At 35.8% G+C, this 72,089-nt stretch overlaps 2 protein-coding genes across 3 annotated transcripts; both read left to right on the top strand.

The window, feature by feature from the left end:
- The first annotated feature begins 50,377 nt into the window (after positions 1–50,377).
- On the top strand, positions 50,378–55,129 carry LOC143565696 (D-ribulose kinase-like). Of its 2 annotated transcripts, none has more exons than XM_077052614.1 (8): positions 50,378–50,537; positions 51,235–51,374; positions 51,460–51,712; positions 53,037–53,169; positions 53,267–53,355; positions 53,872–54,149; positions 54,539–54,608; positions 54,882–55,129. In XM_077052614.1, the coding sequence occupies exons 1-8, from the start codon at positions 50,445–50,447 to the stop codon at positions 55,071–55,073; spliced, it is 1,248 nt and encodes a 415-aa protein (XP_076908729.1). In that variant the 5' UTR covers positions 50,378–50,444; the 3' UTR covers positions 55,074–55,129. The 2 variants fall into 2 exon arrangements, with proteins under 2 accessions (XP_076908729.1, XP_076908780.1); XM_077052665.1 differs by having other exon boundaries at positions 50,438–50,537; positions 51,231–51,374.
- A 10,684-nt stretch (positions 55,130–65,813) lies between these two features.
- Positions 65,814–71,659, top strand: LOC143572731 (protein DETOXIFICATION 46, chloroplastic-like). The gene is made up of 13 exons (XM_077057825.1): positions 65,814–65,894; positions 65,970–66,078; positions 66,271–66,326; positions 66,430–66,485; positions 67,068–67,206; positions 67,276–67,413; positions 69,637–69,705; positions 69,789–69,899; positions 69,996–70,124; positions 70,475–70,552; positions 70,666–70,737; positions 71,274–71,336; positions 71,419–71,659. Exons 1-13 carry the CDS (start codon positions 65,826–65,828, stop codon positions 71,518–71,520), a joined length of 1,191 nt encoding a protein of 396 aa, XP_076913940.1. The 5' UTR covers positions 65,814–65,825; the 3' UTR covers positions 71,521–71,659.
- Positions 71,660–72,089: the final 430 nt, after the last annotated feature.

Here is a 72,089-nt window from a genome sequence, read left to right as displayed (position 1 = left end):
TAATAACGTTAATAATGCAGCTACTGTAAAGGATGATAAAACTTAACTAATTGTAAGAATAGAGTGGGGTGTCGTAAACCTACTTTATAAAAACAGTAACGGTTAAATGATTTTATAATGTTACTTTCGGCTAAACCGACATAATCTATATTTTACTAATTAGATTGCAAGGAATTTATTCAGATATTAATAATAGGTAAAAGTGGGGAATGTGATACTCACCTAATCGGATGAACGAAATATAAATGATGATGAGAGAAAGATAAATCCTTCGGGATATACATCAAAGACTTTAGATAATATAATATTAAATTGATTATAAGGGATACAACATGATTTGATAAATTAAGATTTTAATATGATTTGAGTTATGGTTGCGATTATAATTGTTATTGGTTGTACGATTGAATATATTTGTTAAAATCATTAGTCTTATTAATAATAAAATCACCATTAATTATCTTTAAATAAAATATATATAATTAAATAATTAAATAATATAAACAATTAAAATATAAGACATACTTACAATGATAATACTTAAAGAGATAATTAATTAATTATACAAATTAAAAATATTTTTAAGTAAATATGATATAACTATATAAATAAATATTTATAATAGCGTATAACAATTGTGCGTTTTGAATCGTTAACGAGTTTAAATGATAAAAATATATATCTTGGAATATTTAACAAAAATCTACTTTTATAAATATAATTAATACGTTTAAAACACGATTGTTACATACATATATATAATATATATATAATTAATATAATAAATTTATAAAGACATTTAACAACGAGAAAACACCAATATTGGTGTCGGGTTTTAATAAGTAACCATGATTTATTATTATTAAAATATACTTATAATACATATATGTATATATATATGTATGTATGTATGTATGTATGTATGTAAAGGAATGCTTTTAACGAGATTTGACAAGAAACATAACTCCATGATGTCGGTTTTAATAAAATAATGTGCATCTAATAATTAATATTAAAATTAGTTATAATAATTAATCAAAACTAAATAAAAAGAGCCTAAAAATCAGGGTGGCTGGGTTCGAACCCGCGACCACCGTACCTCAACACGCGGACCAAACCAACTGAACTAACTATTTGATTGAGTAATAAACGAAAACGATTTATTATATGCAGAAACGTACAGAAACCCAAATTGAATATAAACCCTAGAATCATAATCCGTAAAATCGATATGTTTTGGTTCAATTAATCTTAGGGTAAACGTTATACTTATCAAAACGATCATGCTGCATGATTTAAATACCTCGTATGGTTCTGAATAACCAAAAACGGGATCAGAACGGGGACTTTCGATGATCTTAATCCAATTAGCTTAGGGGTTAATGATGGCGAGGTTATATGGATTGTTACTGCATGTTCAATTGAACGATCATGTTCGTTATGATATATTTTGATAAACGATTTAGGTCGGCCATAATATAAGATCAATACTTATCACCAATTAACTTCGCTTCCTAATTAACTTCGTCGGTGGAGTCGCATATTATATTACGACGATCTTACAAAATCAAATTTGATTATGAACGAGGATTTAGGCACAAGTTATCATACGGGTCGCGGTTACGGGTTTGGTTCATGGATATGGGTTGGGTAATTGGGTTTGGATAATAATAAAATAATATAACACAAATTTTGCATAAAGGTACTTAGAGAATGGAGAGGGAAACAAACTTGGACAATAGTTTAGTTTAGGGTTAAAGTTGAATATATTGAAAGCTAATTTATATAAAATAATTAAATATAATAAATAATTAAGTGTAACACAATTTACTCGATAAACGCGATATTTTTGAATAAAATTTCCCGAATATAAAAACGGGTCGGGTATAATATGGAAAAACCTAGTTGTTACAACGTCCAGAACGGGTTTGAAAACATTGGTCAGCATACATCTGGTGAATGATGTTGACTCTGTGTAAAATCTTTTCAATACCATGATAAAATCAACAATAATACCTTTGTGACTACTCAATAGGCACCCAACTTAATTGGGATAAAATTACCCTAAGTACATATACAATTAAATACACACAAATAATTTCTTATAAAGCTTTCGGAGACATGTTGATTATTTGCATGGCCTCGGAAAAATGCTGGGTCACCATGTATGAATTGATCCAGACACATGTATACTTCTAATCAGAGTTTCCGTTTCTAATTGTTGTAGCACAAGGTTTTAATGATTCATAGATCCTATGCAAACATTCTGACTCTTAAAGAGTTTGTAAAAGTTTAGGTGTATTCACCTTTCTGTTTTTGATCAGTTTCTGATACTGATTTCTGCTTCTGATTGTTACATCGGACCTATAGTACAAGAATAACTTTTGTATAAATATCTAGATCAAACCTTTATGTTGGTGCATAATGTCAGTAGTTCATAGTCTAGTGTATGTAATCGAGTCTGTAATGTTTAATTATGTTTTGTATGTTTAAGCAAAGTTACTGACAAGTTCGCTTAACAGGCGAACTTGTTAGTCAAGCGAAGTTATGGACAACTTCGCCTGAACATGCCAGGCGAAGTTGTCGTGTATTTATATACCTAGCTTACGGCTTGGTTTAAGTGTGGTTTAAGTTCGTGTCAGTAGTTCGAGTTCATTGTAACGTGAGGACGAGAGTCTGTAACAGTGATATTACATCACGTGTTTGAGTTATAATATATAACGTGTGTTCGTTTCGTGTGTTCGTGTGACTCGTGTTCTATACTCGTAACGATCTACGCAGGGATTCCGCACCTGAGTAGACCGAGATATCTCGTGCGATCCGTCCAGGGAACCTACAATTGGTATCAGAGCATTTGCTCGATTGTGTCGTTCGGGATATTCACGCAGGTATAGAAATCGTCCCGTTTCGACTATTCGCGGGACGTGTTTTCTGTGTTTTTGAGTCAATCTTACCTCCTACCATCGTGTTCAAGCCTTTGCACCGTCAAAAACCTCGTAAAATCCAGATTTCAGATCTGCAAAAACGTCCGTGTTCATCAGGCGAAGTTGCCGTCAGGATACGTAGGGTTTCGGCGAAGATATAAGGTTAAGCGAAGTTATCCACAACGTCGCCTACCTTCTCAAGTTCGCCTGACTCAGCGAAGTTCTCTACAACTCCGCCTACCTCCTAAGTTCGCTTACCTTAAGCGAAGTTAATCATCTGCGAAGTTCTTCAGCGAAGTTAATCAGCGGCGAAGTTAAGGCTTAAGCGAAGTTATCCGTAACTTCGCCTACAGTACTTTTCAGAAAATTTTTTGATTTTTTTCGGGTTCTTACTTTCGGGAAAGATGTCGTCGATTAACATCTCTGAGTTAGTGAAGATGGAAGTTGAAGCAGGATCAGCTACTAAGGCCCCAAGATTGCTAAAGGGAACCGATTTCGTTGCATGGAAGGATCGGTTCATACAATATGTCAAGTACCAGGATGCGAAGATGTGGGTATGCATCCAGGATGGTTATATTCCACCAGTTATGGAGTATGAAGGTCGTGATCAAATCAAAAAGTATAGCAAAATGGAAGAAGAAGAGAAAAAGATGTATGAGGCCGAGAGCAAGGCTCATGCTGCTATTACTATGGCTCTTCCACAAGAGATCCTTCATACGTTTAGAAAGTACACGTCAGCAAGAGAGCTTTGGGAAGCTCTTGAGAACAGATTTGAAGGGAATGTAGGAATCCGTGCTTCAAAGATTAAATTGCTCAAAACCCAGTTCTCAGTCTTCAAGTATTTGAAGAATGAATCTTTAGATGATATTATCACTAGATATTACCATCTGATGACTGAATTGAGCAACTATTCAATTTCCTACCGAGAAGAAGAAATAGTTGAGAAGCTTCTAGATGCTCTCCCACCAAAATGGGAGATGTACACTGTGCTGATGAGGGAAGACAAAGACTTTCCCACATATGATCTAGAAACGGCAGTCAACAAGCTCAGAACCTTTGAGCTTAACATGGTCAGAAAGGAGACACCTATGGATCAGGTTCAAGATCCAGGTATGTATGGAGCTAAAGTCAACACTAGCTCAGGATCGAAGACTGAATCTGCTGCCTACTACTCGAAGGGAGAGTCGGGCGCAAACTCATCACATGAGGGTCATGTGTCAGTCAACACAAATGGTGATGTTTGCTATGTAGCAGGTGGATCGAGTGGTTCTCAACCCCAGGTAAGCAAGAGTAGTTGCTCTCCAAGTATTCCCAACAACAACTACTCCAAGATGCCTATGAGTGTCAAGTCTTCTGAAGAGCAGTTTGGTCTCTATGCTTCTTTTATTGCTTCCTATGAGAACTACATTCAAGGGAAGGTTGTTGATCCAGCTATGTTGGATGAAGATTATGACCAGATTGATGCTGATGATCTGGAGGAAATGGATCTGCAATGGCAGATGGCCATGATTGTAAGAAGAGTGAAGCGGTTTATGAGAAAGACCGGAAGAAAGTTTGTCGGTGGAAAGCCAGGGTTTGACAAGACAAAGGTAAGATGCTACAATTGTCAGCAAAACGGTCACTTTGCAAAGGAATGCAGGAATGAGCGTGTGGAACGAAGTCAGGGCAGGTCTCCACAGCAAAGTGGGGGTTCTGAAGATTATAGTGCAATGATTTCCAGAGGAGATGGAGAATACAACTGGAACTTGCATTCTAAAGAAACTTTTGAGCAGGCAAATTTGGTAAAGGTTGAAACTGAAGAAAATGAGAAGGTTACCGGAGAAGAAAAAGCTCTTATGGCAGACGTTAATGACCAGTTCTCCGAGGTATGTTTTAAACCTACATGCTCTAAATGTGAAAACTTGTCTGAGCAATTAGCAACTATAACCGATCAGTATGTTAGGTTGGATGCTGAATTTAAAACCCTAAAAGAAGATCATCATTTTACAAAAGCAAGAGAAAATAGCTATAAAGTCAAAATAAAAGCTTGTGAAAAAGATGTTAAAAGTCTAAAAACAAAACTTGCTAAAAAAATTGAAGTGATTGATTTAAGCTATGAAGTTTTGGAGGAAAAAACCAAACTAATTGCTGATAGAGAAAAACAGATTGCTGATCACCAGGTAAAAGTGGTGGAACTGAATAGAAAACTAGAGCAGTTCAGAAATTCCTCTGCTATTCTTGACCACCTTGTTAGTGATCAAGGTTCCTCTGCTAAGAGAGGAGGAATCGGTTATCATGAGGTTCCACCACCTTATAATCACAATTACACTTTTAACCCTAGTGTTCAGAAATCTGTTGACTTTGAGGTTGCTCAGACAGTACCAGTTAAAGTAACTTGTAAAGAACCAAATGTTAATGGAGGCGAAACAAGTTCGCCTGTTTCAAGTGTTAAAATTTCTGATCTAAGTCCAGGCTCATCGGATTCGGATAAGTCATCCGAGTCTGGTAAGGCAAAAGAGGAGGTGATATTACCCAATGGTGGAGAGAAAGATAAGACGAATAAAAAGAGTACTCCACTAAACCCGTACGTCCCACCATATGTGAGACGAACGGGCGGTAATAAAGCCTCGACATCTAAAACACCGGTTGATAAAAAGGTTGAGCATAGGTGTTGTTTTAGGTGTAATCAATTAGGACATCTTGTTGCAGATTGCCCTCTGAAGCAGCGATTCAGAGGTGTAAGGCCTACTAAAACTGAGAATAAGCCTAATAGTAATTATCATGCTGCTAAAAATGAAAACCATTTAAAATTCAAAAATGTGACTAATTCAGGTTTTCATAGAAACAAATCTCAGTTTTACACTGCTAATAACCAAACCACAAGCTATAATTCTTTCAATTCACAAAGGTTTGGAAGGTCTCACAATCAATCTTCAAGGAGGTATCCTAATAGGACTTACAGGAATTATCAAGATACTAACTTTGGAAAGCCAAAGTTTGGGATGTATAGATCCAAGACCAATTGGTCTTGGGTCCCTAAATTCTAATCTTTTGCTTTATTGTGCAGGAACAGTTGAACAGGGCTGCCAACAATCTTTGGGTTGTAGATAGCGGCTGTTCCCGGCACATGACGGGTAACAAATACTTGTTACACGATTTGAAACCTGTTCAAGGAGGGAGAGTGAGCTTTGCCGGTGAAAGTGGTGGCAAGATTACAGGAATGGGAACGGTGTCGAACGGAAAGATGACATTGGAGAAAGTTAACTTTGTGGAAGAATTGAAGCACAATCTGCTGAGTGTGTCGCGGATCTGTGATAAGGAGTACACCGTTCATTTTACAAAGAATGAGGCGATTGTGTTGCAACCTGGTTTTCAGATACCAGAGGAGTGGATTGTGATGAAGGCTCCACGTGAAAGGAATACATATGTTATGGATATGAGGTCGACTGAAATGGCCACGGAAGAATCATGCCTTATGACAAAAGCGAGCGAATCGGAGTCCGAATTGTGGCATAGGAGAATGGGGCACATTCATCTTCGGAAGATGAACAACATTGTCAGGAATGGACTTGTGCTGGGCGTTCCCTTGAAGAATTTCAATTTTGAAGATAAATGTATAGCGTGCAAGAAGGGAAAACAGCACAAGAAATCCCATCTCACCAAGAAAGTCAACTCAATTGCCAGTACTCTAGAATTGCTTCACATGGATCTCTTCGGTCCCGTGAATGCAAAAAGTCTAGGAGGTACTTCTTATTGCTTGGTGATCACTGATGACTACTCACGATATTCGTGGGTATATTTCCTGAAATCAAAAGACGAAACGGCTCAGATGGTGAAGAATTTGATTACCAAAGTTGAGAACGTTATGGATAAAAGGGTTAAGTTCATCAGAAGTGACAATGGAACGGAGTTCAAGAATTTTGAGATGGAGATCCTCTGCCTTCAGAGAGGGATTGAACACCAATACAGCGCTCCGTATACACCGCAACATAATGGAGTGGCTGAAAGGAAGAACAGAACATTAATTGAAGGAGCCAGAACAATGCTGGATGATTCGAAGCTTCCTGTGGTGTTTTGGGCTGAAGCTGTAGCTACAGCCTGTTATGTTCTGAATAGAGTCTTAACTGTTAAAAGACTTGGTAAAACGTGTTATGAGCTTATGCATGGGAGAAAGCCCAACTTGAGTGGTCTTGAACCATTCGGGTCCCCTTGTTCGATTTTAAGGACAAATTCTAAATTTGGTGAAGTAGCCGATGAAGGAATCTTAGTCGGTTATGTTGTTGGGACTCCCAACAGACGTGTCTTTAATACATCGACCAGCAAGGTTGAGGTGGTGTGTAACACCGATATCACAAGTTACCAACCGCCAAAACCAAGCAACGGACCTGCTGAGTTTTTCGACTATGTTAAACTTTTTAAGTCTTTTAACATACCATATTTGGATATTGCTGAAGAAGAAGAGAGAGTTGCAACGAAGATGATCCTTGATGAGGAAGAAAACCTATTCCAAAGACAGCTGATCGATAAATGTCAACCTTCCTCATCAAATGCTGTCGATACCCCTGCTGCCTCGACTGAAGAAGAATTTTTCAATCCATTTCACTCTCAGCATGAAACAACCATTGACGAGCTCTCTTCTAACTTGGAAGACAATTTGCATGTTGGTTCTGTTCCGACCACGAGAATTCATAAAGATCACCCTTTGGAGAATGTGATTGGTGATGTGTCCTCCGGTGTACAAACAAGACGTAGCTTGAATGAGCACACCTGTGTTTACACAAGCATCAAGGAGACAGGGATAATCAACGAATGCTTGTACACCTGCTTTATCAGCCAGATTGAACCAAAGAATTATCAAATGGCTCTCAAGGACAGCTCGTGGGTCGAAGCTATGCAAGAAGAGTTGGCTCAATTCAAGAAAATGGAAGTTTGGACTTTGGTTGAAAAACCGAAGCATGTGCATGCGATAGGCACAAAATGGGTGTTTAAGTGCAAGAGAGATGAGAAAGGGATTATCATTAGAAACAAGGCGAGGCTAGTCGTTAAAGGTTTTAATCAACAAGAGGGGATTGATTATAATGAAGTGTTCGCTCCTGTCGCAAGGTTGGAAGCCATTAGATTGTTTTTGGCGTTCGCTGCTTATAAGAAGATGAAGGTATTTCAGTTGGATGTGAAGAGTGTGTTTCTGAATGGGAAAGTTGATGAGGTAGTGTATGTTGAGCAACCTCCGGGTTTTCCTGACCCAGACTTTCCTGATCACATGTACAAGTTAAGCAAGGCATTGTATGGACTACATCAGGCACCTCGTGCCTGGTATTCAACTTTATCAGATTACTTGCTTGAAAATGGGTTTGAAAGAGGGAAGATAGATAGCACGTTGTTCTTCAAGAGAGATGGAAGCGACTTCCTGCTGGTGCAAGTCTACGTGGATGACATTATCTTTGCTGCATCAAGAGTCTCCATGTGTCAAGATTTTGAGGTCGTCATGAAAAAGAGGTTTGAAATGAGTGTTATGGGTGAACTAACATTCTTTTTAGGATTGCAGGTTGATCAGAAGAAGGATGGGATGTTCATTCATCAGACCAAGTATGTCCATGATGTGCTCAAACGCTTCAAGATGGAGGACAGCACTCCATTCGACACTCCAATCTGCGTCAATCACAAATTGGGTGCTGAGTCAGACGGTGATGCAGATGTGGACCCAACTCAATATCGGGCTATTATAGGTTCTTTAATGTACTTAACTGCTTCTAGGCCTGATATAATGTTTGCTGTTTGTCTTTGTGCACGCTTTCAGGCAAACCCAAAAGAATCTCATCTGAAGGGTGTGAAGAGGATACTGAGGTATCTCAAGGGCAAACCGAAGCTGGGGTTGTGGTACCCGAGAGGAGGAGACATGGAGCTAGTCGCTTACACAGATTCTGATTATGGAGGGTGTAATCAGAGTCGGAAGTCAACAACTGGAGGATGTCAGTTTCTTGGTGGCAGATTGGTGTCGTGGCAATGCAAGAAACAGACTTCGGTCGCAATTTCAACCTGTGAAGCAGAATACATGGCAGCATCCAACTGCTGCTCCCAGGTTCTTTGGATTCAACAACAGTTGCGCGACTATGGTCTGAATTTCTTACTTACTCCTATTTGCATTGATAACACAGCTGCTATCTCAGTAACTAACAATCCCGTGAAGCACAGTAAAACTAAACATATTGACATACGTCATCATTTTATACGGGATTGTGCTGAGAAGAAACTGATTGTGCTTGAAAAGGTGGATACGCTTGATAATTTCGCTGATCTTTATACTAAAGCGTTTGACAAAACAAGATTTCAAAACCTTATTGTACTGAATGGGATGATCAATCCCGAGTAACCATGCTTTTCATGTTATATTAAAAAAAAAAAAAAAAAAAAAAAAAAAACGTCACTATCGCTTAAAAATATGTCGGTTGCCTCAGTTTGAAGGACTTGTCTTCGGATATGTTTTGGTCCTCATTTTCTACTTGTAGATTTTGAGGATAGCCATTAACCAGATGACTGAAAGTGACCGGGGCGGTTTATGATGAGTTTTCATTCTTTTGCTTAAAATTAGTCGACCATACTTAGTTAGAAGGACATATACTAGTATGTGGTCGGTCCAGCTGATCCATTGGATCTTCGAGATAGCCGTTTACCTGAAGACTTTGTTTTGGTCGGGGCGATTAATGTTAAAATTTTTTAAATTGGGAAATGAAATTATTTTTCAAGTCTACTACTTCGTAAGAAGTTCGTTTGCTATGTTTAACAGAAAATTGATCCAACCTTGGAAAATGATAGATATACTGATTCTGTGTGCTTAACTAGCGAAGTTATTAGGCTTAAAAGGCTTTAGGACAGTTATTGTATGTCATGGTAGCTTTTTATGGTGCGCAAAAGTAGATGTGATACAAACTAAATCTACTTGATTTTACGTGGAAACTCCTTACGAGTTTTGCATGTCTTCATATATATCTTTCCGAATGATAGGCAGAAAAGTGATTACCCAGTCATACACGAGCCCGTAAGTGTTCTGATTCCCGTGAAGATAGCGTTTCAAGAAACTCCAGTGATCCAGATTCGGGACTTGCAGTTGTTTACTACTCTGAAGTCTATATGAATGTTTGAATAAAAAAAAATTAAAAAAAAAAAAAAAAACTTATGAGTTATTGAAACATTCTAGAGTTCAAAATATCAAGACTTCTTAATCATGGAGTAAGAAAGAGAACGGGAAGCAGATGAAGAGTACTTACAAACTTAATCAGACACTATGGGTCGAGGTCAATTCGGGGTGACTTGGGGAAAGCCAAATATGCTTTGAGAATAGATAGGAGGCATCATAATCTCTGAGTTGTTGCCCACTTAAATTTTGAGGAATAATTGAACCTAACTCGTATCACAGAAACGATGAAAACCATCTTAAGTTATTTACCTGCCTACAACCTGTTTCCTTCTGTCATAATACAGCTAAACACGGATCTATGTGACAGTCACGTAATTAGTATGATTTCTGTTCGGATCTTTTCTAAAACGTAGTAGTCCCTATCGAGACTGAAATTTGATCCCTTACACTTTAATTTTTAAAAGTTTCTTGTACTTAGGTAGTTTTATAATTTTGTATCTGGTTACTTGGACTTGATCGTGTTATTTAATTCTTAAAGGGAAGTTTTAAAAGTTAATTGCAAAATGTTCAAATTATAAGGGTTGATTTTGTAAATATAGGCGATGTTGTTAAACAGGCGAACTTGTGAATAACTTCGCCTAGGCGAAGTTAACCGTAACTTCGCCTGTATAACTTCGCCCCTATATAAGGATTTTCAAAGGTCATTCGATCATTATTTTATATCAGCGAACTTATTCCGAAAATTCCAGCGAACTTGTCTCATAAACAAGCGATCTTGTCCGTCGATTTCATCTCTGTTCTTTTTCTCAGTTTCCGTTACGATTCAAGGTTCGTGGTGTCGACATATCGTATAACACATGTTCTTTCTTGTTTATCTAAGGTCGTGTCGAACCGTTACGAAACCTCGGACCGTCGGATTTTTGAAACCGTTTTTCAAACTTGTTTTTACGTGGTTGTGAACAACCTGAACATCTAGACCATCATAAAATCGAGTTTTACGGAGTCCACAATCGTTACGGAGACCATCATAAACTGCACGTCGTTCGAAATCCTTACTGTCGCGGTGAGACAGCAGAGGCGGTGATGGAAGACGAGGATGAACAAGAGCTCCTAAGAGTTTACGATCCGATGCATTTGGTAAACTTATCGCAAGCTGATCTGAAGGTGCTTAATGAGAAGAAAATCTTATATATTCCTGCTTGGAAGGACGAAGCGAGGAAGTATCAAAGAGTTGTGTCAGTTTGTGTTAGAGAAGGAGTGCATGCGTGAAGATACAAGATTGAAGATTACAAGACAAGTGCTTAAAGATCAAGATATGAAGCTACTGCCAAGGGGGAGTCTGTTGGTGCATAATGTCAGTAGTTCATAGTCTAGTGTCTGTAATCGAGTCTGTAATGTTTAATTATGTTTTGTATGTTTAAGCGAAGTTACTGACAAGTTCGCTTAACAGGCGAACTTGTTAGTCAAGCGAAGTTATGGACAACTTCGCCTGAACATGCCAGGCGAAGTTGTCGTGTATTTATATACCTAGCTTACGGCTTGGTTTAAGTGTGGTTTGAGTTCGTGTCAGTAGTTCGAGTTCATTGTAACGTGAGGACGAGAGTCTGTAACAGTGATATTACATCACGTGTTTGAGTTATAATATATAACGTGTGTTCGTTTCGTGTGTTCGTGTGACTCGTGTTCTATACTCGTAACGATCTACGCAGGGATTCCGCACCTGAGTAGACCGAGATATCTCGTGCGATCCGTCCAGGGAACCTACACTTTAGTCTGTTTTGTATAGCTTTAAACCTTGACAAATTAAAAAGCTTATGGACCTTTAGCCCTATTGTTTATTAGCCAACTGTATGCTACGTTTCTTATTCATGAAGAAACATCTATACTAAGTTTCTTCTTCAAGAAGAAACATTAATTTAACTATAACCTTTGTATTTGTATATTATATTTCTTAATCATCAGGAAATACTATTTTAACCATACCCCTTGTATATAAAAGCTTTTACGTTTCTTACTTATGAAGAAACATTTTCTGACTATAAACTCTTCTTATGAAAAGTTGTATTATGCTTAAATGTGATCAAGGTTCAGGCTATACCACCCACTATGGTCTAAGCCATAATAATAATAATAATAATAATAATAATAATAATAATAATAATAATAATAATAATAATAATAATAATAATAATAAAATAATAACTTAAGCGAAATCCCTACCTTACATGGGTATTGGGGGTTAGACGCCTAAGAATGATCGAGAAACACTTCTACTCTATATTGTGTACTAGGGCTTAAACCATCGGAACTTCAGAGCTTGGCACACACTTTTAGAATCAGCACGCTCCCGAGACTAACTATGTGAATTGTGAAGGTGTTTTTTGTGTGAAGTTGGAGATGTCGTGAACCTCCTTTTATTAGTGAAATTATAGATCCCATCGCGTATCGCGATGGCCTATCTGAAGGGTAATCGCGTATCGCGAAGAGTCATAATATTGTGGGACACATGTCACTCTGTCACGTCTGCCACACGGTGGGACACACGTCACTTTGTCATCGCCGCGTGTCGCGATGGAGTGATGGGCCGGTCCATCGCGTAGCACGACACCACCCATCCTTGGTTTCTTCCCGGTTCCATCGCGTATCACGATGGTTACTTGATTAAGCTCGTCGCGTAGTATAATGGGTTCATGGATTCGAATTTTAACTTTTGGTCCATTGTCTTTGATAACTTGTCACATCTTGGTCTTGCTTTCATTTTCCAAAAATACTAAAGGCATCTCTCAAGCGGCGATATGAGCGTGCGAAGTGAAAAGTGCGTCATTAAAGTGACACATTGCGCCCATCGCCTGAGCCAGTGTGCATGCGCGTTGGGTGTCTCACCCCCGATAGGACCACTCGGTGTACCTTGGCATATAAGAATATCACTATGGGAGCTCTTTTTATTATAAATAGCTCACAAGAATTATAATTTATCAATATAAGAGACATTTCTCCTTTTTGTTTATACTCATGTGGAATGATTACACTTTATTCTTTCTTCACACGTGGGATGAATTCACTTTTCTTATTTCACATATTTTTGGAAATATTTTGTGTCATTCATCTTTCCTTAATTGTCAAATTTGAATCAAGATTTTCGAGATGTTACATCTAGCATCGTTGCAAGCTCATAGATTATCATTCATTTACACATATTGCATACAGACCGGGGTAAGTTTTGTGCTGTCCTCTTTACTTAAACTTTTTGGCTGAATATGCGCTTTCAGATGCTTTGATTATAGTATGATGTTTATCAAAAACTCCTCTCTACCATGTTTTTATCCCACTTTAAATTACACAATCATTAACCCGGTGAGTTCACCTGAGGCTCGTATGGGTAGTACTATATGGGAGATCCCCCGATACAGTGACCCTATATCAGGTAAACCACAATGAGATCTACGGACCGTTGTGGCATATGACCTAAACATTTGGTTATTGCTTGGCAGGGTAAAAATCGGGGACGGGTGACGTTCGGTTGTAAGTCAAATGGGACTTATTATCGGATGCAAGATTGATTGTGGACTTGATTGATGTTCATCATGCTTTATACTTACATACACACAAACTTCCACGATTTTATAACTTAACTCTATTATGTGTATGCGATTTTAACTCACCAACTCACCAACTTTTTAGTTGACACTTTTTAGCATGTATTCAGGTTCCTTGTAGATAGTAATTTGGATTAGCATTCTAATGATTACGCCTAAGGATAAAGACGTATGCCGAGCATGAACAATGAAGATTAGATACCAAGAAGATTATTAAAAGCTAACAAGGGATTGCAGCAGTGTCAGAGAAAAGATGGTTGTGTAGTTACACCTTGATTTATATACATAGTGCAAACGTTGTAACTTATTTTTATCATTAACATTTTGTTGCTTACATTTGGTACCTATTTGTCCATGAAACGCCCATGACCCCATGGGAGGGTATTCCATCAGGTGAGTTCATGATTTTCATTACTTGTTTTCGGGAAGAAAACACAAACGATTTTCATTATTTATTTTTGGGAAGAAAACACAACTCTTTCATATGCATGATTTCGGGAGGAAACGCAAGTGCATATTTAGTTTTAGTAGTTCTATACATATAGTACTTGTGTACCAGATGCACTTTATCATTAAAGTCCATACATTTCTTGAACCGTTTGAGAGGGTATTCTTGCGGGGTTATATTGAGTAGTACTATTGCGTTTGACAAACCCCACCCATGATAGTCACTCTAACACGACTGGAGGTCATACACGGGTGTTTTATTGACCTAGCATTCATACTAGTGTTTTGTAATATACATGTTCCAAAGGCAACATCGTACATAACAGTCAGCTTCGGTTCAAACATCTAGTATCCTGTAAATGGATTAGCTACTCACATATTATAGAATTGTACTAATAACTAAAATACATACACTGTTTTATGTTATAATAAGTGAACTCATCAACCCCGTGTAGACACTTGAGTATTTATGCTTGCACAAGCTGCTAGGTATGCTACGTAGCACGTTGTATGCATTTGCTTGGAGTTTCATTTATCGCATGGACAATTATTTTTAAATTATTTATATTTTGATGAGTTGTGCATTGTTTGAGCATACGGTTTAATAGTTTTAAACAATTTACTTTTACGCTTTCGCAAAATTTTTAAAGTGTTTGGTTTGTTTTTGTTGCCTCATGTTTTGGATGAGGTTCGGTTAATATTTTAAACTATTCCAAATGGTTGTTTGGTATAACAAATGAATTAGATCATGGTATGTCATGCGCCTCATGGTAAATCCCCGCTAGTTATAATTTAAGGGTGTGACAAACTCTGCAAGGTTTGCGGTTGCATGGGGCGGTCATGACATATATGATTTGGAAAGTATGAGTGTATTTTTTTAATAATTGCAAAAGTAGGTTACAATATTTAAACTTTTGTTTTCTACATTTAAAACTAACTTTTGAACCCCTGCATTACACAATATTTGTCAAGTGATAAAAAAATGTTCTTTATTTAAAATAATGAAATAAAATTAAAGGTAAAAAGAAATGAAGCATATAATACAAACAATAAGAAGTCAAGAATCTCAACTATATATTTGAGAAAATTTCTTTATATACAGCATTTGTTGTTTTATCACAAATATTTCCATCGTCATCCAATATTAACATTTTAGACCACGTCTGCTAGTTACCCTGGATATGCAACATATAGTGTCCATGGGGAAAAATTGATATCGAAGGAACAAACCAACCCTAGAAAAATATTGTTCTTGACTATTTTCTACTTGTTTAGCATTCATATTTCGTCTTGTTTGATCTTCAATTAATATTTTACTTTTATTTTCCTGACTATTTTATAACCCATTTGCTCAAAAAGTATTAACCCATGATATATAGATAGCTAGGATGAATGAGATGAAAACTTAGAATAAAATGATGAAAAATTAGCTAGAATTGAATGTGAGTTTGACACATAAGGCTCATTATTTTACTTTATTAAAAAAGTAAGATAAGATAATAAGATTTAATGTTAAACATAATACAGGCGGAAAGAATCTTATTTAAATTTAATTGAAAGCATAACAAAAAAATTGATAACATGTCAAAATAATAAGCTAAATGTAATGCTTTTTATTATAACTACGTAAACAAGTCGCCGTGTTGCGGCGGGACAAAAAACGCGAATTCGGTTGGTATCAATTAAGTTTGTTACGACATTGGTAGTCAATCGAAAAAAAAAATGTAAAGATCAAAGATAGTATCGACACACAAACAACTAATGATCAAAATGACACAAACTTGGTTACGATACCGACACTTGTATAGCTTATGATATAAATAACATATTTAAAATTATGTTTCCTCAATCGTTAAAACATGAGCATTGCGGCGATGAGTCTATGTGAATTCAGTCGTTATCAAATATGTTTGTTATGATCCTGAAAATAAACCCACATAAAAAATTCTTCAAGTTAAAATATTTAAAACAAATAGAATAATAAAAATGTATGAAGAAAATAAAACAAATATATAAAGAAGATCGATGCTCCACCAAAACCTACCATGGAAATATAAAATAAGAAAGTAGTAAGAAAAATATCTCTGCTTAATATGGGCGTCGAAACAACATTGAACTGTATTCAAAGAGTAAACAGATAGAACAACGACCATCAACTTATCAAGCCACACAAACCTAATTGTTAAAGCATCAAAATGATTTGTGTAAATATCAATCAAACTAAGAAAATCGCACCGCTAACATGTTTTATAGATTTTATAATTTGCCAAAATAAAATGAAGCTGCTAGCATTACAAGATAGACCAATCTGCCAATAAGGTACATCATAGTTATAGAATGAGATTGTTGGCTAGCATTATTAAATAAACATACATGCTATTCAGGATCTTCTATAAACCTATTTGCCATTAACCAAATAAAGACACCTCTTAATAACTTACTATATGACAAAACATATTCCATTACTACCTATGGGCTATGCCCGTTGAGAGAGACACATCCAGTTATGTAATCTGTAAAACAAACGACAAAAAATTTACTCACGCATAATTTTTTTAGTAAAACAACATTCGTCATCAGATCCCATAAATCACATATTCACATTTAAATTAAAACCATCAATAAGGTTATGCGTAATGGAGGGGCTATAAATTGGACGAATTATGACACGTGACGCCCAGTCAGCAAATGATAGGAATTTGTTTTTAGGGTGTAATGGTTTTGTAGGCTAATATATATATACATATATATACCACACACAAACATATCTAATAATAATATGAATATATATACATACATACAATACAAACACAGCACACATACATCTCACAGCAACAAAAGGTCTTCCCCCCCCCCCCCTATCACCCCACATTTCGGCGGGGGGGGGGGGGGTGTTGTAGCCCCTGTCGCACAAATTTCGCCGGATGTCCTCGCCCACTACGGGTAGTCTAATTGTGTAAGAAAAAGTGACATATATCAGTGTAAGTTGCACCCGATACTAATTAAGATGATAAGTCAAAGTTAGGTAAATTTTAATACCTTATCATGTGAAGAATAATGAGTAATGTTGTGTTTATGTAGAGTTAAAGATGACTTAAAATATACTTATGTCTTTTAACATTAATTAATAGATTTGTAACCGGCCATCATAATTAAATTGATCATCCAATCCATAGATATCAAATCATCATAGGGATTCAAATCGGTTACTTTATGCAACTAAATACCAAATAAAACCCAAAATCCAGTGATATCGGAAAAAGCCTAAATCGTAGCAAGAAAGATTAGCAAATATAATCTCCATGAAATTAACACTTTAAAGTATTCATAAGCAACTAATATCAAGTTGGACATGTAATCATTAATCTCTTGTTAATTTTAAGCAAAGTTGAAAAAAATTACAAATTACACTTGCTACAAAGAAAACGCCATAAGGGAGAAGTTGGTGATAGATTAAGACTATTTAATCCCGATTGGTTTAACGACTTTAGGTATTGGTTAGAGTATAGTGTAAAGATGAATAAAGTATTTTACTTGGTTTGTTACTTGTTCAATGCAAATGGTCAAAAGATGCATTTATGACCTATAGATGTCATGGTTGGAACAAAAAAGAGAGATTAGGTGATCATGTAAGTTAGCAGAATAGTTATCACAACAAAGCACTTAAATGGGAGTATCGGACATTGCCTCGACCCGGCCTGAATAATAACCGATCCAAAAATTTGAGCATCGAAAAAATGGGACCCATTGAGAAAAATCCTGTGTCTGCGCTGTCGACATGGGCAAAACTCTTTATGCTAAGGGGTATACACCAATGGGCAACCCCCACTGGTCCTAGGTGGCAACCACTTGGCCACTCATCCCTCACCGGCCTCACGCAAACACCGCCCCCTATTTTTAGGGATGGCAATGGGTCGGGTTTGGGTCAGGTTTAGGTATTCCCAAAACTATACCCGGTTATTAAAGTCCATCTCAAACCCGTCGGGTTTTAATCGGGTAATTACACGTCGGGTTTCGGGTTTTTCTATCGGGTTTTGATAAAATACCTGTCGGGTATACCCGACTCAAAACCCGCCGGGTTTTGAGAAAATATAACTAACATATTACAAAGATGGTTACCATAAAGATAAAATATCTCAAATAATTAACATAAACAAGTTTCGACAAATAATATATTTGGAATCCAACTATCTATATAGTTCTCTACCATGAAATCTATGTCATTCGTCAGATTCGGGTCTCGTTTGTATTTGTTTATGTAATCCGTTTATCATGTAAACCGACCCGTTTTGTAAACCAAGATTTTATGTTACAATATTGTTTTACACTTGTTGGATCCTGAAAACATCCCTTACGAGCCTTAAAGCGCGTTAAAAATCACTTAAAACGAACTTCGGGAGCCAAAATGTCATTTTTGAAACTTAAAAAAAAATATTTCAGCTCCACCCCGCCGCGCTGCGCGACGGGGGAGCCCTCCACAGTCGCGTAGCGCGAGCAGCACCAGACCATAATGCTTTTCTTGTCTACTGGTTTGGTTTATTGTCCAACGAATCTGAGTTTTAACCATTAAACCTCTTGATTAACCCCTCTAAACTCATCCTATAAATACAAGGCCCTCCCTAACATAAATCCCTGCTCATAACTCTTTCCCTCACTTAAATTCAAGAATTATTCAAGGTTATTTTCAAGTTTATGTCAAGTTTGACTTTCAAAGTCAAACTATGCTAGTTTTTCATTTTTGTTTGCTTAACTTAGTCTAACTTAATAGTTGAATGATATGGCACAACATATATATAATACAACCCTTTTTACCTTTGGTAGTTACTTATCCGGCCCCGATTGGTTAAGTTTTAGGCCTCGTAAGGCAAGGCTACATGGAGGACTTTTATGGTCTTTGTTATATACTTTCCGCACCTAACAATCTAACTTTATTATTGCTTACTAACCATGCTAACTTATACTTGTATTGCTTACTTATCAAGCTCCATGCTTATGGGTTTGAAGAATCTATGCCTCGGTTTAACCGTAAATAGCTCCAAACCGTAAACCGAACTTTGTTTACTAGTTTTGTTAAATAATTGTTTAAACATGCTTTATGTAGATTTAAACTTCTAAAATCATTTATACAAGTTCTATGGTTATGGGTATATAGATTCTAACCTCGGTCTTAACCCGAAACTAGATCCGAACCGAAAACCAAACTTTCGTTTAAAGACTTTATTATTAACTTTTTGGTTGTAAAACTTAAGTTTCATCAGTTATAAGTTATTATACAAGTTCTTTAATATTTGGGCATGTGGAAACCATCTATGAACTTATTGTGAGATGAAAACTGAACCAAAACGAACTAAACCGATTTTCACTCGCTTAAGACACACAAGTGTGTTTTTAGATATCAAGACTTGTATATTTATTTAAAATTACTTTACAAACTGATTTTAAATATTTTATTAAAGTACTTGGAATGTTGAATCCAACTTGATCTTATAACAAAGTTTGGACCGACAAAACCGAACACTCGCTTAACGTGTGTTTTTAGTTCTAAAACATTATAACTACATACTTGGTTAAGTGTTAATATATTTTTATGAGTTATCTCATAACATTTAATATTCCGGAAAGTTGACTTTGGCTTTGACCAATTACCAAGACCCGAACCAACAACCCGAACACTCGTTAAAACCCGTTTTAGTATCTATATTCCAAAGGGACTTGCATTCTTACATTTTTACCCACTCTATTACTTAACATAGGCTGAGTAAATATTAAGGTTAGATACTTTAACTCGTTTTCGAGCAAACTTACATTTTTAATGGGTTATTTCTATAATTTATAAAATAGTTACTTTATAAACCTTAAACTTTAAATACTTAAATTTCTTAACTTTTATTTTAAAGTTTTCAAAAAACAACCTTACTAATACAAGGCTTTTATTTTTATTTTAGGCCTTGCTCGATAGACCCTTCCTTCTGTTTACCCGACTTTTCCGAACCATGTTTTATACTTGAATGTGAGTTTTTTCATACCCCGTTTTCCATCTTTCGTTTTAAGGGTGACATTTCATACCTATTCAAATTAAATGCTTTATACTTGAGTCTTAAACCATAAAAGTTATTATATACTTTACTTAAATAAATGCTCGATTTGGTGTTCTATGCTTACATGGTTATATGCTTATGTGTTTCCGCTTTTGGAGGGTTGAATCATAAATCCGTGAACTATCTGGTATTCTCTTATAGCACGGTGCCGTTAATGTATTCTTATTAACGACCTCATGAAATCCGAATCTCTTTGGTATTCTCTTATAGACGGTGCCGCTAATGTATTCTTACTAGCGACCTCATATTATCCAAATTATTGCTATTTATTTGTTGTTTTGTATACAAGATTGTGGCTTTTCTTATTATATACATAATGTTCAAAATCTATGAATTGCTCACCAACCTTTGTGTTGATAAACTTTATTTTATGAAATTTTACAGGTTTGCATTTAGATTGATATTGGGAACTTGAAGAAAATGTCACAAATATATTTAGGATATTAGCAAAATGAACAATATATTTATTTGCTATATTTTGTGATGATTATTGTATGAACAAGTTTGTTATGTGACATTTTGATGTTGTGAAATTAAATGAGTTGTTTAAATATTGTCGCTTTAAATAGTGTCATGCGCTTATGGGCAATCCGTCGCATCCCGGCATGTTTCGCCGCCTTTGGTCGGGGTGTTACAGATAGGTATCAGAGCCATGACAATAGGATAGGTGGTTAGACGTAACGACCTAGTATTGTTATGCTTTAGGGTCCTATACGTGCGCTTATACGTGTTTACTCTATTTGATTGTTCATTTCGCATGTTTATTTATAAACTTGTTTAAAATTCACAAATATCATAAATGTTCACATACATACACTTTCATAGTATGCTCAAGGTATCCTTACCTTAAAACGCAAAAATAAGATTTTCATTGTGTTTTATGGATTACAAGATTAACTTGGATCCCGTTGTTTCAAATCCCTTAAAGGTTGCGTTTATATCGGGTTTGTAGCCATCATAGTAAACGAAACATTATAAAACGACCATTTGACAAAAAGATTCAAAGAATCGAAGGTGATTTACTTACCTGGGATGGTTGGATTATAGTGCTCGTTTTCTAGGCCACAAACCGTGTTATACATGTCAATACTTTAAGTAGTCGAATGCGAGCATTCCGGTTTCCATTCTAATTTTTGGTGTCAAAACAATAGAACCACGGTGGTTCGTGGACTAGTGTTTTGACATGACGTTGTATCTTGATTTATTGTGTTATTATCGTTATTTGAGTCGAAAACATGAAAAAGTTGCGGTGGTTCGTACACATGTTTAGACTCCAATATGGTGTTTTATAAAACTTTTTAGTGTTGGAATATCAAATCATGGTGGTTCATGTACGATTTTCCGACTCTATAAACCTCAAAATCTCAAATTTTCAAGCTTTAACCTCTCAAAATCATTTACGTTTTGGTTATGAATTGTTATTTATATACAAAGCTTTATATTTTTTATTTAATACTAACATCTACTCCTCACTAACTCTAGGATTCACAAACAAAAATTGAAATCTTATTTGTTTTTTATACACCCTCATATTCATTTCATTCTACCTCAAACTTATTCCATTTCTTTATAATTTTTAGCATGCCTCCGGTAAGCCGCAACCCGCGCAAGAATTCCAACCGACGAATGGCTGCGTTCATCGTCAAGCATATGGCCGCTGTGATTCCCGAATTTGTAACCCAAATCCAAGCTACCCAACCTACACCCGTTTTTGCACCCGTTGAACCCAAACCCGCATCATAATTGTTTAAGCAATTTACAAGTGCTAACCCAACCGAGTTCTTTGGAACCAACTGTGCGACTACTTTGTTGCAATGGTTTGAATCGATCGAGAGTGTGTTCCGACACAGCGAGTGCCCCGATGCGAAAAAGAAAATTTCGCCTCGAGCATGTTTAGAAAAACGGCTCTGATGTATATAAAAATATACATCTTTTTAGCATCAAATAATCTCTAAAAACTGCAACTTCTATCGTATAATGTTGTTAAAATAACTACTTATCATGCTAAAATGTATTTTCAGGTGAATACAAGCCTCAAACGAAGAAACGAACGAAAAACCAAAGAAAAACCAAAGAAAACCCAAGAAAACAGCAAAACATGGGGTTGTGCTTCTGGAAGCACGGGGCCGTGCTTCTGAAAGCACGGGGGTCGTGCTTACCTATCAGAAAAGAAAAAAATCTACAAGAAAAGACAAAATAGCGGACAACTAGACACGGGGCCGTGCTTCAATGGACACGGGGCCGTGGTCACCTTCTATAAAAAGACAAAATGAATTTGGCACATGTCATAATAAAACACGGGGGCGTGCCTACCTAAGCACGGGGCCGTGCTCACCTTTCAAAAACGACAAAAAGAAATAGCACATGTCACTAAAAAGCACGGGGCCGTGGTGAGTCATCATGTACGATCTGACAACATGCAACTGGGACACGTAGACATGAGGACGTGCTTAATAAAGCACTGAGTCGTGCTTCTCTCTCCAGACAGCCTATAAATAGTGGCTCTTGTGCCATTTGAAGAGTGTGCCTTGAAAAGACTTCTATCCAATTCTCTCTTATAAAAACACACACTAACACTCACATAGAAGGTTTAGTGAAGAGTTTGAAGGCTTGGAGATCATCACCATCAACCATCATCATCAACCATCATCATCATCATTAAGAAGGAAGATTCATCTACATTTGTTTAGGTCATTCCAAGTTTAATCATGTATTTGTTATCATCATTCATCTTAATGTTTATCATTATGCTCATTATGAGCTAAACTCCTTTTACCATCTAAAATCTATGAAGAAGCTTTGTTTTGCTTGATAAATATACAAAACATGTGGTGTAGTCTAGTAAAGTACATGGTTATATTACAATTATCTTTTGATGAGAAATGTTTCACCATCTTAAATCACTAATTCAAAGTTAGTGGTTGTCAATTCTATTGGCAATCGTTCATGATAGATTCATGTTCTTGAAAGATAGAAATACTTTGATACATTATCGAAACACGGATCCTTATATTGTACTTAGAAATGATGAGATATAAGTTATGATGTATTTCTCTAAATCTTGGTAATCCGAAAATGGCTTTTCTTAGGATATCAAGATAGTTAAAGAAATCATATGTTAAAGGAATGTGTAATCATAACCTACATAAATCAACCAAGGGGAGGTTGTGTGATGAACTACAACCACCCCAAGTTGTTAGAATTGCTATTTGAGAAATCGAAGTCAATCCTAATCTTTCTACTTTACGAAACTACTTGCCAACTTAAATTGACATCATTGAGATAACATGACATTAGAAAATGGTGGACTTTAAAATGCGCATGCTATCTCCTTTGTGCCAAAGATGCTCACTTAAGGTTTAAGGAGCTATCTATCATATATTACTACGGCAAGTTTACCACATGTTTAGATATTATTTATCAATGCTAAATTGGAGTGGATTCTTGATCTTATATGGTAACCATCTCATAATTGAACAACTCGTTTAGAATCACTTGTCTTGGTCACCTATATATTATATATATATAAGTATTTATATTTTATAAGAAGTTTGAAAAATTAACCTTAAAATTATTAAAACCTCCGATTAAAGTAAAACAACGATTTATTATTAGAAACATTTGTGTCCACAGATCGATACTTGGTTCTTACCAATACTATTCTACATATACGATAGGTACACTTGTCTATTTTGTGTGTGTTTAGTCTTTGTAGAAATCACTTTTATAAATTTAAAACACGATCTTGTGCGAAAGCAAATCATCCATCTCTTTCATATTATACCGCACGCACGCAGCACACATCAAAGTTTTTGGCGCCGTTGCCGGGGACACGGTACGTTTCTAAGAACGATCCAAGTTTTAATTTAATCATTGTCTATAATTGTACAAAATTTTTAAAATTTTATTTTACTTTACTTTAATTTTTTTTACTAACTATTATACTATATAATTTTACGGCTAGCCTAATTTTAACTTTTGTTTACCTAATCTTTACTTTAGCATTAACTAATTTAGACCTTAGTTTAAAATTGCTTAGCCTAACTCGTAGTTTAACTTAGAATAACCTTTAGTACTAACTTTCACTTTAGTGTTTAATTTTGATTTAGTCCCATGTATGTCCTCTACTTTTGAGCTTGAGCTTGTTTCTCCAATTTCTGAACCGGAACGACTCTTTCGTCGACGAGCACATAAACGGACAACAGAAACCGCCGAAGCAATCAACGACGAATCAGTAGACGCCACCACATCAGGAGAAAATCAAACCGAAGAAATGATGGCGGCCCAGAATAATGAGCCGAACATGAGCCAGTATGCCAAGCCAACTCTCGAAGGCTACGGCAATGGAGTGGCTCCACCCGAAATCACCGAAAATTTCGAAATCAAATCAAGCACCATTAATATGGTAGAAAATTCAGTTCAATTTCATGGTTTCCTCAACGAAGACCCTCTTTCTCACATATCTAGATTCCTACGAATCTACGGAACCTTCAAAATTCAAAACTGTTCTGATGATCAAATCAAACTTAAACTCTTTCCTTTCTCTCTAAGGGGCCAAGACCTGGAATGGATAGAATCTATTTCCTCTGGTTCCATCACCACTTGGGACCAGATGGTTGAACAGTTTCTCCTCAAATATTTTCCGCCTGACAAAACTGCCAAATACCGAGCCAGCATTACCGGATTCCGGACCGATGATGATGAATCGTTACACGCAGCATGGGAGAGATACAAAAGTCTTCTGAGAAGATGCCCACATCATGGACTGAGCGTATGGTTACAAGTACAAACTTTCTTTGACGCACAATCCAGTCAAAACAAACAGGCCATCGACCAAATAGCTGGTGGAGACCTGGGATCCAAATCACCTAACGAAGCATTTGAAGTCCTGGAGAAGGCTGCAAAGAAGAGTTTTGCATACAACCCACCAAGATCTACACCTACCCATAAAGGAATACACCACGTTGATTCCAACACTCTTGTCACAGCACAGCTTGAAGCTCTTTCTAAAAAATTCGAACAACTCCAAGCTGAGCTAACGAAAACTAGACTCACCTGTGACACTTGTGGAGGAAGTCATAAAACAAGTGACTGTAAACAAGTCATCATGGCTATGGAAGAAGTTGATTTCATCGCTTGACAGAACAATGCTTTCAGCAACAACTACAATCCAGGATGGAGAAACCACCCGAATTTCAGCTGGAAAGACGGAGGTAACACTCAACCCTTACCAGGATTCGAAAAAAGACCGATAAATCAACCCTTCCAGCCTAAACCCCAATTCCAAGATCAAATTTCTAGTAGCCATCAAAACCCAAGCTACTCAAAGATCGAAGAAATGTTAATCCAACTCATGACCAAAACAAATGAAGCAGAAAAGAAGGCCGACTCAAGAGCTGTTGATATCAGCGGAGTGTTCTTAAAGCATCAAGCCGATCTTAAAAGTCAACAAGCATCACTCCAGAATCTAGAAACTCAAATCGGACAAATTGCCCGATAATTATCCGAAAGACCACCTGGCACTCTTCCAAGCAACCCAATCACCAACCCAAATGCAGCAGCCAACGCTGTTACATTAAGAAGTGGCACAACCACTATTGCCTCACCAACTTCAGAACCAGTTATGGAGAAGGAATCCCCTGAGAAAACACAGGAAAGACTGACCCCGACAGGCACCGTACAACCTAAGGAACCAGTCCGAACTTATGTTCCACCTATTCCATACCTTGGACGACTGAAACAGGAGAGATTGGAAGCTTAGTACGGGAAGTTTTTAGAACTCTTCAAACAACTCCATATCAACATCCCTTTTGTCGAAGCCATTGCTCAAATGCCGAAAGTTTCTCAAAGAAGTGCTGACCAACAAAAGGAAGCTGGAGGAGCTCTCGCATGTCACCTTGAGTAAAGAATGTTCAGCTGTCCTCCAAAGCAAGCTTCCGCCAAAAATAACTGATCCAGGGAGTTTTACTATCCCTTGTCTCATAGGAAATTTGTCTGTTAGCAATGCCCTGGCTGACCTAGGAGCTAGTATTAATTTAATGCCTTATGCGGTTTTTGCAAAACTAGGGATAGGAGAACCAAATCCCACCCACATGAGCATTCAGTTAGCTGTCCGATCAGTTAAATACCCTCAGGGCATTGTTGAAAACATGCTTGTCAAAATTGACAAGTTCGTTTTCCCAGTAGATTTTGTGATTCTAGACATGGAGGAAGACAAAAGTGTACCTCTGATTTTAGGAAGACCCTTCTTAGCGACTGCAAAGGCTATTATTGATGTTTGCACCGCCAAACTCACTCTCAGGGTCAATGACGAGGCAATCACTTTTGACATGGGAAAATCTTTGCAATATCCGCAACATCACGATGACACATTATATTGTGTCGACATCATAGATTCTATCGTGAGTTGCTATGTGCGAGAATCCTCCATCACTAACCAACTCGAAACGCAAATCTTAGACAAAACCATCACCATACCCATTTTAGAAAACGAAAATCTCAAAGATGATTATCAGGAAGCATCAGAAGTAGTATATGAGACCACTGAATGCAATGAAAAATCAAAACTATCAATCGAAGAACCACCAGTAATTATTTCATCTCACCTTTCTAAAGAAGAGAAAGACGAACTTCTTAAGGTTCTCAAAAACCGTAAGAAGGCCATCGCATGGAAGATCATGGATATCAAGGGCATCAGTCCTTCCTTTTGTACTCACAAAATTTTCATGGAGGTGGAATACAAACCCGTAGTCCAACATCAAAGACGTCTCAATCCCAACATGCAAGATGTGGTGAAGAAGAAATTAATCAAACTACTAGATGCCGGATTAATCTACCAAATCTCATATTCACCTTGGGTTAGTCCCGTTCAAGTAGTACCCAAGAAGGGAGAAATGACAGTAGTAATGAACGAGAAGGACGAGCTGATACCAATGAGAACCATCACAGGCTGGCGAGTTTGCATTGACTACCGGAAGCTTAATGACGCCACAAGAAAAGATCACTTTCCAGTTCCTTTCATCGATCAAATGCTTGAACGTTTATCTGAAAAAATGTTCTATTGTTTTCTTGATGGATTCTCCGGATACTTTCAAATTCCAATTGCTCCTGAGGATCAGGAGAAAACCACACTTACAAGTCCATATGGCACCTTTTCCTACCGAAGAATGCCATTTGGACTATGTAATGCTCCAGCCACCTTCCAACATTGCATGGTGGCCATCTTTCATGAAATGATCGAACACTCTATGGAAGTTTTCATGGACGACTTCTCAGTCTTTGGAGACTCCTTCGATCATTGTCTGAAAAACCTCGACAAAATGTTGGCTAGGTGTGAAGAAGTAAACTTAGTACTCAACTGGGAAAAATGTCATTTTATGGTCAAAGAAGGCATCATTCTAGGTCACAAGATATCCCAAGCAGGACTAGAAGTTGATAGGGCCAAAATAGAAACCATATCTAAACTTCCACCCCCAACTTCAGTCAGAGCCATTAGAAGTTTTCTAGGTCACGCAGGATTCTACCGTCGTTTCATAAAAGACTTTTCCAAAATTTCTAGACCTATGACCAAACTTTTAGAGAAAGACGCACCATTCGTCTTCTCTAAAGAATGTGTTGACTCATTCAATATATTAAAAAACAAACTTGTCAACGCACCAATCATGACTACACCCGATTGGACCCTTCCATTCGAAATCATGTGCGATGCAAGTGACTTTGCAGTTGGAGCCGTACTCGGACAACGCAAAGAAAAACATTTTCACCCAATTTACTATGCAAGTAAAACTCTTAATGATGCACAAGAAAATTACACCACAACAGAGAAAGAGTTACTAGCAGTAGTTTTCGCCTTTGAAAAATTTAGATCCTACCTAGTCCTTTCCAAAACCAAAGTTTACACCGACCATGCCGCCATACGATACCTCTTCAACAAGCAGGATGCCAAACCCAGACTTATCCGATGGATCCTACTACTCCAAGAATTCGACATAGAAGTCAAAGACAAAAGGGGAGCAGAGAATGTAGCCGCAGACCATCTTTCACGCTTAAAATGCCCAGCTTCAGAAGAACTTCACAAAGAAATTATCAATGATAATTTTCCACATGAAGTTCTCATGCATATCCAAGCATTCATACAGGAGAAAAACGAAAGTCCTTGGTTTGCTGACTTCGCGAACTATCTAGCTTGTAGAATCCTAAGAAAAGAACTCACTCATCAACAACGGAAGAAATTCTTTTCCGACCTTAAGTTTTACTTCTGATAAGATCCATACTTGTTTAGGATAGGTGCCGATCAGGTTATTCGTAGGTTTGTAGCAGGAAAGGAAGCCTTAGGTATTCTCAAACACTGCCATGAAGGACCAACTGGTGGACACCACGGTACCGCCACTACGGTCAGAAAAGTGTTTGATGCAGGATTCTTCTGGCCCACCATATACAAAGATACACATGCTTTGATCCAAGCATGCGATGCTTGTCAAAGAGCCAGAAACATCTCAGCCAAAAATGAGATGGCTCAGAAAGGCATTCAAATTTGTGAAGTCTTTGATGTATGGGGAATAGATTTCATGGGCCCATTTCCTAACTCTTTCGGAAATAAATACATCCTTGTAGCAGTAGACTACATATCTAAATGGGTAGAAGCACAAGCTCTTCCCACTAACGATGCTCGAGTTGTTGTACGATTTCTAAAAAAGTTATTCTCACGATTCGGTACTCCAAAAGCCCTAATCAGCGACAGAGGTACCCACTTCTGTAACGCTCTAATGAACAAAGTCTTAGCACGATATAGGGTTCACCACCGACTGGCAACACCATATCACCCTCAGACTAGTGGGCAAGTGGAAGTCTCAAATCGAGGAATTAAAAGGATTTTAGAAAGAACCATATGAATGAATCGCAAAAATTGGACAGAAAAGTTAGATGATGCTTTGTGGGCCCTCAGGACGGCTTACAAAACCCCCATAGGACCAACACCATTCAAACTTTTTTATGGGAAGGCATGTCATCTACCCGTAGAACTAAAACACAAAGCGTATTGGGCTCTAAGAGCAGTGAATTTTGATCTAATGTCCGCCAGTAAAAACCAAGAAGATCAAATTCATGAGCTCGAAGAACTAAGAGCACTGGCATATGAAAATTCCTGGTCTTACAAAGAAAAGACTAAACGTTTACACGACGCCCATTTAAAAGGAAACAAGAAATTTCAAGTTGGCGACTGTGTACTGTTATATAACACACGTTTACGTCTTTTCCCAGGAAAGTTGAAATCTCGTTGGACAGGTCCACACATAGTTGAATCAGTTTTTGACTATGGGGCAGTCGATATTTCAAATTCTGAAGGCCAGAAGTTCAAATTTAATGGACATCAATTGAAACCATACATCGATGGACCATTTGAGACCGTCTCGTAGGTACTAATCCTCCACCCAAATCAATGAACATTTTGGAAGTAGGGTCTGGCCAAGACCCTGATTAAACTAGGCATTGAAATAAGGTTAAGAATATATAATAAATAAATAAAATAGCAATAATAATAAAAATAATAATAATAATAACAATAATAATAATAATTTTAAGTATTATTATGCTTGTTGGTCGTATGCAGTTTTTATATAGGTACACTACAGGAAAAACGGACGAACAACAGGGGACGCTCTGTCAAAATTCCGTTGGCCCGTAGGGAAGTTCCTTTCAATTTTACCCTCCATACTTCATATGAATCTTATTATTAATCTTTTTATGAATCTTTTCACATTGAGGACAATGTGAGATTCAAGTGTGGGGAGGGGAATTACCTGACCAATTGCTTGCTCAACTAATTATAAAATTCTCTAATAACAAAATTTTTTGTAGCAAACAAAGACTATTTTTGACAAAACCAAAAGAAAATCCAAGAGAATTTTTTGTAAATAACCAACTACAAATCTACTATAACCAAAAAAGTGAAAAAGTAAAAAGAAGTTTTGTAATAATGAGAACAAATTTATGCAAAATATGGCGCTTACACCCAATCCCTCCGTTACTGTGAGATAAACCTCATGCCATATAAATATTTTTTCGGAAGCATTGAGTAAGTCATATGTTTCGTGTGATTTAGAACTTATCGCAATTATTTATTTCAAGACCGCACAAAGCGTTTTATAAGGAAGAAGGTAATATTGTAACAATCCTCTCAAACCATTCCCCAAATTACAAAACCCAAAAACCTAAATCAAAACCTTACCACGTTATCCATCTCACCGGTAAAATACGACACTGGTCTTTTACCGGCAGACCCTAAAGAACTGGAAATGCATTCGTTCGATTTCAATTTCCTTTGCTGCATACATTTAGCAAAACCTAGGTTGCCTCTAGAACTTAGGAAGAGAATTTTTCTCTTTAGCAATGAGGTGAGGAAAAAGTGGCGCCAAGATGAAAAAAGGACACCATTTTGTTTGGAGTTTCCAACAGGGCAATGAAAAGAAGTGCAAAAAGATACGAACGATGCTTAGGCTGCGGAAACTGGTCCCACGAAGGAAGATGTAGAAAAAGTCAAACTCAATCTCACATGAATATACCGAACTAATGAGGGTGGGGGCTATTAGTCTCAAAGTCGAACGATCCATTAGAGTTAGGAGTTATGTTCAGAGTAGGATTGAGGAAGAACGATCCACATCCTCGACAAAACTGGTCTTGACGATCTAGAGTCACTAGGTTTGTTTAAAAAAAAAGTTTAGCAATCGGGAGAAAGGAGCTAACTGTTGAAGACATCTTAAGACTCCCGACAATTAGCAGAAGTTGTATTTACCATCATCATTAACCTAAGCCCTTGAACCACCACAAAATAACAAAATCCCTACTCACACAAAACCAACCCAATTACCTTCTGATCTATGCAACCCTTCACAAAGGTGGAGATTTGAACTTGTTACAAGCCTATTTATCACAGGTTACATTTTGACTAAGAGTGTTCACATACATACATCACAAATATGAGCAGATATAAAACCGAGTGTGAGTGAACATTGTGAGAACGTGACGTTTTGCATAAACAGAAACTCATAAAAACAAATCACCTTTTTATATATCACTACATATATTCCTATGATTTAAGGTTGGCTATTTTGTTCCCATTTTCTAGGAACTCTTTTGGGATGTTTAAGCTATAGTCCTAACTTTCTATTTTTAGAGAATATTTAAAAGTAGCTTGCTTGAGGACAAGCAAGGTTCAAGTGTGGGGATGTTTGATGTATATAAAAATATACATCTTTTTAGCATCAAATAATCTCTAAAAATTGCAACTTCTATCGTATAATATTGTTAAAATAACTACTTATCATGTTAAAATGTATTTTCAGGTGAATCCAAGCCTCAAACGAAGAAACGAACGAAAAATCGAAGAAAAACCAAAGAAAACCCAAGAAAACAGCAAAACATGGGGCTGTGTTTTAGAAAGCATGGGGTTGTGCTTCTAGAAACACGGGGCTGTGCTTCTGGAAGAATGGGGCCGTGCTTCTGAAAGCACGGGGCCGTCCTTACCTATCAGAAAAGACAAAAATCTACAAGAAAAGAAAAAATAGCGGACAACTAGACACGGGGCCGTGCATCAATGGACACGGGGCCGTGGTCACCTTCTAGAAAAAGACAAAATGAATTTTGCACATGTCATAATAAAACACGGGGGCGTGACTACCTAAGCACGGGCCGTGCTCACCTTTCAGAAACGACAAAAAGAATTAGCACATGTCACTAAAAAGCACGGGGCCATGCCTCAGGAAGCACGGGGCCGTGGTGAGTCATCATGTACGATGTGACAACATGCAACTGGGACACGTAGACACGAGGCCATGCTTAATAAAGCACGGGGCCGTGCTTCTCTCTCCAGACAGTTTATAAATAGTGGCTCGTGTGCCATTTTAAGAGTGTGCCTCGAAAAGACTTCTATCCGATTCTCTCTTATAAAAACACACACTAATACTCACATAGAAGGTTTAGTGAAGAGTTTGAAGGCTTGTAGATCATCACCATTAACCATCATCATCATCATCATCATCATTTAGAATGAAGATTCATCTACATTTGGTTAGATCATTCCAAGTTTAATCATGTATTTGTTATCATTATTCATCTTAATGTTTATCATTATGCTCATTATGAGCTAAACTCCTTTTACCATCTAAAATCTGTGAAGAAGCTTTGTTTTGCATGATAAATAAACAAAACATGTGGTGCAGTCTAGTAAAGTACATGGTTATATTACAATTATCTTTTGATGAGAAATGTTTTACCATCTTAAATCACTAATTCAAAGTTAGTGGTTGTCAATTCTATTGGCAATTGTTCATGATCGATTCATATTCTTGAAAGATAGAAATACTTTGATACATTATCGAAAAACGGATCCTTATATTGTACTTAGAAATGATGAGATATAAGTTATGATGTATTTCTCTAAATCTTGGTAATCCGAAAATGGCTTTGCTTAGGATATCAAGCTAGTTAAAGAAATCATATGTTAATGGAATGTGTAATCATAACCTACATAAATCAACCAAGGGGAGGTGATGTGATGAACTACAACCACCCCAAGTTGTTAGAATTGCTATTTGAGAAATAGAAGTCAATCCTAATCTTTCTACTTTACAAAACTACTTGCCAACTTAAATTGACATCGTTGAGATGGCATGACATTAGGAAAGGGTGGACTTTAAAATGCGCATGCTATCTCCTTAGTGCCAAAGATGCTCACTTAAGGTTTAAGGAGCTATCTATCATATATTACTACGGCAAGTTTACCACATGTTTAAATATTATTTATCAATGCTAAAATGGAGTGGATTCTTGATCTTAGATGGTAACCTTCGCATAATTGAACAACTCGTTTAGAATCACTTGTCTTGGTCACCTATATATTATATATATATAAGTATTTATATTTTATAAGAAGTTTGAAAAATCAACCCCAAAATTATTAAAACCTCCGATTAAAGTAAAACAATGATTTATTATTAGAAACATTTGTGTCCACGAATCGATACTGGATTCTTACCAATACTATTCTACATATACGATATGTACACTTGCCTGTTTTGTGTGTGTTTAGTCTTTGTAGAAATCACTTTTATAAATTTAAAACACGATCTTGTGCAAAAGCAAATCATCCATCTCTTATATTTTATACCACTAGCACGCACGCATCAGGCTCTTACATGGTGGGTTAGTGTTATGCACCTCCAAGGATCGGAAACGGCTATGGCTCTTCCATGGTCCGATCTAAGGGAACTCATGATGAAGAATTTCTGTCCCAAGCCCGAACTTCAAAAGCTCGAGGAGGAATTTTGGAACCTCAAGCAAGAAAGTGGTGATAATGCCGCTTATTCACTCCGTTTCCACGAGCTAAGCATCCTCTACCCTCACTTGGTTACCCCTATCGAACGTGAACTTGACAACTATATTGGGGGCCTACCAATGCAACTCCGGGACTCTGTAAGTCCCCGAGAGGACTTAGTTGATCCATGATTTAGGTTTCATCTTTCGTTTCCTTTTCATTTGTTTCGAGAAATATATCGATCAATTCCGATTCTTTCTTTTTCTCTTGATTCTTTTCCGATCGAGATGTATAGATCCTGTTCATGGATTAATGAAAATGTGCAAAAGCTCTATTTGCCTCTGCCATTCTATGAGTCTCTTCCCTTTTGCGTATGGCATCGCCACTCCCTTTGGCAGCATCCACTAATTCGGAACTTAATTTGAAAGCCATATTTCGACCCGGACGTTTTCGGGATGCCGCTAATAACCAACGAATGGCAAGTGCTTTTCCTTGTGTGGATCCTATTTCAATGGGAACTTGATGAGTCGATCCACCTACACGTCTTGCTTTTACTGCTATACCCGGAGTTACTCCATGTATTGCTTGACATAAAACAGATAGTGGATTTGTTTCTGTCTTTTGTTGAATCTTTTTCACGGCTCGATAGATAATTTGATAAGCCAACGATTTTTTTCCGTGTTTCAGAATACGGTTAACCAACATGTTAACTAATCGATTACGATAAATTGGATCGGATTTTGCAGTTTTTTCTTCTGCAGTACCTCGACGTGACATGAGCGTGAAAGGGGTTCAAGAATCAGTTTTCTTTTTATAAGGGCTAAAATCACTTATTTTGGCTTTTTTACCCCATATTGTAGGGTGGATCTCGAAAGATATGAAAGATCTCCCTCCAAGCCGTACATACGACTTTCATCGAATACGGCTTTCCGCAGAATTCTATATGTATCTATGAGATCGAGTATGGAATTCTGTTTACTCACTTTAAATTGAGTATCCGTTATGAGTAGAAAACCCGTGAACCTTGAGGACACTATCACTCTAGTCGGTGCGCTACCGGAAAACCATGTGAAAGCGGGTACATTGACCCTCAAGAAACCAAGTGAGAAAGCCAAGCCCGAACCCGCACCACAAGCCAAGGTTGAAATCGCACCTCAAGCCATTAACTACTCAAACTCGTCCCGCTACAACAACATCCACAACATAAAGAAACCCAAAACCAATCACCGAAACTTTGCTGTTACCCAACCCCAACCTCAACAACAAAACCAAGCTCCATCACAAACCCGAAGACCCTATACCGGTACTTTCCCACTATGCAACAATTGTCAACGTCACCACCCGTCACACTTGTCATGTCGCCAATGCACTATTTGTAACTGTTTCGGTCATCTCAACACTACGTGTCGATCCGCAAAACAAACCCAACCTAACCAACCAAGAATCACTCCCCAAAATGCCGAAAACCATTATGCACCATACCCACAAAACCAACCCCAACAACCCCGAGCTTGCTACAATTGCGGTGATCCTAACCATTTCTGCAATAATTGCCCTCGCCTAGCCTTTGCTAACCAAACCCAAACCATTCCTTACTACCAAACCCAAGCCTACCAAGTTCAAACTTACCAACCCCAACTTCCCCAACTCAATGCACCACTCATCCAACACATGCAAGCCATACAAGCACCACCTCCTCCTCCACCTCAAGTAACCCAAGGAAACCATGGCAATCAAGGGCGAGCTTTCATGATGAATTCAAATCAAGCTCAAGTGGCAAACGATGTTGTGAACGATATGTTTTTGGTGAACCATCATTTGGCATCTATTTTATTTGATACTGGTGCCGATAGAAGTTTTATTTCTTTGAAATTTGAGTCGAAACTTGCTATGCCTCGAACCAAGCTTTCCCGACCATTTTCTATTAAAGTCTCCAATGGAAATTCTATAATCATCAATTCCGTCGTCCGCGATTTTACCCTCATCCTTGCTAATCGTAAATTCTTCATCGATCTCATCCCGATGCAGATGGGAAGTTTCGATGTCATAGTAGGCATGGATTGGTTATCTTTGCACCGTGCCGAAGTTGTTTGTTTCGATAAATTCGTTCGCATTCCTCTCGTCAACGGTAAAATTCTTAAAGTCTTCGGCAAAGCAACTTATAGAAGGCTTAATCTCATGTCGTGCTCCCAATCGCAAAAATACTTACACCAAAAGTATGTTCCGTTCCTAACTCTTGCGATGGTAAAAGACAAAAAGGAAAAGAAAATCCAAGATATTTCTATTGTTCGTGATTTCCTCGACGTCTTTCCCGATGATGTCTCCGGTCTTCCACCCGTTCGTCCGATTGAATTTTGAATCGATCTTGTGCCCGGCGCAATGCCCGTGGCCAAGGCTCCTTACCGTTTAGCCCCGTCAGAAATGCAAGAATTGTCGAACCAACCCGAAGAACTTTCTGATAAAGGTTTCATTCGTCCTAGCTCTTCTCCTTGGGGCGCTCTCGTTCTCTTCGTGAAAAAGAATGATAGTTCTTTTCGTATGTGCATCGATTATCGAGAGCCTAAAAAACTCACTATTAAAACTCGTTATCCCTTGCCACGATCGACGATCTTTTCGACCAACTTCAAGGAACAACATGCTTCTCAAAAAATCGATCTTCGATCGGGTTATCACCAACTGCGTGTTCGCGAAGAAGACATCCCAAAATCGCCTTTTGTACTCTATATGGAAATTTCTAATTTTTGGTCATGCCCTTTGGGTTAACCAATGCACCCGCGGAGTTTATGGATCTCATGAACCGCGTTTGCAAACCATTTCTGGATAAATTCATTATTTTCTATATTGATGACATCCTCATATTTTCCTAGACCAAAGCCGAACATGAACACCATTTGTGTTCCATTATCGAACTCCTTAGAAACGAACGACTCTACGCCAAATTCTCCAAATGTGAATTTTGGCTCGAGGAAGTTCAATTTTGGGGACATATCGTAAACAACAAAGGTATTCATGTTGATCCCGCTAAAATTGAGGCCGTTAAGGATTGGAAAACTCCAACGACTCCCACGGAAATTCGATCCATCCTTGGTTTAGCTGGATATTATCGGTGTTACATTCAGAACTTTTCCAAAATCTCCTTGCCGCTTATCTCCCTCACTCATAAAGGAAAACCATTCATTTGGGGTTCCAAGCAAGAGGAAGCTTTTCATACTCTCAAGGACATGATTTGCAATGCTCCCGTTCCAACCCTTCCCGATGGAAACGACGATTTTGTTGTATTTTGCGATGCTTCTCATCAAGGTCTTGGTTATGTTCTCATGCAACGAGGTCAAGTCATCGCTTACGCATCAAGGCAACTTAAGATCAACGAGAAAAATTACACGACTCACGATCTCAAACTTGGTGCCGTCGTTTTCGCTCTCAAAATCTGGAGACATTACCTTTATGGTACAAAATGTGTTGTCTTTACCGATCATAAAAGCCTTCAACATATTTTTGACCAAAAATATCTCAACATGAGACAACGACGATGGGCCGAATTACTTAGCGATTACGATTGCGAAATTCGCTATCATCCCGGTAAAGCGAATGTTGTCGCCGACGCCCTAAATCGGAAGGTTAATGTTAAATCCGTTATGCTTTCAAGCGTTGTTGTTCAAACCGATCTTCAAATCCGTATCTTTCAACGACGAAATGTCGTGTGGAGCCGAACTTCAACTCGAAACCAAACCCGATGGTCTTTTGTACTTACTTAATCATTTGTTGGTTCCCAATCGCGATGACCTTCGTACTTGTATACTCGACGAAGCTCACAGTTCCCGGTATAAAGTTCATCCCGGTGCGGATAAGATGTATTTCGATCTTCGTACTACCTTTTGGTAGCAGGGTATGAAAAGGACGTAGCGTTGTTTGTATCTAAATGTCTTACTTGCTCAAAAGTCAAAGCCGAACATCAAAGACCTTTTGGTCTACTCGAGCAACCACCGATTCCCGTTTGGAAATGGGAAGACACCACTATGGACTTTATCACTAAACTACCCAACACCCAAAAAGGAAACGATAGTATTTGGGTGATCATCGATCATTTAACCAAGTCTGCTCATTTCATTCCGATTCGCGAGAAGTATTCTGTCGAGCAGCTTGCTCAAATCTATGTTCGGGAAATTGTGTGCCGACACGGTTTACCATTGTCTATCATTTCTGATCGCAATGCTCGTTTTACCTCTCATTTTTAGCGTTCACTTCAAGAAGCCTTGGGAACTCGTCTCGATCTTAGAACCGCTTATCATCCTCAAACGGACGGTCAATCCGGACGTACGATTCAAAAACTCGAGGATATGCTACGAACGTGTGTTCTTGATTTCGGTGGGAATTGGGATTCTCACATTCCTTTCATCGAGTTTTCGTATAACAATAGTTATCATTCTAGCATCGAGATGGCTCCTTTCGAAGCTCTTTACGGTCGTAAATGTCGTTCCCCGATTAGTTGGAACGAAATCGGTGAAGCTCAAATCCCGGGACCTGAAATGGTTCAAGAAGCCACCGACGTCATTGATCAAATCCGTAAGAACCTCCTAGCCGCTAGAAGTTGTCAAAAGAGTTACGCCAACAAACGGCGAAAACGATCGAATTTAATGTTGACAATCTTGTCCTTCTAAAAGTATCTCCTTGGAAGGGGTAGTCCGTTTTGGAAAGAAGGGTAAGCTAGCTCCTCGTTTCGTTGATCCTTTCAAAATTCTTGAGCGTGTTGGGAAAGTAGCTTATCGATTCGAACTACCGCAAGAACTTGCCGGTGTTAATCCGACTTTTCATGTTACAAATCTTAAAAAGTGCTTAGCCGAAGGTAATCTCCATATACCTCTTGATGAAGTGCATGGCGATGAGTCGATGATTATGATTGAACGACCCGTGAAAAGGTGCTGAGTTGGAATCCCATTCTAATTCTAACTAAGGATTCTTGTGGTTCCGGAGGATACAGCTACAGGAGAACCAGGAACGGAGAGCTTTCCCCCCTTTTTGAGATCATGGATCGCAGTGAGAAGAAAACCAAGCGTAGTCGTATTCGGTTAATCAAAGTTCGATGGGAATCACGGCGTGGAGCGGAGTTTACGTGGGAACAAGAAGATACAATGAAAGAGAAGTATCCACACTTGTTTGCATCATCGTCTTCGTCTTAATTTCGGGAAAAAAATTCTTAATGTAGGGGATACTGTGACATTCGCCAGATTCGGGTCTCGTTTGTATTTGTTTATGTAATCTGTTTATCATTTAAACCAAGCCGTTTTGTAAACCAAAACTTGTGATATAATCAAAATGATGGATTTTATGTTACAATATTGTTTTACACTTGTTGGGTCTTGAAAACATCCTTTACGGGCCTTAAAGCGCGTTAAAAATAACTTAAAACGAACTTCGGGGGGCAAAATGTCATTTTTGAAACTTAAAAAAAAAAGTTCAGCTCCACCCCGCCGCGCCGCGCAACGGGGGAGCCCTCCACGGTCGCGTAGCGCAAGCAGCACCAAACCAGAATGCTTTTCTTGTCTCCTTATTTGGTTTTTTGTCCAACGAATCTGAGTTTTAACCATTAAACCTCTTGATTAACCCCTCTTAACTCATCCTATAAATACAAGGCCCTCCCTTACATAAATCCCTCCTCTTTACTCTTTCCTTCACTCAAATTCAAGAATCATTCAAGGTTATTTTCAAGTTTATGTCAAGTTTGACTTCCAAAGTCAAACTATGCTAGTTTTTCATTTTTGTTTGCTTAACTTAGTGTAACTTAATACTTGAATCATATGGCACATATATATATATATATATATATATATATATATATAATACAGCCCTTGTTACCTTTGGTAGTTACTATCCGGCCCTGGTTGGTTAAGTTTAAGGCCTCGTAGGGCAAGGCTACATGGAGGACTTTCGTGGTCTTTGTTATATACTTTCCGCACCTAAAAATCTAACTTTATTATTGCTTACTAACCATGCTAGCTTATACTTGTCTTGCTTACTTATCAAGTTCCATGGTTATGGGTTTGAAGAGTCTATGCCTCGGTTTAACCGTAAATAGCTCCAAACCGTAAACCGGAATTTGTTTACTAGTTTTGTTAAATAATTGTTTAAACATGCTTTATGTAGATTTAAACTTCCAAAATCATTTATGCAAGCTCTATGGTTATGGGTAAGTAGATTCTAACCTCGGTCTTAACCCAAAACTAGATCCGAACCGAAAACCGAACTTTCGTTTAAAGACTTTATCATTAACTTTTTGTTTGTAAAACTTAAGTTTCATCATTTATAAGTTATTATACAAGTTCTTTGATATTTGGGCATGTGGAAACCATCTATGAACTTATTGTGAGATGGAAACCGAACCAAAATGAACTAAACCGATTTTCACTCGCTCAAGACACACAAGTGTATTTTTACCTTTCAAGACTTGTATATTTATTTAAAATTACTTTACAAACTGATTTTAAATATTTTATTAAAGTACTTGAAATGTTGAATCCAACTTGATCTTATAACAAAGTTTGGACCGACAAAGCCGAACACTCGCTTAACGTGCGATTTTAGTTCTAAAACAATAGAACTATATACTTGGTTAAGTGATAATATATTTTTATGAGTTATCTCATAACATTTAATATTCCGGAAAGTTGACTTTGGCTTTGACCAATTATCAAGACCCGAACTAACAACCCGAACACTCGTTAAAACTCGTTTTAGTATCTATATTCCAAAGGGACTTGCATTCTTACATTTTTACCCACCTTATTACTTAACATAGGTTGAGTAATATTAAGGGTAGATACTTTAACCGGGTTTCGAGCAAACTTACATTTTTAAAGGGTTATTTCTATAATTTCTAAAATAGTTACTTTATAAACCTTAACTTTAAATACTCACATTTCTTAACTTTTGTTTTAAAGTTTTCATAAAACAACCTTACTAATACAAGGCTTTTATTTTTATTTTAGGCCTTGATCGATAGACCCGTCCTTCCGTTTACCCGACTTTTCCAAACCAAGTTTTATACTTGAATGTGAGTATTTTCATACACCGTTTTCCATCTTTCGTTTTGGGGGTGATATTTCATACCTATTCAAATTAAATGCATTATACTTGAGTCTTACACCACAAACGTTATTGTATACTTTACTTAAATAAATGCCGATTTGGTGTTCTATGCTTACATGGTTATATGCTTATGTGTTTACCGCTTTTGGAGGGTTGAATCATAAATCGTGAACTATCTGGTATTCTCTTATAGCAATGTGGCGTTAATGTATTCTTATTAACGACCTCATGAAATCCGAATCTATTTGGTTTTCTCTTATAGACGGTGCTTCTAATGTATTCTTATTAGCGACCTCATATTATCCAAATTATTGCTATTTATTTGTTGTTGTGTATACAATATTGTGGCTTTTCTTATAATATACATATTGTTCAAAATCTATGAATTGCTCACCAACTTTTGTGTTGATAAACTTTATTTTATAAAATGTTACATGTTTGCATTTAGGTTGATATTGGGAACTTGAAGAAAACGTCACAAATACATTTAGAATATTAGAAAAATGAACAATATATTTATTTGCTTTATTTTGTGATGATTATTGTATGAACAAATTCGTTATATGACATTTTGATGTTGTGAAATTAAATGAGTTGTTTAAATATTGTCGCTTTAAATAGTGTCATGCGCTTATGGGCAATCCGTCGCATCCTGGCATGTTCCGTTGCCTTTGGTCGGGGTGTGACAAAATCCTACGTGTCGCTCTCAGGTTATTCCCCCATTCTCTAGAGCCACCAGATTGTTTGATTTCTAAATAGAGGCTTCTCATGCATTTGACCCGAAATCACGGGTATGGGTCTTACCAAACCCAAATAGTCTTTAAGTGCGTTATAACATCTCATTTATTTGTGAAACTCTTTTATAATCAAACAATATTTTTTGCAGGCCATGGGTACATCTCACCAAACCCGGATAACCCTTAAACAGGTTATAACATCTCATTTATTTGTGAAATAACCCTTTAGTCATTAAGGAATAAATTCCACTGGTTATGGGTCTTACCAAACCCTAATAGCCCTCAAATGGGTTATAAGATCTTATTTATTGGTAAACACTTTCATCATCAAACCCTAATTTAATTTATCTCATTTACATGTTCTCCGTTGCTGGTCCATCATCTCCATCGTTGGTTAACTTCCGATACTACCCACCATCGTCAACTACATCAACGTCCCCCTTTTCATTAGACAAATATCTGTGTTTATGTTTGTTCATTTAAAAAAATCAACATGCTCATATTCGTTTATGTTTGTTCGTTAAAAATCTAAAAAACCTACACATCTCAACTGAAAATACCCAAACACTAAAAAGTATAATAACAAACTAATATATATATATATATATATATATATATATTATATGTGTGTGTGTGTTAAATTAAAACAAAACTACGTTATAAAAAATTAAATCATCATAAAATAACAAAACGATTAAAAACAAAAAAACTTAAATAAACTCCCGTAACACGGGATGATCAAACTAGTATAGTGTGTGTGTGTGTGTGTGAGTGTGTGTGTGTGTGTATAAGCTATATCGGGTACATTGGGTATATAATTGGGTAAATGGGTTTATGCGGGTAATCGGGTCGGGTAATCAGGTATATTAGGAATCCCAAACCCATCCTAAACCCACGAAAAAATTTAAAACTAATCACAAACCCGTCCCAAACCCTAATGCGTCGGGTATTACCCATCCCATTTATGTCGGTTTTCAGGTTTTCCCATCAAGTTCGGGTTTCATTGCCATCCCTACCTATTTTTGGTCACGCATGACCTGACCTTACTGAGGATGGTCACTCACGTCAGTAGCCCTTTGTCTTGGTATTGTGACCGTTGCAAACGGTCGGATTATTTTTTAAAAAAAACTTATTTAATATATATATATATAGTGGATGGATCATGCGAGAAGTGATATTATAGCGAGAAGTCAATCTCAACCATTGATTATCCCCTAGTTGTTCAAAGCATTAATTCCCCTAATTACTCCTAGATTATTCTTCATATTAAATCTTGTAGAAAGTTACAAATTTTAGAAAACATAAATTGAATTTTATATAAAAATTCCTCTAGAATAATTTTAATGAAATATAATCTAGAGAAAATTTTTTACATTCATGGTTTCATAAGATTTATTTAAATTTTCTTTTACGTACCTACACATGAAAATAAAATGTATATGTAGATGAATTGTAATTACTTGATCACATACACAAGTAACGCAATAATCTACATATAGCTCATGTTTAATTATACAAATTGTTAGTTAATTTTATTTTTATCATGATGTAACTCGTATTACAAACATAACTTATTTTCATCTACACAAATTTTGTTTCTTTTGTTTTCACCAACACATAACTAATATTCACCTACACATAATTCGTATTCACCTACACAGATTGCTAGTTCATTTTATTTTCACCTACATTTAAATAATATTCACCTACACATAGCTCGTATTGCCTACACATAAAATATAGATTATAGAACAATTAAAATAAAAATAAATAACATGGTGTGTTCCTATGTTGCGAATATTTTACAAGTTTAGTTTAATACTATTAATTGTATGTAATATCATGAACAGGTTTTGTTTGTATAAGTTAATTTGTGATCTGCGTAGGTAAATACAAATGAGTAGGCTATAACATGAAGTAATGAAATTTGTATGTATAGGTTAATATTGTGATTTGTGTAGGTCACCATGAACTAGTTATGTGCATCTATATTAATATTGTGATATGTGTAGGTGATAATATGAACTAGTTTTTTTATGTGTAGGTTCATATTATGATTTGTGTAGGTATTTATTTTTTATGATGGTTAATGTAATTTTTTTATAGTTTGAGTATGGTGGTTTTGTTTTATGTATTTTTTGAAGATTAAATCAAATTAAAAAAATAAAAATAAATGTATTGTCATTTGTAACTTAAAATTAATTAGTATTAATTACCAAAATAAACTCCTAAACTTTTTACTAATTACTTCTATAAAAAAATAATCCAAAATTAAATAGAAAAATTTTGATTTGTTAGAATCTCTTCTCGCACTTCTCACTATAAGAACACTTCTGAAATGATCCAAATCATATATATATATATACTAATTACATTAACCTATTTCAAACCATTTCAACATATTTTTACCATTCTACTCTTCTATAATTCAACCACTTTCAAACACATTTTAACCCAAAATGGATCCCAACTTTACCCCAGAGGTAACGCAATGTGCGGTTTTAGCTTATGACGAATGGATCAAGTATAACGAATACCTTCATCGACAAGACAAGCCAATTCAAGTCAACCCTTCATACTGATGATGATGTTCAAGAGGTGGTGCCGGAAACCCAACTCGAACCCGCGAAAAAAAAAGATATCGAAAAAGCACGGCTCTATAGAAACCCAACCCAAAACCGTTAAACCTCCGGGTCGAGAGACGGTTAACATGTGGAACACTACCAAAGAAGTCGTTTTGGCAAGAGCTTGGGTCAGCGAAAGCGAGAATTCGTCAAAGGGTATTGTTTACAGTTTTATAATTTTCTAAAGATATCAAATGTTTAAATATGTTTACGTTTTACATTTTATTTATATGTTATTAGGTAATGCTTAAACGGGATCGTGTTTTTGAAAGGTCGTCACGCTCAAATATCATGAAATTTTACAAGTCCCGACGTATCAGAGACATGGTTCCATAAACGGAAAATGGAGGGAGATGAATAAAAAGGTGGGATGGTTTAACAATCTCTACAACGCCAAGGTTAATCCAGCGAGTGGTAGTAATGACGTCGATATCTACAAGTTGGCAAACTATCGATATGTTGTCAAACATAAGCATGTCTTTCCCTACCCACAAGTTTGGGAATTGTTCGACTTTGTGTGAAGTGGCATTCGGTGCCGAATGAGGTTGAGTCGGTGAAGCGGAAAAAAACGTCCGAAAGTGGAGACTATAGTGCAGGTGGTTCGGATGCTCGTTGTAACCAAGATCTTAATATAGATTTTAGCGATGACGATCCGGCTCAACAGGAACGTCTGATTGAGTGGGATAAGGCAAAGGCAAAGGAAGATGCAAAGGTAAAACGAGTCGGATCGTCTTCAACCGACGAACCGAAGTTGAATTTTATAAAGGATGAGTTTACAAGTTTTAAAGAGTTGCAAATTGAGAAGATGAAAATGAGACAAAAAAAATAAGCGAAGAGACGGTTGAGATAGAACGGGAAAAACTTTGTTTAATGGAGGCCGAGCAGAAAGACGAGGCCGAGCGGAAAGATTTAGACCTTTTAACGTGAGATCTTAGCCGTCTTCAAGGACAAGAGCTCGAGTTGGCGTTGACATTGAAACGAAAATTGGCCAAAAATACAACTTAACTTTCTAGTTTTTTAGTTTTAGTTTTTTATGTTTACTTCTTATTAGTTTTTTTCTAGTTTTTTAGTTTATGGTTTGTATTTTTAATTAATTAACTGTTTCCAATTTTTTAATTTATATTATTAAATATTATAATTTCAAATATATATTTTAAATATAAAAATTGTATTAAATAAAAAAGAAATATAGGAAATGGAGAATGATGAAGAGTGGTGTTTAAAGGTGTATACCCCTAGGTTGAAGGGTATTGAAGGGTGATGTTGAATGATGGGGGAAAACTGCCGTGACGAGTGAGGGGAATGGTGCTGAGGAGTGTATACCCCTTATCTTTCGGCCTCATGATAGGTTTAAACCACATCAACTAAACCCAAATGCCCGCGTGAAACTGATGAAGGCTACAAAATATCGGGTGGATATGGTGATTCTTGAGTCAGGAAAAGGTGAAAAGGGAAGAAAGGTTTTTAAAATGATAGGAGAAAGAGTCCAAAAATCCGGATGACTCTGTTTGAGAAATCGATGCTCGCTTGGTACGGTCGCTTGCATACTTGCATCAACCGTGGGAGCTGGGTTAGGCTTAGTTCAACAACTCTGCAATGTTCATGGTTGCATGGGTGCGGTCATAAAATATACGGTTTGGAAAGTATGCATATAATTTTCAGCAACTGAAAGTCTGAATAGTAAATTACAACGTGCGGTGTCTTGCATCCATTCTGACGTTAGACACATTGCACATGTGGTGTTCAATGATCATTTGAGTTTTTGAAAGGTTGTGATAGTTATCTGAGCCTAGGTACTAGGGGTGTTAAAAAAATCTGAATCTAAGTTCATATCCAAAATTCTGTATCCAAATTATTATTTTTTTAATTACTAAATAATAAATGTTATTTTTAAAATTCGCTTAATTTTTGGATATTTTGGATAATTTTCGGATATTTTTTTGGATACTTTGGATCATTTTTTTGGGGTCAGGCTAAACGTACCCCCCTCCCTTGCTAACCATACACCCCCCCCCCCCCTGAACTTTCATTTACCCTTAACATTTATAATTGATATTCTAGTCCCTCTTATTTTATTTTATAATTCTCTCAAAATATCAAATAAAACACTGTTAAGTTTTTATTTTTGTTTTACAATTTTTTTTATATTTTTGTTATTGATATTATTATTTTATTTCATTAAGATCTTATTAAAAGTTTGTTTATTTTTTTATACATGTATTAAAAAGTTTTGTATGTTTTCTCTAGCTAGTTTTTTATTTTTTTTATAAAATGTATTCAAAACAATTTGATTTTTTTTGTTAGGTTTAAATACATGAGTTAATGTTACTTGAGAAAAGAGCCAAATTTGTTTATTAAGTTGTATGTTATTTAACCTTTTTATTTATAAAAACTAATATGATTTTTTTATAAAGAATGTAAACTCTCTTAATTTTAAAAGAACACTCTTCAGAAAGATTAAAACAAGTATAGAAAAAAAATATATTTTTTTGTCACACCCCCATTCTAGGCCTAGGAGTATGAACCATAATTGGTATCATGTTTGTAAATAAATCAGAGTAGCAGGTTAATGCGGAAGACTTTATAAAAACAAAGGATCGATAAAATATTTACATTACAAAATACGAGACGAAAGTCACGATTTGTTTTACTTGTTTATAAGATTACAAAAACCACCATGTTTTAATATTTACATAAAAGTTATCCGAGTCATCGGATACTCGAGCTTCTTCGTCCTTCAAGCTCTAATCCTGATTACCTGCAAAATGTAAATAAAATACGTCAGCAACGAATGCCGGTGAATATGCTGACGCTTAAAATATTATCTTTACTTAATTACCCCTCGAGACCACGTAAGTCTCGGCCCATCTTGGCTTAGGAATAATCAAGATAAATAATCATCATAAACTCGAGTCTCTGCACTAGGTCACCTCAGCGAAACACCGCAGCGTTTATGACATAACTTAGGTACTACAAATATACACATGGCCATTACCCACTCGGACGTAACTTAGGTCCGGCCCATCGTGGCTGGAGGTCGTGACCAAGCGTGGTGCGATGTGCCCACCGCGTTCCACATATGTAAGGATCCAGACAAACGTATACCATAGCCTGAGAGCTGGCTTATACTCTTATTTATAATGTTTTTAGAGACACATAGCCTCATGTAAAGTTTTTCATATAATCAAGTTGACTCGTTTGAAGACAAGTTTGTAAAAAGTGGGGCGTATTCACCTTTCCAATGGGATCGGCTTCCAACACCGTCCGTTAATCTTCCTTCGCTATCTCGCACCTATAGTACGAGTATAACATTCATTAGTCGGATACACGATCCGGCTTAAGACCTTTAGTCTTATTTATCTCGATGAACCTTTAGTTCATTATTTTATTTTACTTTAAAACCTTTAGTTAAAAAGTAATCTTTTTAACCTTTAGTTTATTTATAAAACCCGACGTTTCTTCTTCATTAAGAAATGTATTCTTTTCTTTTATTATTTAAGTATACTCATAATACTTAAATAATATATTTCATAACAAAGAATAATTATATATATATATATATATATATATATATATATATATACATATATATATATATATATATATATATTTATATATATATATATTATCTTTTCTTTATTTTCTTTGTTATATCTTTCTTTGATTATCGAGAATAACTTTGACTTAGGGTATTAAGCCCTTTCAATATTTTATTATTATTTTGGTTGGGCATTATGCCTACCTTTGTCGGCTTGATAAACCCTAGTCACCTGGGCAGCACTTCGTCGCCGCTCAATCCACACTCTTTCCTTGTAAAATCTTGTCTCCTTTCTTGGCACGCTTTTCGAGACACCAACACTCTTGGCACGCACTTCGAGGAAATCACCAGGTCGTTGGGGCAGCACTTCCTTCTTGTTAGGGATGTCGTGAGTGGCACGGAAATCAAGGTAACGGGCACGTAAAATGAGGTTTCGGGGTATGTTTATCGAGAGGGATTGTTGGCACGTAACTCGAGGTAGTGAGAGAGTCTAGAGAGAGAGTAATGTATGTGATTTGAGGTGTGAGGGATCTGAATTCGTAGCTGCCTATTTATAGGCTGAAATTGGACCCTATCGCGATACGCGATGGATCACTTGGAAGGCCTATCGCGTAGCGCGATATTGGCCTGCTGTGTCAGACTATAGACCTGCCACGTGTTGACACGTGGCAGGCGCCGCCACACGTGTCAACACGTGGTGACACGTGGCAGCAGGCGCTGCCACTGTGTGCCACGTGGCACACGTGGCACACTGTGTCAGACACTCCATCGCGATACGCGATGGAGTTCTTTCTTGACCCTATCGCGTAGCGCGATGGTTCAAGAAAACAGAAATTTCATTTTAGTCCATGGAGTTTGGAAATTGGCAGAATTGGTCCCTTGACTTTTGAAAATTGATATTTTTGGCCCGAATTTTACGTGATATTACATTTTTAAACAAGAAAAACAATGTTTATTAGATAAGAAAAAAAAAACATTTTTCTAAGTAAGAAAAAAATATGTTTTTATTAAAGGCTTTTAAATATACATAAAAAGATAAATAGAAAAAAAAGTTGTTAAATAAAAATAGAATAAAAATCCTTATATAAAAATAATAATGATTATAAAAGATAGCAAAATGACAAAAAAAACAACAAAAAGGTCTAAATCGTATTAATGTAAAACCTAAGGGAGGGGGTATGTTTAGTAAAAATGGATGGGGGTGGGGTACGTTTAGAAGCACCCTTTTTGGTTGATATTTTGGATAGCCGAAATATATTTTTAAAAGTAGTTCTTTAATTTTTTTTTTATAATTATTATTTCTAGATTTTCGGATATCATACTTTAAACACCCCTACTAGGTACATCACACATGAGGTGTTTGACGAAATGCTTTGATAATTGTGTTATACCCTTTCGGTTTACATAGGTAGATGATGATGATGATGATGATGATGATGATAAACTCTTGGAGTCACAACCATAGTCACAGGATTCGTGATACCTCCCGCGATCTTCGTTTTGGATCGCCCGTACCAGAAACGGGTACAAAATCGTACTGATCGCTATGGAAACGCGATCTGGATCGGTGAAATTGATCGTTCCCAATTGTTGCAATAATCGTACAATTTTCATCTAATTCACGTTTCCGGTTAATGAAATCGGTGTTTGGGATCGTGAATAAACGCGTTCCGGCCGCAACAGGGGAATTTCGAGCACTTTTGTGACTCAAATTGTAGAAACAAATGTGGATAAAGAGTTATCAAGTTACCAGGTGATGAAGATCCGACAAGATCTGCCATATTTTTTATGGATTGAGGCTGCCGGAGGGGAGATCCGAGGCTGTCAGAAGGGAGATTTGAGAACAAGAACGACGGTTGTCAAGAATTTAGGGTTATGGCTACTGAACTTGATGTTACTTTATGTTTAAAATTTGCATTTTTTGTTCTTAAAGTTTGAATTTTTATTAAAGTTTACCCCTCATTTTCTACATATATGTTATTAATATGTTAAAACATAAATAAAGCTTGTTTAAAGTTAAATTTTAGTTAACTAAAGTTAAAAACTTATAAAACTATTATAAAAAATCTACTTAAAGTGTTTTGTATATGATACGATGTACTCGACTATAAGGTACACCGTACCGCGTACTGAATTGGCGTTCCGAATGAACCTACCCCTCTCGTACTGAATTTTTGAAATGCATGAACAGTGCACCAGTTTTCGTACCGCGTATCGGACCGTACAACGATCCATGTGACTATGGTCACAACTATGGTTCTTGGAAACAAGCAGCCATGAATATGATATGAGCATGAAGTTTGATTGTTGACAATTTTAATTGCTTAACACAACACGGGTCTGATTAATTTAGCGTCCTGACCGCAACATACAAGGCTATATTATTACATTCTGCTTCAATTGTGTTTTTTTAACGTTTCAAGTTCTTTTATAGTTGGTTGTATATTTATTCTTTTCATTTATGTTTTGACTAACGCCAACAATTTAAAAGTTTACGGCTCTTTTTCTTCGTCACGTAATTGGTCTAACGCCGGGTATTAAATCCTAATTATATCAAAAACTAAATATGACTAAATATTGATGGGAAATTCAGAATTTTATTAATTATTATTAAATATCAAAATTATTGTCAATGAGCTAGTGGTGAAGTGGTAAGAGAGACACTTGGTGTTTCATGTGATCTAGTGTCGATTCCTTCTTGCAACATTTAGTTTCAGAGACTTTAGGGTGAAGATGAGGGACTATGCGAGTATGTGACTTTCGCTAGTTGGATCCTTAAACTAACCATATTATTATTCCTTAGCTACTGTTAGTTACGAATCTAATTCCTGGACACACTTTCCCAACATTTTCAGGTAGTTATAATTCAACAACTAACTTATCATTCTGCAACAACAAGCGGAGAAATTGTAAGGCAAATTCAATCAATGATGTTGAAGCTGTAACTGTAGCTGTAGCAAAACTATACTTAGGGATGGATTTCGGTACATCTGGAGCTCGGTATGCGATTATCGACAAGGACGGGGTAATACATTCTGAAGGAAAGAAGGAGTACCCGCGGTATATGGTAAGATTTACATGATTACATTAAGAGCTGTCTCCGAGAATTTATAGATTTACATGACTACATTCAGGGCCGTCTCCGAGAAGTTATATGCCTCAGCCGAACTGAAATAGAAAGGCCTATAGCCTGTAGGCCCTAACCAGTAATGAAATATATAAGCAAATTTTGTTAAACGACATTAACACTATAACATTAAAAAGGCCGGGAGGTCACAATCAGGATTTAGGAATTGGCCTCTGGTCTTTCAATGTTTCTGGAATTCTATCGGCCACCGTTCGAGGCCTATATAATATATATATATATATATATATATATATATATATATATATATATATATATATATATATATATATATATATATTTTTGGTGCCCCCGAAAATTAAGTGCCCTGGCTGGTTGTCCGGGTTGCCCCGTGCCTAAGCTGTCACTGATGACATTAATTAAACTTTTGAACGGGTAGTAATCGAGGTGTAACCGGTTGAACGGGTTGGCAAGTTGTAAACAGGAAGCAATAACTATGTTAAACGGGTTATAAACTGATTGGTGGGTTCAAAGGAAGAATGGTAGCACGACTCATAGTTACATCTTCGCCTTTTAACACATCAAGCAAACAACCTCACAAAATAATGTATTTACAGATATTTTTGGTTCACATGATTGTTTGGAAGAACTTATAAACTATAGTTTGTTGTCTAGGAAGAATGGTGACACGGTTGATTGGGTTCGCTCTTGGAAAACAACACTTTTTTCTCTTCTCGAAGACATACCGATCACTATGCGTTCATTAATCGCTTCCATTTCAATAGATGGGACATCTGCAACTACTCTGATAATAGACAGGTACTAATTTGAGCCAAATGTCAAACACTTTATAAGTCAACGTGACCTCAAAAGTCAAACTACACTATTTCCATTATATCTGCAGCAAAACGGGCAAAGCTTTAACACGACCTTTACTCTACAACGAAAGCTGTCCCGATGCATTGCCAGTTGTAAAATCCATTGCCCCTTTAAACCACACGGTATGCTCGGGTTCTTCAACTTTATGCAAGCTTGTTTCATGGTGGACATCAAGTGATTCAAGTAAAGAGTCTGCAGTCTTAATGCATCAATCTGATTGGCTTTTATGGCTTCTCCATGGTAAAATTGGAGTGTCTGATTACAATAACGCGTTAAAGGTACAATTATACTGTATACGGGTCAAGTTTGACGTTAAAGTCAAATACACTGTGTTCGTGATCTTGATAGAAACTCTGATACAAGTTTTGTTTGGGGGAAGCTTAAGCGGAAATGAAAGAGTAGGGTGAGGGAAAAGAAAAGGGGGGAAGCAACTCAATTTAAGGCTTCGCTCCCAGATCGCTTCGTGAGCTCATTTAGTAGACAGCGAGTGTGCGCCCCTTTAGAGAAGAGATAGGATATGACCTATGAATATTTCGGATCTCTTTCTTAAAAGAATGCCTCTTTTCGAACTGTCTGATAGTTAGTAGTACCTAGCCAAACCAAAGGCTGGAAAGAGCGTTTAGACTACTTATACCCCTCACTGGGAATCAGAGAAAGGAGAGGATAGGACCGGTATTAGCAGAATAGATGGCTTCCTAATCAGTAATTTGTTCTTAAATGGGCCTCTTTAATCTTTTTAGGTTTATGCTCTACTCCGGGTAAAGATCCGCCCGATTTTGATTTGCACATATAGTGCAAATGTTCCCTTTATCACTTCTTTTTGTTATCCCCCCCTTCTTCTTTCTTTGATTCTTTGATCGGAATACGGATGAGATCAGAAAGGCCATCATTGGGGCAAAAGAAACACCAAAAGTTTTTAACACCAAACGTTTTATGTTCATCGAGGTTTTATGAAGTTAAATGTAGTTACAAATAGGGGTGAAGATGCCCTCTTTTTCTAAAGCTCGAGCTTAGCTTGTGGGTCGTTTTTTCAAGCTCGAGCTCGGCTTGCTTTATAATTTGATATATTTATGTGCAGTTTTAACTATTTTTATATGTTTTTTAGTTATAGTTTTTGTATATAAAATAGTGATTATAATTTAGTTATTTTAACCATAATTTTATATATAGCAAATATTATTTATAAATATATATTTAATACATTAACTAAAAATTATATAAATAATAGGCATGTTTAGGCCCACGAGCCATTGAGCTTGTATATTAACTAAGCTTATTTTAAGGCTCGAGATCGTTTATGCTCGGATTATTTCGAGATCGTTTAAGCTCAGTTTAATTCGAGCTTTTAACGAGCCGATCTCGAGTAGCTCACATGCCGGCTTGGCTTGTTTACACCCTAGTTATAAAATTTTAGAGATGTTTAAAGAATCTGTATGCAAGTATAATTTAAAGACAAGTAATATATTGACCTTAAAGGTATTAAATATAGTCTATGAACACTCTTTGACCTTTTGAGGTCAAGTTGACTATTTTGACCACATTTTTTCTTGTCATGTTTGTTATGAAGTTATAGCGTGTTAGGTTTCCAATTCATTTGCATAGGTTGGTTATGATCCCGAACTTGACTCGTATCCACCATGGTTAAAATATCAACCGTATTCAAACGCTCTACCGACCATTCAAGCTCCGGGGACTATAATAAGTTCCCTCAAAGAGGACATAAGAACAAAATTTGGTATATTTTGTTCCCTATTTATGATAAAGCAGTTATATTTCTGTTACAAAGGTTAGTTAAAACATGTGTTTTTATGTTGGGTTGAATCTTTTTACAGGTTTCTCTGAGGATTGCGTTGTGTGTACAGGAACTACAGATAGTATAGCTGCGTTTCTTGCTGCCCGGGCTACTCAGCCAGGGAAGGCGGTAAAATGTTTTAAACTTTTGTTCATTTAACTTTAACCAAACAAACGATCAGACACGGTCAATTAAACAAACGGAATTTTCTTGTTCGTGTTCGTTTGTTTAAGCGAACTGTTCACAAACGTAAACGAACGAACATGGTTGAACATAGATAAATCATAAGTGAACATAAACAGACATAACTGAGAGAGCACAATCAAAAGTATTGTGTTTCATATAACTAGACTACATTGTTATGAACCTAAAATTTTTTAATGTCTATATATACAAACGAACTTAAACAAACATAAATGAACGAGCATTAACATATGAACATAAATGAGTAAAGGAGACACGTGTCCATGTTCGTTCGTTTAACTAAATGAACAAAAACTGTTGTCATATTCGTTCGTTTATTTAATAAAAGCGAACTTTCCACTGAACGACTCATGAACAGTTCACAGAACGTTTGGTTCATTTACAAGTTTGATTGCATGTTCTTAACTTTCTTTAAACTAATCTCCCAAAGGTTGTACATAGGTGACATCTTTGGGCTCAACACTCGCGATAAAACTATTAAGCACCACACGCATTGATGATGCGCGGTTCGGGGTGTACAGTCATCGTCTTGATGACAAGTGGCTGGTTGGAGGCGCCTCAAACACTGGTGGGACGATTCTCCGCCAACTGTTTTCCGACGAGCAACTGGAAAATTTGAGTGTGCAGATCAACCCGATGGAAACTTCACCATTGGATTATTATCCACTGCCGACCGAGGGAGAGCGGTTTCCTATAGCCGATCCGAAGATGGCTCCAAGGTAAAGTAAATACTAGTAACACTTTATGGACAGGTTGAGTAACAGGTAACTTCTTCTGTTCATTTTTATATTTTAGTTAGCATCATTAGTATGAGCATAAAAACTATATTTTTTTTCTTTAAAGGTAACATATGCATATGAATGTGCATATATGCATTTAGATAAATCCATCAATTTTATGTAATTGTTAAAAGTAAATCTTATAAATAATGAAAGCTACATGTATTCTAGTCAATTATATAATAAATAGTATACAAGCTAATGTGGTTATGAAATGAACGCTCTCCACTTGTATGCATTATGAATAAACTTTGTGAGATTTGACCCGTTTGACCAGCTTCCTTGTTTGTAATTTGTAATTTGATATATTGTCGTTTTTCACGTTATAGGTTAAGTCCTCGACCAGAATGTGATGTAGCATACTTGCATGGAATTCTTGAATCAATAGCACGCATTGAGGTGATAAAATTACCTAATTACCCATTTCTTCAAACTTGATATGAGAGGCCTTTTCTCGCGTATCATAAAACCACTTTTCTGATAATCGTAGGAATTGAGATCCCAATACTGGAAAGCTCATGGCCCCACCAACACCCTGTTAATCGATAGAACTATATAGAAAGCAACTTGTGTTGGGCGGGAAGGCTTCATGCCCCCCCCCCCACCCCCACCACCACCAATATTGTTGTCTTTTATAGATGTTGATAAAAAATGTTTTGTTTTTTTATTTAGGCACAAGGGTATGCATTGTTGAAGGATTTAGGAGCTACTGAAGTAGAAGAAGTGTTTACTGCGGGTGGTGGATCGAAAAACGATAAGTGGACAAAGATTCGAGAGAGGGTGCTTGGGTTGCCTGTGAGGCGAGCACTTCAAACCGAGGCGGCTTATGGGGCTGCTTTATTGGCGCTAAAGGCAACCGAATAACACAATAAAGTGACTTAGGAGGCACATAATATTAATAGACTATTTAAACTAAGAAAGTATATTGTCCAAAATGATGGAATACAATTACAAGTCCAAAATATGTCCTTTGATGAAATGAATATTTTTTTAGTTCTTTGAAAATGCAGATTTGTAAGTCTAGTAATGGTTCCAATTTTGCTTAAGTAGCTCTCAGCCTCACTATTATAATTTATAAACAACTTTATGAATATTTATGCATTAATTTTATTTTGATGATCTTACTCGTACCTTGAGAAACTTATAAATCAAGTTGATAGATATCCGATACTGAATAATAGTTATACATTAATTTTATTTTGATGATCTTACTCGTACCTTGAGAAACCTATAAATCAAGTTGATAGATATCTGATACTGTGTAATAGTTATACAAGTTAAACATAAAAAGTAAATTCTTGGCTTTGTCACTAGACACAATACTCATCGTCCTTAACATTCACTCAATACGTATTTACATGGCTCTCGGTTGCATTTGTGTTTGGGTTCGGGTTTTGCATGTTTGCTTTAGTGCGTAGTAACGACCATGTCAATAACACTGATAACTATACAAACGAAGTGAAAAGGACCACTTGCTTAACCAAGGGTGAAGCTTACATTGTGGCCTAGGTTGGTTCTAGCCACCTCCATTTTTTTTCCTCAGCAGTATAAATTTAAGCGTTTTCATTCGAAAATATTTACACATAGTGTAAATTTACCCGTTTTCATTTAAAAGTTTTTAGCCCGACCCCCTCAGTTTATGAATTTTTTTTATACGTATTGTGTCCGGTCACCCTGACGTTTTCATCCAAGCTTCGTAACTTCATTGCAATTAGTTTAAAAGTAGTAGGGATCAAAAGTCAACAATATTACATAATTACTTGAATTGATTTTTGAGCATATACTTTTTTAAGTAACTTATTATTTATTAACAAGTTAGACAAATGAGGTGAATTGGTTTTTAAGCATATACCTTTTTAAGTAACCTCTTAACAAGTTAGACAAATAGGTGGATCTTTATAGATTTTTCATATAGAAAACAATAAGACAAATAACGCCAAAGGCCAATGCGTGTAGTTAGTTGTTCTTTGTTTTGTATCTATTTAAATGCAAAGGCATCTTGACTTACATGAAACTACACAAAACATGCCATAATACGAGGAATGTTGTGAAACAAGCCTAATAGCTAAAGAATAAGAGAAGACATGTAGGGAGAAAAAGAGAGATTTATTAATAAGGTGTGTATTACAATAAGGTATAATAAGATGTATATATAATAGAAGATAACTTGGACAATAAGCCTAATCTATATTAGGTATTGATAACCATATAATATATATTTTTAACACTCCCCCTTGGTTATCAACTTAATACGCTTGGAGATGTTGCCTCATTAAAAACCTTGCTAGGAAAACCCAGTGGGATAAAACCATAGCTAAGGGATAAATAGTGCAGCACGTATTATCTCCCCCCTGATTTATATATCCGTTAAAATGGTAAATATTGATCTTCTGTCAAAGTTTCAAAACGTTTGTACTCAATCATTTGTGTCTTCTTCCTTTGGCATGTGAATCGTTAAGTTGAACAACGTTGCATGATCTTCACGTGAAAACTTCTATTGTATCATCTCGTAATCATATATTATTGTATTGATACCCTGTTGTGTTTCTCTGCATCGACAAGACTAACAAAACTTGTTTCGATAGGTTAGTATAATATAAACAAATATTTTCATACCTGAAATATATGTTTTAACCCGTTGTGGTGTCTCCTAGTAGAACACATGCCAGTAAATATAAATAAAGAAAATAATAATCATATACAGCTAACAGTACAACATAATGCATAAATGCATTTAATTATGGTATTTCCGAACCAATAATATTCATATTTAGATAGACAATGATATAGAGTCATTGTTAGCATCCTTTAACATGCTAAAAGGATTCAGTTTGTCCATGGTAAAATGTCTCAACATTTTATAGATGCATTTTGATGGATTTATAAACATATAATTACACATATACTCGAACTATAAGTCGAGCAATAATCACACCATGTCAAGGTCTTTCAAAAAGAATTTTCTCTGTAAAAGCTCATAAGTTTCTCTCGGTGATATGTACATCATTATAAACTTTGATTATAATGACCTTTTAAGACTGAAATTTTGATAAAGGTATGGCTAATTATATCCAACTTATCTCCCTCTTTATCAAAATATCTTTTGATTTGTGCCAAGCTCAATTCGAATAGGTTAGTTCATACGTAATAAGCATAAATCCATCCATTTACCAATCCATCATGGACTTCTTTTCAACTTGACAAATTATGTATACACATTCACTTTTCCAGGATTTTTGTTGCATAAACTTGATCATTAACACATCATTTTGTATCACATATCAAAAATCCATATTGTACCGTTTATTTGTTCATTGAGATATTGTACTTATAATGTGTATTCTCTTCTATGTGTATGCTTATTGATGCACATAATCAACTAATCTTTCAAGTATTCAATTACCTTGGCAAAATTTTTAGGAGTTCCATTTATGTTCAACATATTCAATGTCATAAAGTATCAAATATGACTTTATACACAACAATCATTATGTTCTCAAGAACTTACTTTACATGATTTGATAATTCAAATCCTTCATAGATTTTCTTGTAAACTCTCAGTATCAACTGAATAACAATATTTATTGGACGCATATCAATTCTCTCTTTATATTACCAGACTGTTTAGTTATCGGAAAGTCATTGCTTCCACCATTGGAGAATGTGTCTCCTCATAATTAATCATGGGTCTTTGCAAAAATTCTTATGCCATCAATTTGGTCTTATATCACTTGATGATTTTCATAACTCATATACAATACCCGTTTGTATCTAACACATTTTACAACTTTAGTTGTACGGATTGCTGGTCCAACAAACTTTCCGTTATTTAGAGAATTCAACTATGCCCTGTTTGCGTCTTTCCATTTGGGCCAATCATTTTATAGGCATATTTAGAATCTTAATCCTCATCATCATCATTTCAAGCGCTAATTATACATATATATAAAAGTATAACGACGTTGACTTTATTTCGATTCCATATATCTTTGCAGACATGATACAATATAATTTATTGAGAGCTCTTTGTTTTCAGGTACCTAAGGTTCTTCAAGAACCATCATGTCTAATTTCTTTCAAGAGACCGTTTACTGCACCTCGACTTAACCATCTTTATTACTTGATCCAATTTTCGAGGAAATTTTAACTTTGGAACCGATCAATCTACCAGGCTACAAGCGTGCATTAGAATTATTATCAATATGTTTTTGTCCTTCCGGGACATTTATAAATTGGAGCATTAGCAGTTCGTATAGGTGTCTTAGCTAGACACTCTCTCTTGGTCAGTGAATCGTCTAGTAATTCATTCGCTAATCTTTATTCATGAATTATCCTTTGAACTTTTAGTTCATATAATTAAGTTTGAGGATCAATGATAATTCGTTCCAACTAAATTTGTTTTCCAACTGCTTTAAATCTCCCCCTTATGTTGGGAATATTGATTCACTAAAGTGAAAACTAATGAGCCATAAGCAAATATCTAATTAGTGCATCAAACTTCCTTTGTGACCTCATCTTCGTGTTTTATGGTGGATTAATTTCAGTATATAACACACACGAAATATTAGATGAGAAATTCTTGGTTACTGACCAAAAACCAATTATAATGGGGAGGAAGTATCATAACTTGTTGGCTTGATGTGAATTAGTTTCTAAGACATGTAACATCATATGTACTCAAATTCAAACATGAACCTTTGTTCTTGTGATATTTCCTTTGCAACAAATTATAAACGTCGAGCAATTGTCTTTAACAAAACAGTTTATGTAAGAACATAATCTGTTATGATGTTCAACACTTATTCCAATGATCATTATTAACTTGGGAATCAAATTTATTATTATAACTGAATGTAAATATACCAATATGGAATAATATGCTTCCTATCTTATTAGCTAAGCCAAATTTCTCACAAACTTCAAGTTGTGAATTTGATAACCATTTAGACGATGCATCGATTTTGAAATACTAAATGGTATCATGTTAGGATTTGTATATCCTTTTCTTATTCCATAACATTTAGGGATTCACACCCTCCTTTGATTGTTAAATAAATAATTCCCATTGAGAGCAATATTTACTTGTATAATCATTATGAAGAATCTTTTGGTTCTTCAATAAATTTCACATCATTGACTCGGTGTGGTCTAACCGATCATGCCAAGATAATCATGATCCATAAAATTCATGTTTATGATCATATATGCATTATGCTTCTTTAATGCAAATAGTTAAATATGAGAGAACATTGTATTATCATTCCAAACAATCATGTGATTTCACTTTTGTATTTTCACATTTTGTTCTCATATATGATCAATTCCTTTGCCACTTGTGGTGGTCGATCTCATTATTAGCTTGACCATAATTATAATTATGAATCGATCTCATTATTAATATAATCATCGTTACAGTTTTTTCAATGTCCATGATCGCAACGATCAATACACAATCACATTCGTTTTAGGAATGATATAAAACCAAACCATTTTCATGGTTTATTCATAATTTTCTCGAACACGGATACATAATCACCTCAAACCTTTCATATGTTTTAATGATATGCTACACCCAATAACATATCTGAGGTTTGACAAACAAAAGATGATTTATCTTATGATCATATATGCATTATGCTTCTTTTATATATACTCTTTCATTAGAGTAATATAAAACAAAACTTAGGTTTAATTATTTTGTTCAGTACTATGTATATAAATAGATAATAGCATATAAGTGCAATGTACAGATAAACTCAAATTATACAGTACATGATATTATAACATGTCAACATATACAGTGAGTTATAATAGAACTCTGTGAAATAACATTTTCATCACTTACAAACAAATACATATAATTTATGTATTAAATTACCACAGTATAACCAATCAAATGTATATCTCATACACAAATATTTACGAGTCTATCTTGAAACATAAACAAATATCTATCAATTTATGTTATGTTATAAATGTTATAAAATTAACGTAAGATTTAAGACATCATCGATCGAATAGCATATAAGTCGTAAATGTAAAGAAACAAACAATATCTTTCAACTATTTCATAAAATATGTCATGCGGTTAAATCTTTAAACGGATTTAACATGATGAGTATAAACAATTTAAAGATTATGAGATAAAATACCAATAAGTTGTCACAATTTCTTCGGTTATTTTAAAAGACTATTTAAAGACAATAACTGGTTTGATTTAGCATTACGTATTAATTTTATAATAAAATAACTCATGCTTCAAGAGATATTATATTTTACACGTATAAAGAAAATAAATTTCATGTCAAGTTTCCGAATGCATTATTGATTTCTTTTGTGTGAATGGCAACATTAAATAGTACTCTTAATATAATCAACTTATATAATCAATTATATATATTATTCTGTTAAAAAAAATCAAATTTTCTTTGTACCAATCTTAAAATATATAAATTTATGCAATTCACATTTTTTTTTATCAAGTTAAAATACAAACCTGTATATGATAGCTTCTAGAAATATCATAATAAATAAATAAATAAATAAATAATGATAAGATCTTTAACTTATTTTGGGTTTATATTACTTTTGTTAATAACATAATCAATTCTATTTATAACCATAACAATGATTTTATATTATAAACTCAAAATTTATTGATTTAATAATATATGATGAGATTATGAGAACATTGTATCTCTTGATTATATGCTAAACATTTAATGACTCAAATATGATTATTATTGTAGTCATATTCAAAAATTCATGATTCTTGTTCATATGTATCTTAAAATAAACTAAAATATATATAACATGATTATTCACATGAATATAAAAAAAAAAGTGTCCTAACTTTTAAATAACAATCATGCAATCTATGTTAAACATGAACTTTATAATGAATTGATATGTATCTCTAGTTTTTTTATTTAAAAGAAAAACTAATAACTATAAAACTTCAAATAACACAATTAATATAGGATACGTATACATATGCCTACTATTTTCCTTATGGAAAATAGTAAAAAATTATACTAAATCACATTATTAATAATCATACAACTTGATTGTCAGTAACGAAATCAATGAAAGAAAATTAAATCAATTAACATACTCTTTAAGCTTTAGATGTTGATGTGCACTCAAAGATAAGAGCAAAACAAGTCGATAACACGATCAAAATTTATAAGAATTTATGTTTGAGAAAAAAGAAACAACAATGCTAAGATAATATGCACATACCTTATGATGTGTAATCCAACTCCAAAAGCAATCTACGTACCTTATGATGTGCAATCAAACTCCAAAAGCAATTAGTGCTGATAACGTGTTGTGAAACAAGCCTAATAGCTAAAGAATAAGAGAAAACATGTAGGGAGAAAAGGAGAGATTTATTAATAAGGTGTGTATTAAAATAAGGTATAATAAGATGTATATATAATAGAAGATAACTTGGACAATAAGCCTAATCTATATTAGGTATTGATAACCATTTAATATATATTTTTAACAACGAAACCATAAATATGATTTTTGAATTATTAAAAGAAATAACAAATGGTGTGTTTTGGAATTATTAAAATTAATTTTATTTTTTTTGGATTAGCTCAACCTATGCGGAGTGTGATATTAGGCGGTATAAATTGTCCGCGTTTTTCCTGTTTGATTTTCAGGATTTGTTGAAGATAATACTTGATGTTTTATAGAGACAAAGCAACCGTTCTTCGAGTGGTGTGTCTAATTACTACGTGGTGCTTGTGGAAGATGTGAAATGCCTTTGTCCATAATAGGGTGACGATTCATCTTTCGGGTTTGATTAAAGAGAAATAAGTTTTGGGTTTTCTTTAGGTTAAAAATAAGTAAAACATGATGAGCCTTACTTGGAATGATTGGCGTCGTTTTAAAGTGTAAAGGTTGTTTTGGGGGGTTGTGTTTGTGGGTGTCGTATTTTTTTGTGTGTTTTGTGGTCGTATTATTTCTAGCGTCTTGCTAGTTTTAATATATTTTATTTGTCAGGCGTTAAAAAATAAAAGAATAACGCTTTTAAAATAAAATACAGCCAGAATCATCAAGTATACACCTACTACATCGTATTGTACTTTTATCATTTGAACCGTGACGTACGCAGTTTTAGATAATTTTTTTTAAAAAAATGTTACTAATATAAATTTAGTCAAATAATAAACAAGAAGTTAAAATGAATCCTTCAAAAATACAACTACAATGCACATTTTAATATGCAAATGCAAATGATTACAATCGTCCAAGATGGAAGTGGTCTCTGGTGTGGTACCAATTGCATTTTGTCCTTGTACAAAAGTTTCCACTATCTTTTTGGTCCACCTTTCTTGGATTCAAATTGTAGTGATCAAAATTCATCAAATACCTTTTCCTACAACATAATAACTAGAGATTCTGGCCAACAAAACACATGGACGGACAGATTACTCATTACTCATATGAATATAACGACTAAAAGTATAAATAAACCAGTAAATTAAATTTCTTAAATATAAACTAGTTATTTGACCTGCCGCATTGCGGCGGGGTTTGGTTTAGTTTTTTGTATTTCTTTGTCAATTGGTGTAAATTTTTGTGTTTATTTGTGTATTAAGGTTCGCAACACTAATTAGATAGCCATTAGCCATAAAAACTTGAGACATAGAAGACTGTCGCCTCAGAAGACATTTCCAAACAAATTACAATACAAACAAATTACTACAAAAAATAGATGACAAACTGAAGGAAAGTAAGCACTAAGTTACGTATTCAAATTGAACCGATCTGCTTTCCTGAAGCTTTAAGCTTCTCCTAAGACTTATTTTCAATTTTCTTTTAGCCTTGTTTTCTTCTGTATTTGCACCTCCGGTGGTTGCTCACATGAGACTGCAAGACAATATGTAATCAAACCAGATTCTTTGATGCACAAATGGCATGCTAAAAGAGAAACCTGGAAACCAACCAAATGAACCAAATGAAATGCAAGCTAAAGTGGCAGCCATGAACATACAGGTTAGGCCGTTAGGTTATAACACAAAAAAATGCAAGTAAAGTCACTTCAAATGGCCCACTTAATATTTATGGAAACAATCACATAACGCACACTGAAAAGCTTAATGCTAAGTAAAAACAAATGGCTAGTCTGGTAGGCCTCATACACAAATACAATATCATACACTTCAAAACTAAAACCACATGTAAAATTTTTGAGAAGCAGACCAAACCTCACATTCAGCTAACTTTATGCATCCATGTAAAATTCTTTAAAAAGTATATATATGAAACACCATATATATATATATACTTTAGATGTCACAAAAAATTATGAGAACAATCAAAGTCACTAACATTTGAAAGCTAAGTAAAAACAAACACCTAATCAATTAGGCATCATACACATATATAAAACATACACTTCAATAGTAAAACCACATGTCACCTTGTAAAGAACCAATGAAGCTATAACCTTGTTGATAAAAAGAAATTGTTTTATGTTGTCCCCCAAAATACATAAATGCATACGCATTTCATTAAACAACTTGTAAGAACCAACCATTGATATTCGGTATAAATGACATACATTGCAACACTAAAACCACATTTCATATGTACAAACTACAAAGAATAAGACCTAACAAAGAGAGTTGCAATGTATGTAGGATTAATATAAGAATCAATGTTTACTATAATTTAACACTTGAAAATGTAGAGATTGATTTGGTAGCAACAACCTTTGCCAAGTTTAACTTCCTTGTCCCAGGTAGAGGTGTACAGAAAAACCGTTTTGGGACCGGTTCTATGCCAACCGAGCCGAACAGGTTTGACAATAAAACCAATTTCACCCAAACCGACCAAAACCGCTGGTTTCCCCATGACCAGTCTTTGACCAAAGCGGTTCGATTTGGGAAAAGAAACCAGTTTTGTACACCTCTAGTCCCGGGTGGAGCATGTAAAAGAAAAGCCCTCTGAGGCCGCCTTTTACCTATCTTATAAACAAAGTATCAAGTTGTTGACAAAAACATAATACAACTCTACAAAATATGTGCTTGTCAAGAATCACTTGAGAACTTATGTTATAAGTTATACTGAACCGAATGATAATAAGCCATCTTTATCTAATTATCCACCCTACACCTTAACCACTACATCCAAGTTCATCAGTAGTTGTAAAAGTCAAGCCTCATCATGAAAAGCATATACATGTTTGCACAGAAAGTACTGGCATTAAATTGAAACCAAACTCAAATAAATTCTGCAATAGTATTAGATCGAAATAAAAATCAAATCAATGTTGCAATCTAAGAGTAAACGACTTAACATTCAATGCAACTATAACTATTGTTGTGCTTTATGACTGAGTGCGTGTAAAACTCGGTATGATCGTGAGAAAGAAAATGCGAATGAGCATTTTCAGAGTTAGGGTTTAGGTAGCCAGCGTACACGAAGAAACTGGACGTATTTCTAAAGCAAGTCTGATTGTAATGGGATGGTAGGAAGAAGAATGTAGTGACATACCGCCACCGCCACCGCCACCGCCACCGCCACCTAGGGTTTCCCTATACGACTCGCGTATGGGCTGTACGAGTCCTATAGAGCTATATGACTCGTATAACAACTATTTGACTCGTATAAATTGATTTACTTTAAAAATACAAAATACCGGAAATATCAACCGAGTTGGTTATGGCTTTTGAAAGACGTTCAGGGGTGTATTATATAAATATTGTTACCGCGAAAGAAACATCAACGAACGTCGTTGGAAGTATCTCAGCGCTTGTTCAATTCAATTCAATTCACACATTTGAAAGTGCAAAAATCCCCAAATCATGGACGCTAAAACCCTAATTCCACACAACTACTATTACCACTTCAATACAGTCTTCATAACTCCAAATTCCAACCAATATTTATATTATAATACTACTCCTTCACAATCACAACACCGCCTTCAATCACTCTTCAGAAGAACAAACAATCGGTTGTTTACTCCAACACTTTCAAACAACCGGATTCCTGCTACGGCTACCTCTATTATCGACACCGGTAAGGACGATGATAAGGAGGAACAAGTAGTTGTCAGTCATTTGGCGGGAAACGAGAGCATTTGGAATCAGTTGGTGGAGATTGCCAAGTTCTCAGGTCCAGCTGCAGGACTCTGGTTGTGTGGACCCTTGATGAGTTTGATTGATACTGCTGTCATTGGCCAGTCCAGTTCCGTCGAGTTGGCCGCTTTAGGTTACCTCGGTTATCTTGTTCCTTTTCGCATATTAAAATAACAACTAGCTGAGAACGTATTAAACAATACCAATCTACATTAGCAATGTTTTATAATAACAAAGAAAAGACCTAATAACAACAAAAGATTCAGTATCAGCAACATAATAATAACAACAAATAATTATAACAACGATAGAGAAAAGTCTAATAATAACAACAAAATACAAATCAACAAATACTTATAAAAACAAACCTAATAATAACATCAATTTAGTTCTCACTGTTTTCATGTTAAGAAGTATATGTATTTGAACCCGAAACCTATCATGGATGTGATTTTGTGATAAGTGATTGTTTAAATATTTGATTGCAGGCCCGGGAACGGTGCTTTGCGATTACATGAGTTATGGATTCATGTTTCTTTCTATAGCTACTTCAAATATGGTGGCCACTTCACTAGCCAAACAGGTTTCTTTCATATGTATATATTTAGCTTTCATATTTCTGTACCTGTTGAATAATCTGACTAGTCAAGTTGTTTAGGATAAATCCGAGGTGCAGCATCAGATATCAGTTCTGCTTTTTGTTGGAATGACATGTGGTATAATGATGCTTTTATTTACAAGGTTCCGGGGAGAGTGGGCGTTGAGCGGTAATAACATCTTTTTTTTTCTGTAGAAATAGTACAAACAATAAACAGGTTCTTGATCTTTGAACAAATGGTATCATGTTAATTTTGAAATTTGCCAGTGTCGTCTGACAATCAAATTTGTCTCTAAATTTGAATCTAGGTATCGTCTTTTGTATTTTCCATTAATAAAGTTCTGTACTTGAATATTTTCAGCCTTTTCTGGAGCCAAGAATGCACATATGTTATCAGCAGCAAACACATATGTTCAGGTCCTTTGGATTCTACAAAACTTTTTTGCATAAACTTATTACTTATTTTTATATAACATCATTTTTGTTTAATCAGTAGAATGTGTTTGTTATATGTTAATAGATACGAGGCTTGGCATGGCCTGCAATTCTAGTGGGGTGGGTTGCTCAGAGTGCAAGGTAGACACTAGACACATCATGAATTGACTAGGCGTGTAAACGAGCCGAGCTGAGCCCAAGCTCGCCTAGGCTCGAGCTCGGCTTGTTTCAAGTTCTATTTCTAAAGCTCGGGCGTGGCTCATGGGTAGTTTTTCAGGCTCGATCTCTTCTTGGCTCGGGATCGACTCGTTTATTATTTGTCAACTACTTTATACATTTGTAGTAATAATATTTGCATTCCTTATATTATACTTTTTTTTATAACATAATATATTAGCTTCTTTTATTTTATTCTATACATAATTACTGGTATATAAATGTATAATTAATATATTAAGTAAGATATATATAAATATTAGGCTCGTTTAGGCTCACCACCTAGCTCGATAAGTGAAGCTTTGGCTCGGGCTCGTTTGTCAAACACGCCTATTTAGGCTCAAGCTCGTTTAAGCTTGGTTTGATTCGAACTTTTAGCGAGCCAATCCCGATTATCTCACGAGCCGCTCGGCTGGCTTACACTATAGTTTTGACCCCACTCCATTTTTAACTGTTTCACGAACCGACCCACTCGTTTTGCCAGGCTTAATATTTCTTTTTAACCAGCCTGGGAATGAAGGATTCATGGGGACCCTTGAAGGCTCTGGCAGTTGCAAGTATTATTAATGGCATTGGTGATGTGGTGCTCTGCTTATTTTTAGGGTACGGTATTGCAGGAGCCGCATGGGCAACAATGGTGTCTCAGGTATGATTTTTTTAGCATGGATTGGTTAAGTTGTCGTATAGGTCCTGTGACACCTCACACGTATTGTAGGTGGTTGCAGGATTTATGATGGTTGAAGCTCTGAAAGATAAAGGGTATAATGGTTATGCGGTTGCAGTTCCATCGGCTAATGAACTTGTACAAATATTCAAGCTTGCTGCTCCGGTATTTATAATGATGATGTCAAAGGTTTGTATCATTATTTCCAAAAAGATAGCAGGCCAAATAAAAAAAAGTGACCAAATTCTCTCAACTAGTTATAAACTATTCGAACTAGTTGCAATCATAGTTATTAAAAGCGTGCACTTTTTGCGCTTAAGCTCATTTAAAGCGCCAGGCGCATTAATTACGATTAGCATGCAGTAGATATTTAAGGCGCAGTCTTATTTTCCCAAACCTCCCCATGCGTATTAAATTCCCTTTAATAATCTGTTCCTATTCTCTAGGTCTCTAACACTCCACTATTTAAGGGGTTCCACAATCAATATTATAGCACACAAAATCATCAATAAACTAAGAATTTACAGGTTAGTTACAGGTTAGTTTATTCTTAAAAAACCTAAATTCGGATTTTTTGTTCTTTGTTTCCTATAATCTTATCTAACTTTAATATTTGTTTCAGCTTTAATGTTTGTTTCTTTACTCTGCATTTTTTGTTCTCTGCATTTTGAGTTGTTTTAGTTTTTGGGTTTTCTGTGTTTTGGTTTTTCGTTTTTCTAATTATGATGTACTTGGTACTACTTCTTGTTTTGGATTTTGGATTTTGGTTGTTTTATAAACTATTTGAAGAATGAATGTATGTGTTCTTCATAAGATGTTCTATTCAAGTTAAAAATTTTGTTTTTATAATGTGCGCTTTTTTTTCAAAATCGGGCGCTTTTTTTGCGCTTATCGCCCGGGCGCTAGACCCAGCCTCAACGCTTTCGAGCGCTTATCGCATTTGATAACTATGGTTGCAATGCAATTCTCTGAACTACAACATTTCCATTTTCTATAAATAACGACATTAATTAACAATTCGGTTACACTGAATAGAGAAAATGTTGATTCAATGGTTCTCTGAGTCTCTAATTTCATTCAAGTATATATTTGATTCAATAAGTCATAAATCTAATTTAAGTATATGATCATCTAAACCAAGAAGCCAACGGAGACTGGTTATTACCAGTGTCACATGCCGCCTAATAAACTTGGTTTTAAAAAGCGCGCTTAAAGCGCAAAGCGCACTAAGGCGCAGGCTCCATCGCTTTTGTGTACATAAGGCGCACTCTGTACAAGAAGCGCAACAGAGGCGCAAAAAGCGCACCAAAAAGCGCCCAAAAAAGCGTAAAAAGCGCGCGCTTCAGGTACACCACAACTTTTTGTGCATCCAGGCGTTGTACACTAGGCTTTTGAACCTAACTTATAGGTAAATTATATACTAAATAATATATAAAGGCTATATAAAGCTATATATTGGGTAGTGATGCTTAAAAATATATGGGATACATAAAAAAAATTTTACATGAGCAGTTTGCGCCTCACGTACGTAAAGCTCGCCGCTTTTGCGCTTCACGCTTTGCGCCTTAGTTTTTTACCCTGTCACTTTTGTGCGCTTCACGCTTTTTAAAACCAAGATGCCGCCCCTGGGATCCTTTTCCGTTTCCAGCCCATTGAGCCACTCGACTATTCATCGGCTGGTTAGAAACGGAAACTGAACCCGGGTGGCAGTATCCACAGGTGATAATAGTCTTACCTCCATTGCCTTGGTTTAAATTAGCATATAGTTGAACTAAAATCTTGACTTATTGAATTGATATACTTGATCGAAATTTTCATTCTGAGGAACTGTTGAAGAAACCTAATTGTTAACCATTGTTGTTTTATAGAAAATGGGAATGTTATCGTATGAGAATTGCATTTTAATTAGTGTCGTAATTATGCATTTGGAGAAGTGAGATAGTTATAACTAACTGGAGACATGGGAAAAGCTTAATAATGCCCCCCCCCCCCCCCGGTTTTTTTGCTCAGTAATGTCGATCGTGTATTCGTGTCTGGTTGAATTGTTCAACGCAAACACAAAATGTTTGACCCGTATATCTACACGCGCCAAACAGGTTGGTGGGTAATAATTAAGTGGTAAATGTGTTAATCTGGCTGGTGGGTTGTTATAAATGGGTTAAACGGATTAATGGGTCAATCTAATTAACTAAACTGGTTAAAAAACGCAACTGAACATGATCCGTTTGATTAAACACGTCAATCCGAAACACAAAACCGTTTTTTAAACCAGATAGATATGTCAACCAAAACCTGATTATTTTCGTATCGTATTCAGTCATGTCAGAAATTGCCACCCTTACATACAACACCTTAAATAATTTATTTTTAGGCTCAGATTGTTTTTGTAATCATATTTAACACATGTTTTAGGTGGCATTCTATTCTCTACTTGTATACTTTGCAACATCAATGGGCACACAAACCGTTGCTGCTCATCAGGTTGGTGGGCCCGCCTTAACTTGTTTTTTGCTATTAAAGTCAACTCACTTTGTTTGACTCTTAACTAATTTCTGTTACTTCAGGTTCTTGTCCAACTATTCTGTATGTTTGCTATAGGAGGTGAACCGTTATCTCAAACCGCGCAATCGTTTATGCCAGAACTTTTATATGGTGCTAAGCGAAGTCTGTCAAAGGTTAACTTGTGTAGTTGTTTTAGCTTCTTTATTTTTATAATTTAAATAGTTTGTCTATGATCTTCACATATGTTTGTTGTTATTATATTTACTCAGGCAAGAACGCTGTTAAAGTCAATGGTGATAATTGGTTCGTTGTGCGGTTTAATATTAGGTGCTGCTGGTACAATTGTTCCGTGGTTGTTTCCTAAAGTTTTTTCACCTGATCCTCTGGTCATAAAGGAGGTTAGCTTGATAACTACTTGTTTAGTTACATAAAACCGGTCATGTTGGGGTTGACCTGTTTAACACGTAATCCATATAACCCAATTTTTTACAACCCACCAACCCGATTAACACACTTATAACTTGGTTATTATTCGCCAACTTGTTTAACAGTTTGGGTTTCATGATTTTAAGCGTCTGTGGGATAGGCTGATGTTTTTGACATGAATAAAATATGGGTCGTGCTCAAATAGTCAGGTTGAACGATTCAACCCGCAATGCGCCAACCCGACATGATTGACACCTCTACATTATGAAAGAATAAAATTATTTGTTTCTTGAAGTATTTTGGTTATTTTCTTTTAATGCAGATGCACAAAGTTCTACTTCCTTACTTCCTTGCTTTATTTGTCTCTGCATGTACTCATAGTCTTGAAGGAACATTGTTGGTATGCTTATTTTATAGTTTTATAACTAACCTCTTTTTGTGTTTCGCTTTTTCATTACTGAATATTAATTTCTGGGTGTGTTAAAATAGTTACGATATGAATCTTGATTGCAGGCGGGACGTGATTTGAGATTTATTAGCATATCAATGAGCTCAATCTTTTCTTTGGGCGCTCTTCTTCTCATGGTAAGGAATTCAGATTATTGTTCTCTAGTGTTAATATTTTTTCTGCTTTCTGAAAATCATGAATATATTCATGAACTACTCTGTCTCAAACCACGTGCAATATTTGAAATCTTCGTGGGCTTGACCTATTTAACCCGTTTATAACTTTATATTTTAGGTCTTAAAATCAAATGTTTTGTGGCGAAACTTATAATGATTTGAATATTTTATGTTACTATTTATAAGTTAATTAGTAATTATTATTTTTAGATAGCTTTGCATTTTTAGTTGTAATTGTAAAATCTAAATACGTTAAAATTAAAAAAAAATCGGCTTAACCTGATTTTTTTTTCTTTTTGTGCATTAATACTTTGAAATTACGTATTGGTGGGGCTGTAAGTTTTCAGGCAGCGGGTCTCATGGGTATATAACAAAAGAATCAATGATATCAACATCTTGTATGATCTTTAACATGTTACATGGTGTTGAAGCATAACGTTTGATTTTTTTTTTATTTTTTTTTGTAATGCTATATTTACCTTCTCTCTTGTTTGCAGTTTTTTAGTAATCTAGGATACGGGTTGCCCGGCTGTTGGTGGGCTTTAGCTTTGTTCCAATGGGTAAATTTTAACTTAAAACTACATCTTAACATCACATGTTCAAAATGTAACTCTAATATTTTTTATTTACTGTTATTTACAGTCTCGTTTTACTGTTGCTCTTGTACGTCTCGTGTCACCAAATGGCGTCCTTTACTCTGAGGATATGACCCGTTATGAAGTCGGGGGCGTTAGCACCGCTTAGCATGACTTGTAATTGGTAGTTTGAATCTTGTTAACATCAAAGATGTTAAGATGATTCAAGTATGTCTTTGTGATAGCATGATCATCACCATAGATTATGTACATGCTCTATATAGTATATTATTTGCTTAAGTCAAAAATTCAAGAAATTACCAGAATTAGGTGATAACTTTTGTTGGATTATTTTAGGGATGACTCAAATTATGCACAACACACGTAAATGACTGTAAATGCAGATTAATTTCTTAAGTTTTATTTGCTAGGTAAAACAAACTAAGATTTACATAAGGAATTCAGTCTTAACCAACAGTCTTAAATGCAACATCTCAAAACAATGCAATTCTCAAGGTTTCTTTTAATAAATGAACATTTAAACAATTATCTCTGCTTGTTTTTTGACAATCATAAAAAAAACTTATTTTTCTAAACAATGGCTTTCAGTTTTCTCGTCATTCTCTTCGCAGAATTATAAGAAAATTTGGTCATTGTGTAACAATCGTATTGTGGTGGTATCAGCTATGTTCTAAAAGTGAAAACGAAGTTGCTTAGAAACTTAGCGACGCTTAGATT

The sequence above is a fragment of the Bidens hawaiensis genome, unplaced genomic scaffold (genome assembly GCF_021521415.1).
Source record: "Bidens hawaiensis isolate Kalapana, Puna unplaced genomic scaffold, B.hawaiensis_p1.1 tig00000097_1, whole genome shotgun sequence".
NCBI lineage: Eukaryota > Viridiplantae > Streptophyta > Magnoliopsida > Asterales > Asteraceae > Bidens > Bidens hawaiensis.
Note: the sequence above shows the minus strand (reverse complement) of the source record. Positions and strands in the feature narration are given on the sequence as shown.

What these genes read in the sequence shown, in the direction of transcription:
- LOC143572731 (XM_077057825.1), top strand. Translation starts at nt 65,826, where the DNA reads ATGAGTTATGGATTCATGTTTCTTTCTATAGCTACTTCAAATATGGTG. An exon ending in GGGCAACAATGGTGTCTCAG is followed by an intron (nt 67,207 to 67,275) that starts GTATGATTTTTT and finishes CACGTATTGTAG; the next exon opens with GTGGTTGCAGGATTTATGAT. An exon ending in CTTTAGCTTTGTTCCAATGG is followed by an intron (nt 71,337 to 71,418) that starts GTAAATTTTAAC and finishes TGTTATTTACAG; the next exon opens with TCTCGTTTTACTGTTGCTCT.
- LOC143565696 (XM_077052614.1), top strand. Translation starts at nt 50,445, where the DNA reads ATGGATTTCGGTACATCTGGAGCTCGGTATGCGATTATCGACAAGGAC. An exon ending in CTACTCAGCCAGGGAAGGCG is followed by an intron (nt 53,356 to 53,871) that starts GTAAAATGTTTT and finishes GGTTGTACATAG; the next exon opens with GTGACATCTTTGGGCTCAAC. An exon ending in GATCCGAAGATGGCTCCAAG is followed by an intron (nt 54,150 to 54,538) that starts GTAAAGTAAATA and finishes TTCACGTTATAG; the next exon opens with GTTAAGTCCTCGACCAGAAT.